The sequence below is a fragment of the Lepisosteus oculatus genome, chromosome 7 (genome assembly GCF_040954835.1).
Source record: "Lepisosteus oculatus isolate fLepOcu1 chromosome 7, fLepOcu1.hap2, whole genome shotgun sequence".
Lineage (NCBI taxonomy): Eukaryota > Metazoa > Chordata > Actinopteri > Semionotiformes > Lepisosteidae > Lepisosteus > Lepisosteus oculatus.
Genome location: NC_090702.1, coordinates 17,198,871 through 17,257,650, shown reverse-complemented (window position 1 = coordinate 17,257,650; position 58,780 = coordinate 17,198,871). Strand labels below are relative to the sequence as shown.

Genomic DNA, 58,780 nt, shown 5'->3' with positions numbered 1-58,780 from the left:
TAAATGATAGCTACTGTATATTCAAGATATCCCTCTTGGATCCATGGCAATAATGCAGCATCCAACTCAGATGGTGCGCACTCTGGGTGCCATCCGGACATATGGGGAGGAGAATAGGATAGTTTGGTCAGAACAGATGTATATACCTGGTGGGCCAACACAGAAATACACAATGGCATGTACAGCAGCATCACCAGCCGTGGTTGCAGCAGCTTATGATGTAAGGTGTGAGTCGGCTAGGCTGAAGTAATAGGTTTTCAGTCTGGATTTGAATACGAGATTGACTCGGCATCCTGTACATGGGGTGGGAGACTATTCCATAAGATAGGGGCTCTGTAACTAAAGGCTTCACTGCCAACTGTTTTTTTTTTTATTCTTGCTTGGAATATGAAGAAGACCTGCATTCTGTGATCTAAGCAGGTGACTTGGATTGTATACATTAATAAGTTCTATTAGATAGACAGGTGCCTGAGACAAGAAATGTTTACTGAAGGTGTCTGTCTGTATGTCCATATGTATGTTAAAGTCACCTAATATTACAACTTTGTCTAAATAATAACTAAATCAGAGAGCAGTTCACCAAATTCAGCAAGAAACAATGCATATGGTCCTGGGGGTCTGTACACTAAAAGAATGTATGTAGAAGATTCGGGTGCTATTTTAAGAAGCACTGCTTCACATGTGTGAAAGTCATTTATAGATTTTAATTCTATTCTCAGAGACTCACTGAAGACGGCTGCTAGGCCATCTCCATGCCCTAAGCAATGAGTTTTCTGTAAAAAAGTATAGCCATTAGGTGAGGGATCAACTAAAGGAATAGTGTCAGTTGGTCTAAGCCAGGTTTCTGTTAGTAGGCACAGGTCAGAGCTGGTGTCAATCACCATAGCATTAACCAGAACTGATATGTTGCCTACTAAGCAAACACTTAACAGTGGGCATTTAATGGTAGTTTCATGTGATTTAGGCTTACCAGTGGAATGGGGATTAAATTATCAACACAACAACCCCTAAAGAAACGTCTGAATTCTAGTCTAGGTCTAGTAATGGTTCCAATACTCTGTCTATTCACACTCATATCTGGATCTGAATAGTAATGTGATTGATGGGATGCCGTGTGGTAGTCAGTACACCTGGGTACAACCTTGGTCAGTACAGGAGGTGAACTAGAGGTAGGATTAGAGATTTAGGATCATATGGCTGAGGTCTGGGTGGCACTCTTAGAAGTCAAGCAAGCAATTTGTCTGCTTTATTTTGGAATAGAATTAATGATCCCCTCTGGTTAGGGTGGACACCACCCCATTTATAAAAGCCAGGCCTTTCCCCAAAAAAATCCCTATTATCCTATTAAGCTTTATTAAGGAACAGCGTATTATTTCTGTGGAAGTTGTTTATTAAATAGCATTTCTATTTTAGACGAATAATTAAACTCTTCTTCAGTCAATAATTCTTGATAATATTAGAACAGTGACCACAATGAACATAGAATGACTGAGAAAAAAGAAAGTTTAGTAATTTTCAAATATATTTTTTATGTTTCATAAAGCTTGTATTAAAAGTATTTGGATTCTTAGTATTCAGAGATGTCTCAAATCTGTAATTCAGATACTGGAATTTGGTGCTCACTGTTGCAGGTTTACAACCTTTATGGAAGGAAGCACAATTTGTCTGTTGAAGTGTCACAATAGCACAATTATTTATACCAATTGGTAATTAAAAAAAATAATAATTTGATTAATCACAATAAACATTTGTATATTCTTACCAGGGAAAAATCTGGAATGTGCAGTTACAACCTGGACAGACGAGTGTGGCATGGAACTTGCCTAACAGAAAATTCAATTCTAAGATTTGGAACTGTCAAAAGGAATTTTAAATGAGCACACCCTCACTATGTAAATCACAGATTTATGTTAAATAAACAGAGCAGTAACACTTCAAAGTAGTACACACAAGTTACATTAAATCTCCCTTATATTGTACTCTTTAATATTCATATTCACAAATTTAGGAACAAATTAAAAACTAATTTTGTCCTGATATTTCCTTTCATTTATCATGTAATAACTAAATATATATTTAGCTATGAAACAAGTTCAATATGCTCTTTTCAGTTGCTAGGGAAGGGCCAAAAGACCTGCACTAACATTTTTATTTACTTTCTCTTGGTGCGGTTCCTGGAATCTGTTAAATGCAAATGATGATGTGTGAAAACTCTTGAAATTTGCTCCCTCCTTCAGAATGCTGGATCTTGCAAAACATGCTTTGTAATTGTAAGGCCAGGGCTGCCAAAACCCCTCTCTCTTGACAAGGAATGAACCAAGGATGCTGTTGCAAAGGTGAAGATTGACTATAAAAGATGTGTTCAAAGAGTCTCAGCAGGTGAATACTCATACATAAGAGAGGTATGACAATTCAACTGGACCTTCTTCTGAACATCTGATTCAACAGCTCTACTTCAGTAGATCAGTCAAATTATAATTAACACGATGAGATTATAAATGTACAGGGGAGCATACTAAATAGTCTAGTGTTTGGCATTAAACTCACTTGGCTGAGGAAATGACAGCCAGGACTTTGAGATAAAGGTGGCCACAGCCCCTCCACCTAAAAGCATAAAACAAACAATGACCTAGCTATTTATCCCTGACCTTTCTTTGATGAAGTCAGTTTGGATATGCAGGGTTTTGGAGGAACACCAATCAGAGAATGTGTGTCATGGCATGAAGTGAATGAGAATTGCGTATGAGGCAGGTGATGGAACGCAATTCAGCAGTTTTCTATAGTGAGCTGCACAGGAAGACACTGTGCCGAAAAGAAATAATTGCCTGAGGTGATCTCCACTGACACAGAAGTACAATAGGAATAGTAATGGGTTACCACTTGCTGATGTTTGCTGTCACCTAATGGCTCAGGACAGATTCCAACAAGAACCCCTAAAAGAAGAAACGATTACAGCTTAAGGGTTGTTATAAAAATGATGATCCTGAAGAAAAATAGCTCTAAACAGATGAGCTTGGTGCACATTAGAGCTTGGGAATGGAAGCGTTTTGGAAGCGGGGGAGGGAAGGTTGGATGCCAGTGGATGCGGGTAAGAGGGTTGGGAATCTGTAGCCATTTAAACTGGTGTTGTAACTGGCACTGGCATCAGGACCAAGGAGTTTTGAGAACGATAACTATCAATGCAGACTGACGCCACGTGCTCACACCCTAGGACTTCTACAGGAACCAGAAAAAGGAAGATTGGGGAAGGAAAGAGAGAAGGAGATATAAAACAACAAAGACAGGCTTTAGCTAAAGGAGCAGTGAGTTGGGTTCTCAACCAGAAAGAAGAGAGAAAATGGGGGAGAGAGAGGGAGAGTGTAACGCAAGTGGGAATTACAAAAAAGAGAGGAATGGGGAGGGAGAGAAGGGGAATGGGAGATGCAGCAGTTGCAGTTGTTCCAGAGATTCAGGTGGGCTGACAATATCAAGAAAACTGGAAAAAAGGAGCAGATATATCAGAAGGTGCAAATAGACAGATGTTTTCTGTGGATAAGTTGAGACTGAAAAGGACTCATTGGAATAAATGGAAATTATATTTTGTTTTACTTAAGACTTTAAAAATGTAAAATAAAAATGTATACAAGGAGGATACAACCTCTTTTATGATTCATTTTTCTTACCAGACTAAATATTTAAGAACAAACTCTTAGTTGAAATGATGACCTGGGGATGGATGGATATGACAGTAGATTCACTGGAGAATTTTGAATGATGTTAGTAGCTTAAGGATACAACAGAAACACCCCACCAAGGATTCTCTGGAATCCAAAGCCCTAATCACTCCTTCAATCTAATGCCTATTGGAAATAACTAAATGGGATCCCTAGATCTATAAACCACAAACAAGACTAAATTTCCTGCTTCCATTGATCCCCTTCTGTATTTTCTTGTGCTTGAAAATTTCTGTGTGTCTAATGTAGCAATGCAATCCTTATTTCAAATATTTGATACAAATCTTTGTCTAAATGCAGGCTACCTGCAAAGATTTTTTTTAAGACAGCATCAACAGATTTTGTCAATCATAAGTTGCATGAACACCAGCATGAACTACTGTAAAGCTTTTTACAAAAAATAGGCTAGGAAGGTACAGAATGTAATAACTTTAAGGCACAGATGGTAGTGGAAAATAGACTGAATGGTGTAGAATTGTTTCTGCCTCTTGTGCAACCAGAATGTTCACAAAATTCAAACAAAGACAAAAGTAGATAAACTTTTATTTTATATATATATTTATATTATTACAAAAATACAGAATGAGCTGCTACCCAGACATCCACTGGGCTACAGTTTACTTTACTGTTTTGGCACCCAAACTAACCTCCTAACTGGTAGCCTTTTGTTTTAGATAGTTTGTATGTGTTAAAATGTCAAGTTAAAACCATTGAAAATCTTTTTCTCTGTACAGAATGATGTTTCTGCCTGCTTGAGTTCCAATAAACAACTGTATTATGTATTATTTATGTAACTGTACATAAACAACATTGATTTCTTCTGTGGAGCAATACCCTAAATTCTAGGGGATGCCACCAATAATTGCTTAGACAGCTTAAAACTGCTTGAACTCAGAACTTTCATACAATATGTAAAACCTTCAAACTTCTAAAGTTTACTATAAAACATTCTTTCTTTTTTCTTAAACAGTTGCCACATCTGGCAACATCAAACTATAACCTGACTGGGTGCTGGAATAAAGTAGACACAGCCCTATCAACTGCATCATTATCAGTTGAGCTGGGATTCACAAGTTTCAAAACATTTTTGTAGCCTATTTGTTATGCACTACTGAATTATATGATAGAAAAACAAAGGAGTTACAGTGAAAAACAAAATAAATGTGTGCTGAAGCACAAAAAAATAAAAAATAAATGCTTATAATTGTAATTCATAGAAACTTACCACACCAAAAAGTTTTCATCCTTAACATTACATTCACTCAGACTTATAGGTCCACCAATATGGTATTTAAGAACAAAATTCATTTGAATGATAAATACAATGTCAATTATATCCAAACCACACATGTTTTCAAAACATACTTTTTTGACCCAAATACCCTTAATGTCACAGTTGTATTGCCTACAAAATGGTGTAATTATTACGAAAATCTTTTTTACTGCTAAATCAGGTTTATTACACAATAGAGAAACAGTTAAAGTATGTTTAAAATAGTTATGCCCAAAAGAAATGGTCAAAATATCACATTGCCAGGAAATGTAATAAATAATATGAAGGAAAAAGCAAGGGAAATAAGGAATGACAACATCGGATCAAAATGAGCTTGTGTTTTTGGCAGACATTTAAGTACAGGCAATTAACATAAACTAAAGTTACACTGGATAAGAGGTTTTGTAGAAAAATCATTGAAATAAAAACATTAAACTGTAAATTAATACAATGAATATATTTATTTCCTACTTTGAAAAAGCTGACCTTGTGATAAACTGCTTGACAGATAGACACAAATTATTTTACTGTTATGAATGCATTATCATAAAAGTAGACTGCCTGGAAGAGAAGTTTCCATGCACAAATTCCAGTGTCTGTTTTGAAAAAAATACATAACATTCTTTTATTTATATATGATGCAATCAACAGGGACATATCCACATGGGATTCGTAAGACAATATTAATTTCACCACAATGCCATTCTTCTTATTTAAAGCCCAGATTAATCCCTTCAGTACAATCAACAATCCCATTTTTTTGGCAGCTGCCTATTGAGTGAACAGAAATGTAAATGATGTTGGGATATTTATCCTCAATTAGGATAACATTTTGACTAACATCAAGGAGAAATGCGTTTATATTCATTTCAGTGTTTATTCCTTTACTTCTGTTGTAAAAAGTGAATTATTTTATTCTTTATTTTAGTATGTTATAATTTATTTTTCTCCCATACCCAGGGAGTAAGGAAAGAAGAGAGGTCGTCTTCCATCCATTTGTTTTTTTAACTGCTCTTTCCAATTCAGGGTCATGGGGGAACTGGAGCCTATGCCAGCAACAGGTGCAAGGCAGGTAACCATTGTAGGGCAAACAGACACACACACAGACGTGCACACACACCAGGGCAATTTTCCCAGAAGCCAATTAACCTACCAGTACAGTATGTTTTTGGATTGTGGTAAAAAAACAGAGCACCCAAATGAAACATATGCAACAGGGAAAAGACACACAAGCTACTTACAAGAAAGGTTGAAATCAGCAAAAATACCAGGTTCACCTTTTAGTTACATACAGTATCTATATCAAATGAATGTGATCTTATTTATTTGAAATGTGATATTTCTTTAAAAAAGTTCCCAAATGCAACAACATTTCATATTCAGCAAACATTGAACTGATCCACTTATAAAAAAAGTGTGAATTCAAAAAGTTATTTTAAAAAAAGTTTACTTTTGCCTACAGCATCTAAACTTTTTAGACAAGTAATATATGTCTAAAATCCTTAAAATTAATCAAGCAAACTTCAAGTTAAATGTGTAACAGAGATGTTTTCAGCTAACATCATGGGAATTTTTTAATTTTTATGTACTGAAGAAATACAATTTGGACTATAAAGAATACAAATAATTTTTTGCAGGTAATTAAACTATGAACTGCAAGATAACCAGTTTAAATTTCCCCCAAACAAATAAAAATTCACCTGGGTTCACATACGAAGTTTTTTTGTGGAAAATAAAACAAAGAACATGAAGAATCCAAAGAATATGAATATGAGTCAAGCAATTCACTTAAATATTTCTTCAGTAGTTATTTCCAGTAGGTTTATAATATCCCCCTTACAATTCTATACTTAATAGTTTACAAAATTCCTTTTTAAGGCTTTTTATATAAGGTTGAAGCTAAGGACTTACAATGACAGTTCTATATCTGGACATCTGAACATCTGAGTTCAGTCAAAAATAGATCATAATTCATATGAGTATGTATTCCTCCCTAGGAGGGCAAAAATAGTGCCTTTTACATCCTCAGAACATGTGAATACTCCACAAGTCAGAAAAGGCTCACTGGAATAGTCTGACACTGGAATATGTCAATACAATTTAGACCATTTTGACAAGCTTATATAATTTCCTATTTTAAGTGATTCACCAATTTAGTTTAATTTTTTAAAACAAGGACTTTGCCATCCATCTGAAATTTGTTGATTATCCACTATGTTTTTACATATCGTCCTACTCATATTTGGAATATTATGGAATGAAGTTCATCTTAAATGTAAACCTTAACACAACATGAGCCTGATTGTACAGTATAGATGTGACTCCACCATTGCATGGGATTAATTATTACTGTGAATCTAATGTCTATTTTGTTTTTGTAGACAACAATAAAAAGAAAAGATTTGCATTTCTATTATGACATTCAATTTAAAACAGTAGCATGGAAAAAATGGACCCTGAATAATAAATCTATAGTATTTTGTTAAAAGATGACATGACTTATCCTTCCTGTGACTAAAGAATTATGCAAAAAAAAGTATTGAGCATTAAAAGCTGTTGTGTTTTTAATGATTCTCAGTATATATTACTAATAATTAATATTTTGATTTAATAACCTTATTACCTTCTTACAGAGGCTGTCACTTACAAGTATTTTTTAGCTCTTGGTCAGAAATTCAGTTTCTAACTTATCTGAATCTTAATTATTGCCTATTTTCAAGTAAATTACAAAAATTACTTTAAAACGTACAGGGGGTTCAGTTTAGTTAGAGAAATATGCCTTGAAAAATACTTTTGTTGTAATCCACAAATACATTTTTATATGACACTTCAAATTTACATCTTTGTAGTTTGTACTGTCACTGGCTACTACATTTTTTAAATAAATGATGGCAGGAGTTCTGAAAATATCACAGTTTAGTAAGTCTACAGCAATTTTGTGCAAACACAAATGCTTTTTGGGTGGTACATTTGTTAGGAAACATTGCAATCAGCTAAGCCTATACTAATTTGTTAAGAAATGCAATATAAACATTTACAATAAACAGGTAAGAGATAAGAGATAACTTTATTAGCCATATACAATTGCTTGCATTAGGAATTTCTCTTTTCACATACCCCAACTTGCTCTCCATTAGACACACAGACAGAGAGAAGCTTGGGGTCAGAGTGCAGGGTCAGCCATTGTACAGTGCCCCTGGAGCAGCTGGGGTTAAGGGCCTTGCTCAGGGGCCCAACGGAGTAGAATTCCTCTGCCGGCTGCGGACTTTTAACCAGCAACCTTCCAGCCACAGGCGCAGATCCTTAGCCACAGAGCCACCGCTCTGCTCCTTTATTACTATAATAAGTAATAAAGGTACTTATTATAGGGAACATATTAAAATAAATAACAAGGGTAAGCTTGATGACAGTAGGATATTATTCATATTTAAGAAATTTAGGCTTGGAAAGCAGTATTACTTCTATTAGCTTCACTTACTGTATATGTATAAAGGAACTGTAATTTACAGATGAAGCTTTCATAGCAGCCCTAACGTAATTCCTAACTTTGCCTTGGTGCTTCTTGCAAGGACTACAATGAATTTGGCTAGGCAATCAATTTTTATACAAGCTTCACAATGAATAGAGACAAAAATCAGAATATTTAAAGAAGGTAGTGTTAAATACTATCATTTACCTACTGCATACTTTGTTTCGTTCCTTTATGCTATGGTTACTTCATCCATGTTTTCCCACTTATTTTCAAAAAGGAAGTGAAAAAGTTCTAAATTTTCATATTTGCATCTAATGGGAAAAAAACAGGTTTGTCTGGGTATTGTTAACTGAATTTTTTCATATAAACAATGTATACAATGATTGCTACGGTCTCAAAAACACAGATAGCTATATTTCTCCATAAATATTTTACTGTAGTACATGTATTCTGATCACCACTGTTGCAACAGTATTTGTGCTGTGCTATGTTAGTATGAATTCAAAATTACATGAGGATAAAAAAACAACTATCGCAATGTGAGTATGAACCTCATAATATCTTAGGAGTGATTATCTCTGTTCATCAGTTTGCCATTAACACAAGTTTTGTCAAAATCAGAAAAAAAAGATCCATCAATGGAGGTAGTGATCATTTGTGGGTGAGTTTATCCAAATGGAGGGGGGATAAATGGGGGGGTGAGAAAATAGTCCCAACACCATGTAAACTTAAAAGTGCAAATTATATTGATCTTGGCAGTTTTTGCTGGTTAACATTTCTCACAAACTCTGCCAAGCATTCATCCAATAAAAATACAAAAATACACATATTCTCTTTGATAAAACTTCCTTTAAACCATATTGAATCAGCAGATTACATCCTTTTCGTGTTTCAGTGTTTTTCGGAATAATGCAGTCCTGTTTGAAAATCCTCACCTGCACATTAATCGGTATGTTTAAGGCAGAGCAGATGCATAGATGAGTACAGCTGGTGTCACACTCTGGGTTTGCAGATAACGTACCAGGGAAGGCAGGTAAATCCTTTAATCTGTCACTTTCAGGTTAATGTTTCTGTTCATGAAAAAAACAGACTTTGGTCTCTGTTTTGGCAGTGCTCCTGGGAAAGAACAGTCATCTCAAGCGTAGCTTCACCATCTTGAGGGTTCATGTTAATCTTGGAGAACACAAGAAGCCAACATTTGTCCTTCACTTCAAGAAGATTTAGAAATGTGTCCAAATGAACAGCTTTGCAAGAACAGCTGCATAAAACCTGCAATCTGAAGAGAGCAGGGAAAACAGATTTATCTCTCAGCATGTACCTTCTGAGATGTGGGCACAATGTCATAAGCAGTGCTAAATTGTGCATTTTGCCTAGATTAATTTACAAGAGTAATTGTAGATATTGTTTTCACAATATTGTAATTACAAATGAAAGCAATTCCCATTTTTTAAACATGAATTAGTTAATGTAATCAATGAAATGCTGTTCTTGAAGAGTATATGTACATATACTTTATAACTATACTGAATAAACACTTTCCAAAGTTTAAATAACAGATGGAAAATAATTCAAAACAGTTGTACTGTATGTCATTTGACTCCTTCTTTACTTTTTTGTCATTTGTGGAATGTAGTACCACAACTATGAGTCTACTGTAAGACAATGTTTGCAAAAATATATTTAAAATTTTAGTGTGTTAAATTTTTGCACTTTTACAGTGGTTTTCCTATACAATAACCTGCAATGCATTTCTTGTGATTTCTTGTAGTTTCATTATCTATGGTGTTCCATTGTAAACATTCCTTAAACACATTTATGATGGAATTCCTAACTTCACCTTAGTAAAGTATAATGAACCCATGAGAAACCAGAGACAATCTGCACTCAAGTCACAGGAAAATGATAGTGAACTGTGGAAATCCTATCAGAACATTACTACAGTGAACTGCCATTAGGGCAGATCACCTGAAATATCACAGGGGGAATGTTTCTAAATGTATTAGGGGAATGCCCTAACAAATATTCAGAAACTTTGTTGACTGAAACAAGCTAACCTTGGTCAATATCTGCACTACAAAAAACACATATTTTAAACTTTAATTGTATTTATCATGAATCAGATTTTTAAGATAACTTTTTAAAGTTAATTTAATAAGTATTACTCTTCCTTACTGATAAAGCTTACTGATGCTCTAAATTGTCTTTTGCTATTAGTGGTTTGGAATTTCCTTAATTTTTCAACAAAATAGGAATGTAAAACATTTACTCACCACAGCTGAACAAGATTATAAGTATTACACCTGAATGGTCTTCAGTTTTTCTCTACAAATATAAAAAAGCATGAGAAATAAGATATTAGTACAATTTGAGGGGTCTGGACTATTTGGTAATGCTTGAGAGCACTCAAGTAATCCCTTTGGTATGGTGAGAACAAACATGTACTGTACTATATCATGGGTAACAGTTTGAATGCATTGTTCCGTAAAACAAAATGTGTGTTTCTTGAGTGTGGCTTTAAAAAAAATCTTAAAAGAATTGTGGACAAAAAGGTCCACAAAAAGTCCTTGTTGGAGAGCAGGCTAAGCTCTTTAGTGCACGTCATTCAGGCTTCACTATGGACTACATTTCAGGCATACAGTACCTAAAGCTTTGTTTTCCCATGCTTGCATGGACTTTCACCAGAACCTCTGATTTCCTTCTAGCCTGGGGGTTAAGGTTGATTGACTGCTCAAATTTTCCATTTAAGGGAGGAGTTCAAGAGGATTTCATACTTGGGGGACTTTGTGCACAGAACAGGCTATGGGCTATAGAATACTGAACCTAATATGCCTGGTAGGCAAAAAGGCTTCCTCTCATTTGTAACATTTTTCAAATTCTGATCTTTCAGCACTTCGGAGCACAGAAATCCATGTCATAACATGTCGTGTTCTCAAAATTTAAGGATTTAATCTTCTACTGGACACTGACGGACACCTAAAGACGTTTTTTAATGTCAGAATCTTAAAAATCTTACATGCCCACTATGGATAATATATCCTGAAAAGCTACTGGATTCCCCTTGTGTGTGTTACAACTTGCAATGCTTTTAAGATGGTCAAACTACAGTATACAGCCAATCCTTCGAACAGCAAGACTGTACAGAGGTTGAAAGATCACAAAATGAGTCATGAGGTTATAAGTCACGTTAAGTGAGTCTGGAGATGAGTGGGACATAGTATGGTGTAAATAATGCTGCATTCTATGCCAATATAAATGCATGTTCTTCATTTATAAAAACCTTAAATTAACAGTTAATCTGGCTGGCAATTAAAAGCAAACTTCGTAGTAGTTGGCAGTACATTTAAGTACCAAGAGCTACATTTTGCTTATATTTGAAAATTGACAATAATTATGTATCTCAATTATGTATTACATTTCTTCAGATGTGCTGTCCACCTCCTCTTCCCTTTGTAGTCTACCATTTGATATATTTCCTGGAAAACTCCTTCTTCTTCTGCTTCTTACCTGTCAGGACAGAAAACAACATATTGGATTGAAACGTTACATGCTATAGTAATAATGCATTGGATTTATAAACTATATGTTGTATATATTTGTGTATATATACCTTTTGTGGTATAAACATTAACCTCTTATAATTAAATATTTGAAAAACATGTGTGGTTTGAACAATTTTTTATATACTCATAAGAACTCCACCTTACCTTCCACATGGCCAGAAGTACAAGACCACATAATGGAATAGTAATAAGTAAGTAAAGGAACTGCATCTTGTCTTTGACTCCTGATTCATCGGATGTTTGTTTATCTAAATTTGTGAGAAGGAAAAAATAAAAAATCATGGTATTAAAAACCAAGATTATTTTTTTAATACTGTATACAATGTGCATTAAAATAATATTTGGACCCTAGCACAGTTTTCACAGTAGATTTAAAGCTTGTAATCATGGCACTTTAAAGTAGCAATTAATATTCATTATATACACAATCTCACACTAGCAAAAATCAAAAGAAAAACGTAAATACATAATTAATATGAAAGAAAACTGAAAAAGCCATGGTTGTACTAGTATTTAAACTTAAATTAATTTCGGTAAAAGTACCATACAGTAATAAGCCATACATGATTCTACAATATATGTAAATGTGTCCATAAGGACCTCCGTTCAAGGAAGGATTCAACATGAAGGTTTCAAAACAACAAGGGATTCAATTCAGAAAACCAGGAGAAAGGTATTTCTCAAAACAATGAATATCCCTTTTTGAATACCCGGTTGCAAAGAAGTGGAATGTATATCATTCCACCAGTTCATTAATGCAGGACTTGCTGCCCCTCAGACTGAGCAGCTGGTCAAAGAGAAAATGGTGAAGCCAAAGTTAATTAAGTTAATTGAAAAAGCTAAAGTGTGCAACAGCACAGAAGGGAGAAAATGTGTTTGAGCCAACAATGTAAAAATTGGCCTGTATGCACAAATGGAAAACCCCATCTGAAAGTCCTGTACTCTGTAACAGAGTATTTACAGTAAGTCTGTGATGGTGCCAGCCTCCTCCTGCTGGAATTATATTGGAAACACCTGACTTAATGGGCTGATTAGTATGCTGTGGAATGAAATTGCGGAGGTGAAAAAGGAGTTAATGTGACTGGCTTTTTGAACATTTCACAGGATCGGTAATTAGGGTATAAAAGCAGTCAGCTATAGCAGACAAGAGGCTATGTCTAAGTTCCTAAAGTTAGGGAGAGAGTTAGGATAGCACAGAAAGTTAGGTGTTTGCTGCTGTGCTTTAACATCAGCTGCTAGCCTGCCTTCCTATTTTCTAGATATAGTTTGAAGGATTGAAGAGTTGATGGAAGAAGCTTGCAAGTCTTTTATTGGTTAGGGAGTGGATTTAGTTCATGAATGATGGATCCAGAGTGAATTTAGCAGTTTGTGTCTACTGTGTATTCTTGGAATTAATATGGATATCTCAGTAGGGTTGTTGAGTAGTGCTGATTATAGTTGGAAATTGGGTGCTGAGGGTTAGGTCATGTAAGGTGCACAAGGGGCATATGCTTTTCTCTTAAAGGATTAAAGGGGAAGCCTGTCCATTTATTGAAGGGATGAGCCTGGTCCAGTGTGTGCACTCCTAGTCTGGTGATACTGTATGTTGTCTCTGGGTTACATATTGTGGCCCAGAGTTTTGCATTCACTACAATCATACAGCAAGCAAGTGGCAAATGTTTATTTTTTTTTCAGATAAAAAAAATAATATTTTTTTTTAATTAAAAGTGTTTTATCTGCCGCAAAATCAATATAGCACATCACTCAATCAATGCCACCCCTAGTGTCAAGCAAGGATTTAGTAACATTATGTTATAGTTTTGTTTCCAAGTTCTCTAGGATGAATCAAAGGAAGCTTGTTGAGACAGGACTGATCAGAGATTAAGCAAAGTACTTGCAAATCTTGGATGAAAACCTTTCTACGGTTTGGAACAAAACTGACCTTTTAGCATGACAATCCGAGCACTAGGCCAAAACTACACTGGAGAAATTTAAAGATAGAAAACAAATGCCCTAGAATGGCAAAATCAAAGTCCTTAATGAAATCCTGTTATATTTTTATAAGCCAAAAAATCTGGGTGTAGTTGTCAGTTTCTTGTGGAATACTTGTGATCAGCATATTTTTTTCTGACATTTATTTTCTTATCCTTAGATGTTTTTAATTTTAGCATTCTGATTTTAAATAACAAGTTTAAAAAAGAAACAACTATAACATTTTCTTCAAGACAATTAAAAATTAAAACCGTTCACTCTTAGTTAGAGTTTCATTTAATATTCTTTACTGCAAGCTGTGATGTTCTATGGACCAACTCTACACTATTACAATTTGACTACAAGAGTATAAGATTTATTGTGTTATGAAATCCTAAAAAATAAAACCAAAGTTTCTAGATTTTTGTCAAGGGATTAATTTCAGCATTATCAACAACAACACTAAAGTCCTAAACTTTGCACTGCTGCCTGTGAGAGGGCAGTAGGTTCCCACAGAAAGCTGTACACCAATTGGTTAGGTAAGAGTTTAAAAATTAGGAAACTGGGGCTTACAGGGTTGGTCAGATTTGGACCAACTAACCAACTGGTGGAACTGAGAAATTTGAGTTTTGGACACATGAGTTTTGGAAGACTCTCAAGGACTTAAAGTTTGGAGCCAGTAAGTAGCTTACCTACCCAGCTGAGCTTATCAAGAAGGCTCATGAATTCTAGTTAGAAGCTCAAAGAAAAGATTTTTGAGCTTTTGTTTGTTTTGTCATTTATTTTGCCTCACAAAGTACATAAAAAGCACTCTTTAACCTATGCCTATTTTGTGGGTCTGTTTTATCTGGATCTGCCCATGAAAATTCTGGTTTATGACACTCTACACAAGGGTGTGTTACAGAGCCAATAAGCATGACCTTAGTTTTAATACTGTTTACTTTCAGAATGTTATGCTGCCTCCATATCTTAACATCAGATTGGATGCTGTAAAGGGCAGAAACCAGAGCAATAATAGTACCTGATTTAACAAGTTACAGCACAGAATCCTATAGAACATTACTTAACTGCATTACTTAAGGCATCACCAGATTAAAACATAGAAGATTTGGATAAGTCAAATAGGAACCAAACCGATGAAGGCAAGTAACATAAATCTCTACATAGATTTCCATGGAATTAACTAAAATGTTATATTTTAAGACAATAACCACAGCTGCATATAAGTCCATAAGGAGAAGAATATAAGTAACATATGCAAATCATTAAATGTAACAAGTGTCATTCAGTACTGTGTCTTTTGTCTAAAATCTAAGACCGTAAAGGTTAAAACTGCTCATTCGTTCCAAGATATCCAACTGATATTAAACTACTACTGCTTGCTCTAGAATTTTTTCAAGACAGCTAATTGGAAATAAGACAGCATTAATGAAATACTTTACTCTCTGGAAAGGTTTATCTCATATAGGTATGATGGCAATACATTTTAAGCTTGCAGATACAAGACCAGATTTCAAAGATTTATAAATGAGGAGAGTAAATGGACAAAGAGCACAGGCCTCTCACTATTTGACAATGTTGTGAAATGAGTAGTATACACAGCTGTAAATGTGCAATAATTCAAACCAGTGAAAGCTGAAGTATGTGTAGTAGACATGGACACAAAAGACGAACACAGAAGGTGATTATTAATAATATGAATAGTATCTTATTGTGTCAAAATTACACGGTTGGGTCATAATATTCTGTAAAGTGTGGCTAAACAAACCTACCATTTTGTCTGAGCCTTTTATTGATAGTGAAAATAGGATTGTTCTCAAGTCAAGGTTCTGCTGCAGGAACCTCTGTGGAACCTTGCTTGTTTGACTATAAATAATTGTATCACAATTTTTCTCATGTCAAAATTAACTCAAGTGATGTTTTTGTTATTTCTTCTACCAAAATAGTCGCATAAACTCAATTCCATTAACTATTAATAATGTGGAAGCCGAGTCTTAAGGTCAGAAATTCTTAATTTAAATGTTTTTAGATTGGAAATGTTTGAAGTATGGGTGTGACCATGAGTTGGGAAGTTGACATGCTGAGTACACCCAAAGGAATCCAAAGCAGCAAAGAAATCTGAAGTAGAAGAGCACTCAGGAGACTCTACATGTGTATTGAAGAGCATGGCAATGGTAATACCTGATAGCTCAGAAAACACAGGCAGGAACCACGTCCCAGGTTTGGAGAGCTGATAAGAACTGCCAGCAGTGGCTGAAATACCTTTATATTAAATTCAATGCATTCAACTATGTAACATTCTGAACAGGAAACACAATAAGTCAATCTACACATGAATGGAAGTTAAACCACTACCCTGACCAGTTCCAAGGTTTTTCAACATATTTAGGGGGAACGTCCATTTGACAGCAGTGTTTTATTTTTTAGGTGGTACAATCCCCTGGGGAAAGGAGCATAAAGCCTTTTCTTTTATGATTGTTTTGGGAGGACTGGAGTCATTTAACAGCAGTAGTCCAGGTGTTGTGATCGCCTGGGAAAATTAGCCTAAAGCCATTTGCTTTCATGCCCATTCTTTGAAGGACTTTTAGAGCCACACAACAGCAAGGAATTTCAGTACTACTACAGGTACCTCTCCCAAGGTCATCTGTTTGAGATAACCCTGGATTCTTGTCTATTTATCTGGAGGGACAAGAACCACTGTAATTAAAGACAGCTTTGCTGTTGCAGGTTATGAAACTGTAGCTGATGCTATAATCTTACGACAGACTTGAATTTAATCCACAGATAAACATTTTGTACATTTTTTCAAACAATTCCTAAATTCTTTTCATCCACTGAATAGTATGTTAAAGCCTTTTGTTTTACAGAAAAAATGGTACTAATCCAACTCTTAATAATAATCATGTCATGGTTATAATTCAGTCATTATTCAATTTAAGCATCTCAATTAAAAAAAATCAATTTAAATCAAAGTACAAAACAAAAAATTTCAAGAAAAAAAATCTACGTAAATAGGTTACCCTCCAATATTTGTTTCTGTACACCCACATGCAATAAGTTAAGTAATCCTAACAGTTGAACCTTCTAACTCAAACCAGTATGGGTTTTCATCTTTAGAAAATGCCACAAAGAAATTAATTTTAACAAAGTCCTATTTTGGAAAATGTATTTTATATGCTAAATTCACATACTTGTATAGTAACATGTTTAGTAATGCCAAATGCACACTTACAATTAAAGCTACTAATAACTACTACTTACAAAGGCATTAAAGCTACTTAATTTTTAATGCTTTAAGGGATTGTCAGTTCAAGTGTTAGGGTAAGTATGAAGATTTAGATATCTGTTTAAATGCCATTTGAATGTATTCCCTTCCAGATATACATACTCCCAGAAGTATATACATATTGTATAAAGGAGCACCTCTGAGCAATATGAAATGCATATTTTACTCTATTTTTACAATACTAAGAAAGAAGAAAGATAATTTTGTTTTTGTTTACATTCTCATAACATGGTAAAAAATATAAAAGGTTCAGTTTTATTCAAGATCAAGTTTTATGTTTACAGATCAGTTTAAAGTGTTTCACACAAAACTAGATTTCTTTTAAGAAAATCTTTGCAACATGAAAAGTTGTTTATAACCTTCAAAATAGATCATAATTATTACAACTACTAGCACCATGTACTGTATGGTTTTAACCATACATATGAAATTTACAGTACATGCCCTTGTACAATACATTTATTAAATTTACACAAAAAAACGGAAAACAAAATGCAATTGCTGTGATAGACAAAATGAAAAAGCATACTGTACAGACTGTGTGGACACTGTTTCCATGTGTATCAATGAAGATAGCCTGCTTTCATGCATAGTGTCTTCTCTGAACAGGAGATTACATATACTGTCTAAACAGGGAAGTCTTGAGCTGGTACCAAAAGTCTGATTATTTTCCACAACTGAGCAGCAAGGGTGCAAAGAATTAATTAACTGTGTACCTCTTCTCCATTCTCCCTCTTCCAGACCAGCAGGTGAAGGAGCAATAATAGTCTAGTTTGGACAGCACCAGGGCTTGGACTAGCAGCTACAGTATGTGGATCAGTTGGTAAGGAAGAGGTGAATTCTATTAATGTTGCTCAAAAAGAAACAGCAAAGGTGTGCCACAGAAAAATGTGTTGTGAATAGGAGAGCTAAGGGTCAACAGCATGATTGAGTAAAGAGAAACAGAAATGGTGAGATCCACATTTCACAATTAAGTAACTGTTTTATTTTTAAGTCACTTAAAATGATTTTTTTCGGCTAACTGTACAACTAACTTTGAAGTATCTTAGTACTTGTGCTACTGCATTTGTGTCTTTCCATTCAAAAGTGAATGGTTTAAAAATGACAGATTTAGGATGACAAAGCCTTCTGTAATGATGATGGAAAAAACACAAAGTCCTTTTTGGAAATTTTAAACTCCAAAGTCATCTGATGCATGTTCAGAAACAGGGATGTCCCTGCCCTTAAGGTGCTGATAAATACTCAAGACATTTTGACTTAAATTGCAATTTAAATAGCAATTACCAACATAGAGCTTAGCCTCTGGCTTTCTTTAACCTGAAAATCATTCATCACCTCTTTATACCTGGTGCACATTATAGACTATTCATGTTGGACCTGTTGGATGAGTAATTATCATAATTAACTAATTGTTCCCTTTTACTGCTAATGAGCCCTTAACCACAGCTAAAGGGTCCTTTCTTCCAACATTAATGAAAACACTATAACTGAATGAAAATGTTAAAAAGATAAAATGAACTTTAGTTATAAGGCAGTAATGTCAGAAGTGGTTCTTGGATAACAGACTATCACCTCCCTTTTCCTGAGTACCTTTTTGTAACTTGAAACAATGTCTGAAGCTGAAATCTCAGTGAGATTGCATAAAATGAATTTATGTTACTGAATATAGCAACCTAAAAGGGACTATATAAACTGTCACTCACTAAATTCTACAATAACTTCAGCATTAATTCCATTTATACATATATGTGGGGAGTACACCTTGACTACATCTATCTTCAGTGTTGAATGACACAGGAGAACGTCATCTTTTTGTCCATGTTTCAGTCTGTTCTTTTTATGAAACCATGCACTTACCTGGAGTGCAATTAGCTGCAGCTGTGCAGGCTGTTGTTCTTATTGTTCCAGTTATTATTGTAGATCCTGCACAAAAAGGGTGGAGTATTAGTGTACTGTGATGAAAAACGTTTATTGAGAAATATTAAACGTTCGTCATAAGCTCCTTTTCTTTTCATTTATACAATAGGATAGCTCTGAAGTCTTTAAAAGAGTTCCTGCACTGTATAAGATCTGAAGAGTGCTCTATGATCTACACATTAACAATGAAGGTTTAGTTCTTTCTTCCATTCAGGAATCAAAAGAGGAATTTAGCAGCTGCTTTGTTACTCTGGAGAAAAGTCAGTAGAACTCAGTTCAATAAATGAACACCTGTATTTAATTTTATTTTCCAAAACATGTGTTTAAAAACAAACAATAGCTCTTTAATCAGTAGCAGAGAGAAAATTAACCGTACAACCTAAGAGGTGGTATTTACAATAGATGAAAGGAAACATACAAACTGTGATGTGCAAAGAAATATTTATATTAGTGGTCACTGCTCTGTAGGATAATATCACATAAGTAGTATTTTCTATTCAACATATTTTGTATAAGAATTTTAATGTATTAAAAATAGTCTGAATGTTAACATATGTCAGCGCAAAAGAAGCAAAGGAATTAACTTGAATTAACTATTTTTAATCTGTTTGATAAAAAAGCTACAAATGACAAATATGAGATTGCACATACGATATATAGTAGGGAGACCACTATTCAAGCTGTGGTTGAGGAAGAAATGATAAAATGCAAATAAGATTCATTTTAATGGAATTTTGTTTTGTAAAATGACTTATGAGAGTGTATTGAAAAGCCTGAAGAAAGGTGTCCCTACTGCACCAACAATATATAATGAGTAAGAAAGACACTATATGGAATAGTACTATTGCTTGATAAAGCCTCAACAAAACAAGAGATTATGTTACTGACAGTTATTTATTTTCTAAATTTCAATTAAAATGATTTCTATGAAGGTTATGTCATTTACGTTTTCACATGAGTTTCCTAGATTCAGTATATTATCAATTTTAAAGATAATATTTATTCTTATTTTTCCCCAAAACAAAGACAGCTGAAAGTGCAACAGTAAATCTGTAGGTAAAAAGAACTATTCACTTGCTGTATTGTTTTAAACTTCAAAGTCACACTTGTCGGTCTCTCACATATTGACTCTCCAAAGTCTTGGAGCCTACTGTCTGTGTGACACCAGTCACAGTTGCTTGAGAAATACACTTTCAGCACATCAAGGTATGCAATTGACATCTTTAAAACCTCAACGTATGCACTAAAATAGATAATGAAGAGGTTTGATCCTCGTTTCCTTAAACTTGCAAATTTGTGAGGCCAGCTGTCAAGATAAAGTTTTTAATTAGGGGACCTGCATCCTAATTTGGACTATTACAGGACAATATTTATATTTACATAGAAAAGGTCATAAATAGTCTGATTACCTGTTGTTACTGTAGTTGGTTCTCTTGTGGTTGTAGGGCAGGGAGGACTATCACAGGTGTCAGACAAATGTTCATTTTCATGTTGTCTATATGTATCAAAAATGTCTGTTACATAGTCAAAATAGTTTTCTGTCAACAATTTGTCCTCTTTGTAATGACAATCAAATTCTCTCATTTTAAATTCCTTCAAAGGAAAATGAGAAAAACTTACATTAGGACCTCACTGGTATAGTTTCAAAGAAATATAAGACAATTAATTCGATTTAAAGAAAAAAATGGATTGCAGGACGAAAAGTAAAACTTTAAAAAGAATAACATAACATGTCAACAAAATGTACTAAATAAAATAAAATAACGGTCTTCTTAATGAAAGTAATTACAATGTCAAATTATTTGTACATTTGTAAATATTAATACTTGTCTGCACTTAGAAATGAAGCACAAATTAAAATGCATTTCTCATTCACAGCTGTTCTGTACTTTAATCTTTAGTCATTATGTATGGTTATGCTCAGTTCAGGAAAAAGAGTGGAAGACAGAGAATGGGGAGCAGAGGCTTAAGATGGAGATGAAGATCTTGTGGCTGTCAGTAATGTTGGAAAAGATGGAGCTGAGATGGGATAAGAAAATAGAGAAAGAGGTCCCACAGGTTTTTAGTACAAAACTGAAAGATTAATAAAAGGAGAGTATGGCCAAGGTGACAGCTGAAGAAAAGCACGAGATAACAGAGTGACAAAAGTCTAATGAAGAAGGCAGTTTACATTTCCTCTAGTTTCTGTGCAGTTTCCCAGAAGCAAGTTTTGAGATTCAAGTAAGCTAAGCTGTTCTAATACAATATGTTGTTCTAATACTGATGAAGACAGAAAACAACTAACATTATTTAAAATGCAAAGAAATAAAACAGTTGGCATAAAATAGGAATAAAGCAGAGATTTTGACATAAAATAACATACCAGAAATACTTTGTCGGTATATTCCAAACGCATATTCTGCATCATGTGAGTAAGAAGTGAGATATTTTCTTTGTTGGAAGATATGTTGCCAAACTGCTTAGTGAGATTGCTTAAACTTTTCTCCAGATAATAAATATTAAGTTGCACCCAACACATGTCATTCTGCAAGAAAAGGAAAATGAAATACATAAGTTGTTTTTGCAACCATTAAAGTCTCAAATCCTTTCAGAAATAAATAGCTCTCCTTCATACATTTTAAAATACATAGATGTACAGTAGCTAAAAGATTAGCATGATCTTTTCCATAATATTGTCAAGTTGACTACTGTACTTTGAAGAGTTAACATTTAGAGTCTGGTTTCGTAAAGATAACTGTAGTTGAAGTATAACTTACCACTGCTTCAGGACGAGGGATATAGCGTACATGAATCTTGTAATCCTTTGGTATATTCTGTTTCTGAGAAAAGGTGACACACCAGATAACATTAAAAATTAATCTCAGATGTTTAACATTAAACAGGGTATTCATCATCTAAAATATTACTTTCTCTTGGTACTGTACTTATGGATAAATGGTAAAATACAGTAAAAATTGTTTCAATTTCCAAAATCCTTATTATGTTAACCCACAATTAAACAATTAAACTACTTTGGCTTTGACGTTAGAGTGCAGTTAAAAGTGCCCTAATATCCTAAACATAAAATTAAAATTCTTACCAATAAGGGAATTACGTTAACATCATCGGTTATAGGACTTCCCAATCCACATGCACGTTCCACAAAGGTGATACACAAAAATAAATAGCATATAAAAGCAGTTATCCAAATCTGTGAAAAGAAGGAAAATTTATCATAAAGTGTGAAAAGATTAAAAGATAAAATTAATAATCTGTAATGTTCAAAGAGTTTTTTCTTAGGAAGAACGTTTAGAAATAATTATTTTGTAAGGGATAGTGGCACGATCCTGCATCTGGCAGCAACAGTGGGTATGTGTCAATATACAATTTGAACAATCTCACTGTGTTGGTGTGGGTTTTCGGTGTTCCAGTTTCCTCCAACCTCCCAATGACATGCCAGCTAGGTCTGACTGGCTATTGTAAATCGTCTTTTTCCATGGCACTATAATTTACTCTGACCCAAGGGGAGACCAGTCATATGCTCACAGCACTGCCTTTTCCCCTGTATTTGTGAGATAGTCTTTGGCTTGCTGCAATGTTACCGATAATGAGAATCACCAAATGTGAATTGGCTTGGATCAATTCTTACAACCACACACCAACCCCAAGAGGGAAAACATTTGGTCTTCCTCCACAATGTATTCAGTCATATCAGTCAAGCTACAGTATTCACACTGTAACCCTACAGCACATGTAGATAGGTTAGCACTGAATGGAAGAGTAATGGGGCTCTCTTTGACCATATCGAAATCTCACAAGTCTAGGCTAGCCAGAAGAATCACTAATACACTATAAGCCAAAAAGTGTCCCAGCTTTCCATTGAGTGAGTTGAAGGATTCATTGTAGCTTAAGGGATAGGCTTACTGATACAGCCAAGATATGAACCTTCAATGCCTTAGCATCAGGACTTAACACACATTCCAAGTTAAGAAACGTCTTTATTCAATGAGCTACTTAGAATCCCAGCATTAGTCAGCTCTGCCCATCATTTTATACAGTGTTGGAAAAGGGATTTCAAAAAGACACAGGAGAGCCTGGTCCTGCCCTGGCAAGCAATGGGCACAAGGTAGGATTTACCCTGAATGGGATGATGCCAGTGCCTCACATCAAGACCAGTTTAACCAGAAGCCACTTATCCTACCAGTACATCTTTAAGGAAGGAAACTGGAGCATCTGGAGGAATTCCACACATACATGAGGAGAGCATAAAGTACAAACTCCATGCAGATAGTACCCCAGGAATTTGGCTCAGGGCCCCAGTGTTGTGAGGCAGCAATGCTAGCCATTGCACTACTGTGCCACCCTATAATCATGCTTTAATTTTATGTGCCTAGTCTATGAAAGTGAAACTCTATTCTCAACCACAATCAAAGTGAGGTACTATAAGGAAACTGTAGGTTAATTTTCATAGATCTAAATTAACAAAAGTAACTGTTATAAAAAATGTATTTGATGAACAGTGTGCAGTGAAATGAACTGTCTTCCAAGACATGAATTTATTAGCTTGAAAACTTTTATGTGAGCAACTTTTATTTGCTCACATTTAAAACTCATTCGATTTTTAAAAGCTGAAATGATAAACTTTTAAATACATACAGTATGATCTACATATTGTCAATAAAGAAGGTATTGACAGATTTACTACACGTTGTGTTGACTATGTGTTCTCCTAAATGCACTGTCAAGAATCGGAGGTAGTATTCTGGTATTATGGTTTGTGATGTTTCAAATCAGACAGTATGCAACTTTTTTGCTTGTTTTTCTCTCTCATTCTTGAGACAATACGTTTTTCTAGGTGAAATTAGTTGTATGTTCTAGTTTATATCAACAGAAAAAAACAGCAAGAAATCAGCTGCAAGTCTGGCAACTGACCCTATTCAAAGTCGGTCCTACAGGCACCAAACTACTGTATCAAGTCTGGGTTTAAGGCATGCATTTAAGAGATAAGTAAAATAATCACTCAGACATTTACAGTTTTTTTGTTCGAGGAACTCTCTTCCACAGACGTAAAACTAGGACAAGAGACCAAGTCAAGTAGGGCAATAACAAATAAACCATCAGATAGAGGTTTCCATAAGAAACAATCAGCTGACTTTTAAAATAACACCACTTGTAGTCCTAATAGTTTTCTAAAAACATAAATGGTAAACACAGGGAACCTTCAAGAAACATTGAGTCAGTGGAGACAGTATCTCTTTTTTTTCCAATTTAATTTGATGTCACATTTCTTTTACGTTATTACTGAACTTTAATACAACACTAGACTCTTCTGTTTGACAAATCTGCTGCAGCGTGGCTAATGCCTTTTGAAATAGAAAGCTCATGAATCCTTTCTTTTTAGGAGGCCAAAACTCAAACATCTCCCATTATACTTTCCCAGATCATTGCAAGTGGAATTTGGTGCGACAGTTATTTTAAGTAATCTTCTACTATAAAAAAGATCAAAGCATTCCATTGGTATACCAATTGCTCCACTTGATATGGAGTCCAAAACGCAATAAAACATACAGAAATAATTAAGAAAATGTTACTGCATAATGTTTTTAATACTAATATGATATCCTTGAAAGGTGGTTTGCAGGGCTGTTTTGGCACTGAGTTGGCACAGAAGGCAGGAGCATGAAAGTCAGAATGTTTTTTTTCTTTCAATTCATGTGCATTCACATTTAACAGTTCACTATCTGAGAGACAAAACCTTCTTTTGAAAAATGGTCCTCTGAGTGTATTGTAACATGTAAAAGCACTTAATCCTTTCCATCTCATTTCAGAAGGCATACAGCAGATATGATTTACAGATACTGCTATTTACTATTGGTTTTGTTGCCATAAGTTATAAATCAGGCAAATAATGTTAATTCCTTCACAAGAATCTTCAGTATATTGTTACTTTGTTTGAAATGAAATTTAGATATTACCATATACTGGAACAGCAAACAAATATAATTCAAGATTTATATTACATAATACTTCTTGCCATGTTTAGCTTTCTTGAAAGCTGTGTTCACAATACTTGGTGAGATAGGTTTGGCTTAACTTGAAATAGGATGAGGAGGCTTGAACCCCATTCACGGAGGAGTGAATCAAGGGATAGCTGCAAGTATAGATGGGGCGGAGGAGGGATGCTTGAAGTGAAGGGAGTCATTTATGTTTGATATATATTTAATTTCTGTAATGATGGTGATTAAATAGAACTCTGTGTGATTGACTTGTCCCGAACTTCAATTAATGACTTCGATTTCATGAATATTGTAAATATGGAAGGTTTATAAAACCATTTCCAATACGATTTATACAATACATTCAAGAAATACATTTCTAATTTTCTATACTGACTTCCTGAAATAACGTACTGACAATCTGTTTGCAGTTTCAGAGAAAGGAATGATACAGGTAGGAAACCAAAAATTGATCTGTAACAGAAAACCTAACAATATGATTCCATAATTCTGACAATGGAAGGGAATCTCACATAGAGTGTTATACAACTTGTGTAGTTTAATTTACACACTATTCATTTTTCCATCTTGTATAATCCAGGGCTAGACTCCAGTAAAATCATAATCATACCAGTGACGAAAAACCAAAAATAAGATTATCTTTCCATATGACACTACCAACACAACTGCACTTTGTGAATTGACAGGAAAGGCAGCATTGAAAGGTTTCTCATGGGGAATAAATTTGCCATTCGCCAAAAGGGGCGTAGTGCCTACTCAACAATCCACTTCAACTGATTTAACTCCCTGCTTTCTTTCCTGTAGCATGGTGCCTGAAACGCCATGAGGCTGAATCTTTATGTATTACTTAATGTATAATTTTACCATGACTTCACTCAATTTAAATTTTATATCTTTATATAAATCCAAACATTTACTTGAGGCCTGTGAAGCACAAGGTGGTGCAGTAGTTTGTATTGGTGTCTTGCAGTGCCAAGGCCCTGAGTTCAATTCTAGATCTGCTCTCTGCGTGGAGTTTGTACGTTTTCTCCTTCCTTGCATGGGATTCTTCGAGGTGTTGTGGTTTCCTTCCAGAGTCCAAAGACATACTGGTAGGTTAAATGTCTTCTGGCAAGATCTACATGTGAGTTTGTGGGTATCTGTGTATTCCCTGTGATGGACAGGCATGCTGTCCGGGGTGTATCCTGCCTTGCATCCATTGCTTGCAAAGAAGCGGTTAAAATAATAGAGGAATGGATTGAGGGCTTTTTTAAGTGCTTGTCTACACTGGATATTTGACGAAAGTGATGAGTTTGCATAAAATTCTAGATCTCACCGATACTGTGTTTCTTATAGTTCAATAGCTCTCCTTTTATATTTGAAATATAGTTTACATGTTTTTCTTTTGTTGTCTAGACTTGTAAACATGATACTGTCAAACTGGACTCAAAATCTGGACTCTACACCAAACTAAAAAAGCTAACAAATACTGATATTAGGAAAAAACAGATTTTTAAGGAATGTAAGAATCAGAAAAGATTCTCAATTGCATGAGCATTCTGTCACTTTTCTATGGCAAACTTACAGTAAATCAGTTCAGGTGTAAAAGAATAGATTGAAATATCTCATAATAAGTGTCATGTATGTAATCAAAGTGGTTTAACTTGACATCAGACTAAACATGTCTACCTCTATATGTTCTTTTAGAGTTGTATTAAATTTCAAGCCACAACTCATATAGTTAGACAAATCAATGAAGACCATCTAAGAACTTTCAAAACTAATCAGGGATAGAATGGTAGAGGTACAGGTAAAGAGAAAATCACCTTTTTGAGCACAGTGAAGTCCACCATTAAGAAATGAAATGTCCATCATAGATCTATACACTGCTTGCATTAGGCCGCCCTTTCAAACTGAGCAACCAGGCAAGCAACAAATGGGTTATAGGTGCTACTGTAAAGCCAAGAATGACACTGAAAGATATGCAAAGCTTTTGTTCATATACACACTATTCATACAGTGTAAAGATGAGATGAAAGGTGAATAATTATTCAATCACTTAATTTCAGTTTGTATTTGCTTAATAGTTTTTTTTTACATTAAACTTCCTTCATGTATAACAGTGTTAATGATCAAATCTGAATACAAGAATTTGGAAAACAAAATACATACTGTACATGCCTTGCAATTCATCAAAATGTAAGATTATTTGCAGGAGGTGAATACTTTTACTGTATTTGGTGTTGTAAAATATCTACAAAGTGTCAACATTTATTTTTGACTGCTTCAAGGCCTTTACAGGGTAAAAATATGAATCCAGGAAATGGTTTTGTTACAGTAGGTGGTTGACAAAACAGCTTCATTACTTTGTATTGAGAGAGGAGTTTTACTTAAAAAACTAAATGTGTGTGTAATTTTGTTTTTGGTACAGTGAATTATTTTGGTTGGACACACATACCACAAAATGCTTAGTTTTGTCTAGTTTTGTTTTGGAAACTAGTGAGAGATTAAATTGCATTTAAAATGTTTTCTGTGAATTATACCCCTCCCACTTACAAACTTACTACTAAATACTTCTGAACTACTGTACATAACCCATAGTTTCCCCTTAAGGCATTTCATTGTCTTGTACCTACAAACTCAAAAACATAACTACTGCTGTGTAGTTATGTTACCACAATATCAAACATTCCTATTTTGTAAGACAGACTGCACACATGTGGATTCTTAGTTTAATGATAAAAGACAGCAATTAATCATGATGGACTCATAGGTAGAAGCAACAGTTTCTGATAATGTGCAAAAGAAAAGGTGTGCATTTCCAGTGTTACAAAGCAAATTGTACCCACTTTATTAAAAAACCCTGGTTTGTTTGTCCTTTTGATTATGTTTAATTGGTTTAATGCATTTTATTTTTATTGGTTTAATAATCTGTTCAACGCTCCATATATAATTAAATTATTATAATTGGTGGTACTTTACTGTAGAAGCAAAAAAGTTGCAAACAGGAGAATTAAGTCAATTGAGAGAGAAATGCAGTATTTAACTCTTAATAATAACTGACAAACTTAAAGGCATTCAGCTAGCTTCAGTACATAGGCTGCTTTTGCATGGCAAGCCAATGAAGTCTTAGAAAACTCTGGACCCCAGATGTGCTAAGCTTGTTGCAGTCTGGTTCTTGAGTAATTGTAGTTACAGTCAAATAATAGCATAACCCTGATGCAGTTTGGACTATAGGCACAACTTTCAATTTGAACACTATGAACCCCATACTCTGAACCCTGAGCCATGCAAGAGCATTTTTTTTATTCCACACAGCATTAGTGTTCATAATTTCTTTTACCAGTTCAAGTATACTATTCTGGCAAATGCACATCATCTCGCAAATTGGCAATTACTGCATTTCTGTACTTCTGCTAATAGATGTTTTATTGTCTTTATGTGATATCACACATTGAGAGTCGCATTAATCAAATGTTTGTAAGAGATATGTCTGTGGATAAGATGCAGTGGATGACATAGAAACCTTTTATTCTGTGAATGAAATCCTAAATACAAACTTCAGTTTATCACATCATCAGTGTAAAATCCTTCCTTTCACCTTGGAATGCAACAACTGTCCTAGATGTAAAACAGTTATTTCTAAATTTAAATCAGATTTTCTATGCTTTAAGAGCTTGTCAGATATTATTTCAAGTGCTATTTCTTTTTTGTATTTTAAAAGGCATTAAGAATTCCATAAATGTATATACTGTATATACTGTATATACACTGAAAAATTGATAACAGCATTTGCTGCTGTTTTAATTACTTTTAATTACTTAATTCTAAATGCAAACTACATTATTAATAAACGTGGACAGGAAGATTTGTAAGCTCTTATTCAGCCACATACGGCAACTAATTTTATACAATGATCAAGCACTGTTTATAATCAAGATTCTGCTGACAGAGACAGAAAAAAAACAGTCATGACAAAAAAATGCTTTGACTACCTGATGAGTAATGAAAACAGTATTTCCCTAGAACAAATTTTGGTTCTCAAACTTTTTGGACCAAGTACCACCCCTAATCTAACCAAAGCATCCAAGTACCACCTACAAGTCATCATCTCATAGGAACCCCAGAAATTCTCAATGACCAACATGAGCGCACGTGCACACACACTCACACATACATATAATTAATATTATATTAATAAACGTTATTTGATATAGCGCCTTTAAAGGTGGCTTCTCAAAGTTAAGAACAAAACAGTAACAACAACAAATAAAAATAATAAAAAAGCACCATTTCAGTGAGAGGGGTGAGCCTGTTTAGTCGAGCAAAGCAGATGTGAATTAATGTTTCGAGCCTTGATACAATTCACAACAGAGTCTAACAGATTTTAAATCGTCAGGCATTTTCTTGACGGCAAAAGTCTCGCGGTGGATGTTGCAATGCGTCCATTAATTTCTGGAGCAACCTCTAATTCGTGCAACTACACCGCTGTGTTGGCTTGTCATCGCTCTAGCACCATCTGTACAAGCTCCGACTCGTTTTATCCAGTCGATGCCATTCTCTTCGAAAAATTCATTCAGAAGCTGAAATATGTGCTCTCCTGTAGTTCCTGCTGGTCGCGGCTTACAGAACAGGAAGTCCTCATGGGACATACCATCAAACCTGTGTCTAATGTAAACGAGCAAATTAGCCAAATCGACTACAGACTCATCTAATTGCAGTGAAAAACATCTGCTCATCTTAACGCGCTCTACCAGCATACTTTTGATATAATCCTTCATTTCAATAATTCTGTGAGTGACTGTGTCTTTCAGAGGGGGCAGCAGGTCGAGCTGTTTAGCAGCTTTTTCTCCACACATAATAAGTGTCAGCTCTTTTGCCAACGGTGAATAAGGTTCTTCAAAAATAGTGTGGGGATTACCCGCTTTAGCAATCCGCAAGCTTGTATTTTTCTGCGTTTCCGTTTTTATTTCTGTATTTAAGTTTTTATTTCATGCGCATGGGAGCGAAACACAGAGACGCTCGGTGTATTTTTCTCAAATTAACTTAGAACAGTTATTAAATATTTTTCTGTTATCTATCATGCTTTCCTGTGCTCACAAGATTACCAGCATTCGTAGCACATATTTTGATGCAGTCCTCTGTTTACAACATTGGCATTGTTCCAAAATCACGCACATTCTCCTTCCTCCCTATTTGCTGGAGATACAGTAGCTTTTTTTTAAATACAATTGGTCACTTGCGTCCATAGCACACATTCCAATAGAGTGGTATAGAATTACAGAGTATCTCTTGTGGCCACTGAAGTATTAACACGCACTGTATCGTAGTACGTAGGCTGCGTATTCGACACGTATTAAAATACAAAATATGAAAAACCGTCCCGATTTTTCAGCCCACACAACATAGTTCCAGGGTCACTTGGCGTACCACCTGGCGGCACTCTGCGTACCACTGCAGGTACGCGTACACACAGTTTGAGAACCACTGCCCTAGAAAGTATTAATTCAATGAACATTCTTAATTGATCTGCCCAGTACCTTTATCAAAAACAACTTACTGTACATCTATACCTCTTTAAATAGAGTGGTATAGTACGTTACTGAGGTAAAAAATGAAAGACTTTGCTCAAAGGTACAACAGTAGAGTTCCCACACAGGATTTGGGCTTATAACGTTCTAGACTGTAGACAAGTCCACAGAGCCAAACCCATACACCACACAGTTATCTCAATCCTAAGAATAAAGTTACAGCGTTTTGAAAGGACATTTGTTTCTTCTTTCTACAAAATATTTTACAAGCTTTCCTGTAATTTAAGTTAATGTGAGCTTACCACATAAACATCAAACATAGTCATAATGTGTTGAGACACTGTGTGCTAAAAGTAGTGAAAGTTAGATTTATTTCCTTGCTTTTAAAATGTTAATAACTTAAATAAATACAACACAAATTAACTCAATTTCAATTCACAGTGAAAGAGGAACACAAAGTTGGGTTTATCTCAATATTAAACAGCCTAGATAGTTTACAATGCTGTTGTTCTATGTAATATCATTGTTAAACTGCTAACAGTGACAAAATGAGACATGGATAATTTGAATTATGAAGGTGTTTCTATTGCTTCCTTTCACAAAATTGAGTGTAGCATAATGCAATAATTTAATAACGTATTAATCCTTGTAGCCTGTAAAAAAGCAGCATTTTTTATAAACTTTTTAAACTTTAAATGCATGATGTAACAGAATAAAAGCTGATCTGATAAGAACTCAAATAATGAGTCAAGACTCCAAGGTTAAATGGGTAATTAATTTTATTCTAGTTTACCTTGTTACAGTATATACACTCATTTATCACATCATTATATGATGCTTAAACTGAGTTTACATGAATTTGGTCATCTTATTTGGCAATAAATCAGAAATGTGATGGGAAAAAATATCAGAAAAATTAGCAGAATACAAAACCTCAAATGAAATTACAAATGTCATAAATATCTTCAATATGTTTAGATTTTTTCATTTCAGTAGATGTGATCTGCAGAATCAGAAACTACATTTTTTTCCTTTTCTCACAGAAATGTAAAATTTTAGAAGAATTATAATTGTTTAAACCAAATTAAACCAACATTTTACACCACTGAAGTACAGTACCCATCTGGAATTATTTTATATCGTTTCTGTTTTGTGAAGGTTGAAGCCATTCAAAAAAGCCATATTTTCAAATTGATTGAAAATAATTTCCTATACTTTTTAAGAGACTTTCTTTCTCTGACCAATGATTTTTCACCAGTATTCAGGCATCAGTAAACAACATAATATTTAAAATTAGGTTAAAAATAACCAATGAAATAGAAAATCAAAACCAACTACAGAGTGACAGAAACAAATGAAAAAGATTATTGAAACGCGTATTCTCGATACTACCCAGTAATCATGGTACTTTGTAATTCTGGGACTGACTTTTTTTTAATATTAGGATGCACAGTACATATTAGGATTTCATTACTCCCAGGATCCCACCAAATGTTAGATACAAAATTCCATCCATACCATTCAAAGGCTTAATGACCAGATTGTTAAACTAAGGTCCTGATTTCATGTCCAAAGGATAGCACCACCAGCACAACTATGTTCCATGTCACCATACTGGGTGGTATACTGGTTTTGTCACCTACTCAAACATCAACACCACTTACAGAAAAACCTAACCTGTATGATAATATATTGCGACTGATAGAGGTGCTGTGTAATGTGCATAGCCTCTCAAAGATACATGCAATACATACTAGACCCTTTGCATACCAGTTTGACTCCTAGCACTTATTTCCAAATTCACCTGTTATTGGGAAATTTTTAGTGCTTAATCAAACCCTTATAATAAGAATCAATTGCAATTATTTGTTGCTGGATATTTGATGAAAGCTTGTTTATTTGCTTTTAGCCATCATCTCCTTGTGACAAATAATTCAGTTAATCATTGAAATATCTGTTGCAGCACTTCACAAACTGAAAAGTGCTTTGAAAGCAACTTTGTCATTAACTTTTTGTCTTCTTAAATAAAATGGATTGTTACACTTTTCACTTAAATTTTAAAAGCTAGTCAAAATCAAAACATTGGTACACTAATAAAAAATAATTTACTAAAGCAAATTCCAAATATTAAGTTCCATTTTCCAGAGGCATCTTGTACTGTATTTATGGATAATTGTATTATCTGTAATTGTATTATAGCTCTACCTATAAACAATTTATTTATATAGTTTATGATGAAATCTGAGCAAAAGGTCATAACATAGGCTGGCATCCAGGGTGGCTGATCCAAGTGTGGCTTGGTAGACATAAGTCAAAAGCTTAGTGGCTAATTTCTAGTGTCCACCTGCACTACCCTACCTGATTACAGATTACACTTAGGATCAGATTGGCACAGAAAAGGTCTGTATGTACTCTGTCTTTCTGCAATTACCTCCCTAGGACTTTGTACTTACTTATCCTTTTGTATACTATCAGTGGTGTACTTTGGGTTAGAAATAAGGTGTCTGCTGTTTGGGTTAATTTACAGTGTATTTCCTTAACTCCTTGTTATTCTCCTCTTAGACTTGAAGGTCTTATTCCAACATGGCTGCCAACAGCTGTAACCACCTTGTTCAGCAAAGAACTCCCACTTCCAATCTTGATGGAGCAAAGTTTCTTCTGGGACAGTGAACTGAAGGGTGGCAACAGTTCAGTTCAATTAGTTCAATGTTTCAATGAGAAAGAGAAAACATATGCTCTTTGTCACTAGAGAGTAACCCTGTATACTGTATTTCTCATTGAATTATTTTCAGTAGAATTCTTTTAACCTTAGACTAAAATAGAATTCTGCTGATCTAGACATCTGTTCAAGTTCTGTAAAGCTCTAAGAAAAGATCTGGTTATTTACAGTATGACCCATGGCTGTGAACTTTTGTACAAGAGAGCCAAATCCATCAAACATACGGTACTGTACAAAGCAGAAAAGCTAGTCATATCAAGCATACATAGCACCACAACAACTAAAAAATAGAGAGACTTGCACACTATGGAAAAATAATCCTCCAGTTTGAAAACTGAGGTCCTTTGGGGATGAAGAAAAATTTTGATGGACACCATATGTGAAAGGCACTTCATACAGTAGTATTTCAATAGTGCGTTTTGCCAATAATTCCTTAAATATTATATTGAATCTAAGAATACAAAAGAGTTTCTGTATAGGAAGAAAATTAAAAAATAATAAATAGAATAGGGACCTACAAGACTGGTGTTCAGGAACAAGTGGTGGTTAGAGAATTTACTTGTTTTGATATGAGGAAAGATATAGAGTAAGTTCCCTTCCATGGACAAAGTGATAAAAAACACTAAATGCATTTGCAGACAACCAATTTCTCATAACTAGAACCAGTTATACTGAAAATGTCAGGCCAATATCCAAGATTTCAATTGGAATATAGGAGAGCAAGAGGTTACCTTGTTTGCTTGTTTCAAGCAGTGATCCAAGGATCTTGTCCAACTGCTTTCTGAAAGAAGCTCCCACAATCTTTTGATATCTTTTGGCACATTTTTACACAAAACAGAAATGGAAATATAAAATTCCACATGGTGTTTTTTCAGTTTTGTAAAACAAAAGGTGAGAAAAAATCAATCAGGCAGTGTTACACCAACATATGACTGTGGAGTATGACTTTCACTCCCACGAGAAACAAATCAAGAAGTGAACAAGCTGAACTGACCCATACATCTTATCTGCAATTGAAATGGAAACCAACTTTACGCACAAAACTGGTGATAACTGATACAAAAATAAGTGATATGTATTTGAAAAGCCTAATGCCTGAGATTTCTGAAAGGTAATCAAAGGAATTATTCTCAAGTTACAATTATAAACAATATTGTGAAATTGATCAGTAATATGAAGAGGCAAGTTTAGCTACAGCAACTGCAAGTCAAGAGACTAATCATTAGATAGACAGCAGTGGCAAAACTGAATGGAAAAATTAGAAATGTAACCTTATATTAACATTGACAACAGGCTTATCCCAAAATATCATTTCACACTACAATTCTGTAATTATTCAATAGCAGGGAAGATTGCAGGAACTATACAATTTCACAAGGATTTGCTCTTTGTTTTTCTGTTTGATTCCAGATGTTTTCTTCTTCTGTTATTTCTGAATCCTGTATGATGGTCAGAAATAGATATGTAGCATGTATTTGTAAATATTTTAATGTATGAGATAGAGTTGAAAAAAATGTATAAATCCGATCTCCTTTCTCTTGACAACAGCTTTAACTAACTCACTCTAGTTTATATGCAACTACTGTATGTTACCATCAAAAGTGGATTTTTTTCCTGGTTCACTCTGCAGTGCTTCTTTGACACAACACAACTGATAAAAATATCATGTCAATAACATACATATCCATCATGTCAAAATGGAATAAAGTGATATGACACATTGATACACCTGTTAATGAGATCAGTTAAGTACACAGTATATCCACAGCCATAAAAGCATCATTATTTTGAATGAGTCACTTTCAGTGTATGGAAATAAAAAAACAGGGGAGTTTGACACTATTGCCTTCTGACTCTCTGATGTAACTAGCACTCTGGCACTCAGTAAAGCTTATTTATGAACTGGTAAAAGGCAAAGACAGTTAATAGCCTTTACCACCTTGGTAAAACAGATGGTAGGCATAATAAATAACCCTCCGATCCCCAATATCTTACCACAGCTACAACTCTTATGATGAAAAGATAATAATGACTAGATAATTTATACCTTAAATCCTAAATCTCAATTGGAATGAATTATACACACATATTTTTTTGTTTGTTTTCAATCACAATTATTGACAATTATCTTCATATGTGATGAAGTAACAGAAAACAAAGAACTGTAATAAGACCACCAGCAACCTGAGGTTATAAAGGTTGCAAAGTGTGGTCTCTAACCCTGGGATAAATGTTTACTACATTTCTCACAGTACTTTACTGGAATAAAATTTCAGTAATTAAATTGCTTTTAAAAGCCAAAATCCTGACACAAGATCAGATTTATTAGGCATCAGTGCCGGTGATGTTGATTTGCACAAAAGTTGTTTGCATAAATATTTTGTGCATTCCACAGCAATATTTATCTATTCTGAACTTATTAAGTGCACTACATAACATAATTTAATGTATTTATGGTTTTCTGAGTGCTGACAAAGAAGATTCAGAAGTGTATACCCCATAATTATTACAAGTCACAGACTTGGATTTCCTAACATTTGCATTACCTGCACACAAAAACCAAAACTGGCACAATTCAGAAATGGATGGTATCATAGATAAACACAAAAACAAATTACAAAAAAGTGCTTCTTTATTATTATCACAAACTAAAATATTGGTTTTTGAACAGCCATTTTGGCCAGGACACCAGGGAAACATCCCAATTCTTTTCTTTACTCTTTTCAAGAAACACCCTGGTATTTTTAACGTCCACAGAGAGTCAGGACCACGGTTTTACGTCTCATCCAAAGGACGGCGCCATTTTTCACAGTAGAGTGTCCCCGTCACTATACTGGGGCATTAGGACCCACACAGGACCCACACATGTTGAGCACCCCTACTGTGCCCACTAACATCCTTTCCAACAGCAAACTTAGGTTTCCCAGGAGATCTCCCATCCAGGTACTGGCCAGGGTCACAACTGCTTAGCTTCAGTGGGTAGTCAGTTGGAGGATGATATAACTGTTGGCTGTATAGTACATGGGCACCGGTTTTGAATTTTTGCAATGTCATTTATTTCTGCTAAAATTACTATCTCAGATTTCATAAAAACTTTCAATATTGTGGTACAAAGTATCTAGACATCTTAATGTTGCTAATCCATGCATTATCACTATACTGTTTATTCTGGTGAGGATCATAGCGAGGCAGAGCCTATCCCCTAATGTTAGGGTGCAAAAATGAGAGTAGAAAAGAACATCTGAGAAAATCAAAAACCCACATGAACACAGGAGAGCTGACAAACTTCATACATCCAGATACTGTGGCTGGAATTGTACTCAAAGACCTAAAGTTGTAAGGCAGAAGGGCCAACCATGACACCCCTGTGTAGCCCCTAACACAGCCAAAACAAAATCCTGCACTAAGTTTTAACATTACACAAATTTGTAAAAAAGCCCCCAAAAAACCATATGCATGTCTGGGGTTGCCCTTTTAAGACAATTGTATATCTTTGCCAGGAATAAACCGGTTTTGTGAGAATTATGAAGTCCAGGATTAGGAAGTTAGAGAGCTGAAAAGCAAGGGGTAAACAAATCTTAGTGTCACAGACATACAGTACAGAGTCTCAATTTTATAACACTACTATAGACAATGGGTGATATTTAATTAATCTGAAGTGAGTACGACTACACAGTACAGACCTTTTTCATTGAACAAAAACGTTTTGCATGAATGTTCTAAACCAGTAGTTATTAACCTTTTAAAGCAGCCTGCACCCCAACGAAATATGTTTTCATAACCATTATCTAAAATATTTGAAGTAAGATATAGAATTATTGAATGAAAGAGATATTTTATATACTGAGAATTGAGAATCACAACTCTAGACCAATCACCTATCCCACATACTGCATGCAGGCTGGTATGTCTAAGATTACAAACACTGAAATGATGCTAAATTAAATTTTAACTGCAAGACCAACTCTACACTCCCAAATATTTTAATCGCAGTATGAAGTTAATTAAAACTTATTTATTTTGTAAAATTGGATTTCTGACTGTAATTTACTTAGCATATATTTAACTGATAACCAGGTTGAAAATACCCCCTATTTTTGTACTCTTTTTTAGGCATCATAGATAGAAAGGGAAAGAAATGACTCATCCAAAGAGAGGCACTGAGAGCACCTGATCTTTGTTATGTCTTATGACAGAGAAAGAGAAGCCAAATGCACAACAGAACTTCACTTGGCCAGTACTAAATGTTTGGCACAAAGCATTCACAACACAAACTGTGCCAAACCAAGATGAGCAGATGTATTCCAAACAATAGGTGGAGAAACTGCCAAAAGTACCAGCTACTGTGAAAATTGCACATAAAGCAACAGGTCTCACCTATTCTAGAAAGTGATGTTTAATGATTAAAAAAACAAACAAATAAAAGGATGCACCACAAAAGACATGGAGTTTAAAAACTTAAGTTGTGTGGTGTCTGCCAGTGCAGGATGGCTATATGGCACTTGATGAACAAATCACGCACATTTCTAAAATAATCTCTTAAGGCTGCAAGGAAACACAACACATACAGCAAAGTATCCAAGTATCCTAATCGATTGAAATCAGTGTAGTTAGGATTATGAGGGAGACATAAACACAAACACATTATAGTCTGCTCTCCTTTAAAGCCTCCGATGCCTACTGTATTTGTTTATCTTATTTTCTTTCAGTGGCAACTTACAGTAATACCAGTTATTACTTTAAATCGCCGAGCACTACTTACTTCATCCCATCTATACTTACATCATGCGAATGCTGCCAAATATAGCTAGTTCTGTATATGAGGCTGAATCATCCAAATGAGTAATCCTTCCTTTGTTTCCTGCTTTTGGTAGAATATTTTAGGATTTTATAATAGTTATTATCAAAAAACGAAACCTCAAAATTATTTTCTAACAACAGGTAGGCTCTCAATTACCAATTAACCTGTGGTATCAGATTTAAATTTCTTCATTGCTTGGCTCCTTACTCTCTATCTTCATCTATCTTAATCAGAAATCCTATTTGTTACCATCTGCCATTCCTACCACTGCCAGCCCTTGGAAAATGGTTATTTTCTTTTATGAGTACAAACAAACATGGTACTTGCATCTCCTTTTCACGTAAAATTCCTAACTTTAATAAATGTTTTCACCCTTACCATTTCACCTTGCACCATAAATTCACCACAAAACTTGTAATTCCATGTCCATGGCAAATGTTACCAATATGGCTCTGACAGTAATATTATAACGAAAAGTTAATGTACACAAACCACACAAATACTAGACACCCTCCTTATTGTAACATACAGTACGTTTCAACTCAAAAAGATGAGTCATCTAAAGTTTGGAGTAAAAAACTAGGAATCTAAGATGGAAAAAATTAGGTGAATGGATAGCATATAGAACAGACTGAACATTTACTTGTGAAAGGAATAGGCCTCAACAAAACCTCCAAGAAATGATTCAGGCATGATTAGATGTAGATTGCTACTCCTGGACATAACTCTTCCAAAGAAAAACAATAATGGGCAGCTGTCCTTCAATGTTTAATTTACTGCTGTTAACATTTGACAGGAAGTATTTCGATACATACACACAGAATCTCCAAAACCATCATGCCACCATGCCTGCTGTAATGAACAGTAATGCTGTTCATTAATTGTGAGCCAAATAATAATATAGTTCATTTCATGTATTACAAAGTATCAAAATTAAATAAACTAAATTTGTGCAATTCCACGTTTATTTTTGCATAAAAACTAACTTAATGCTGATGAGAAACTTACAGTATAATAAGGATTTAAAAATATCCTAAAACATTTAAAATCATAGCTGAAGTACAATATGTTCAAACCATTTACAATTCCTCAGCTATTAACAAAACATCAAAATAAATGTAGATCAATCAATTGTTAAAAAGGAAGTTTTTAAACATGAAAATGTGTGCAAAGTTTTCAGTACTGATGTTTATAATAATAAATGTTTAACTGGATTAACATAACTTATAAGCAGAAACACAAGGATACAAATAAACAGCAAGAAAAGCTTCAAGAGAAAAGTGCATTAAACAATCCCCGCCTTTGATGCTGTATAAAAACAAAAACTTGTGACAGACGACTTTTACCATAATAAGGCCTGTTCAACTCAAAAATGCAACAGCAGAATATCCCTCTTTTTATCTTTGCACAGAACAGTAGCATCAAACTCAATAATGAGGCTTTTCAAGACCAGTAACTGTACCCAAGAATATAAATCGGATTTGTGTCAGCAAATTACTTGATTCTTGTACAATACAAAAACCCTGTTTTTCCTTGAACTGCATATAAAGAGCATAACAAATTCAATTTAATGATCTAAGAAACTAAGAGTATGGACAGTTTTGGGATTTGTTTTTCCTTTGACTTTTGACATTTTACTCAATAATCCATGGTCTCTGGTTGCTTAAAGTGAAAGAATAAATTTAATCTTACAATTCTTATGGGTAAAATGGGTAGTAGTATGACTACTGATAAGTTATGGCCACGATTAAAACTGTGAATCTGGACAATTATAATAAAATCCTTAAGAGTGGACATATTTTACCAAAAAGAATGAAAACAGATGTGCATTGTATAACCGTTACAGTATGTATAAAAGCTTGAAATAAAGATCTTGCTAATTATAATTTAAACAATATTTTTACAAGTTGCATCTATATGCAACACTTAATGAATTTAAAATACATGTTACAGTTTATCCTATAAGAATTAAATATTGTATGGATTTAAATACCTCTGGCATTCAGGTTTTAGATCAACATACACCACGAAAAGCAACAGTGGTCACAGACATTAAAGAACAGAAACACATGTTCTCTACAAGACTAGAGAAAACTGTTAACATACCGGTTAGTAGTAGTATTCTTGATTTACTGTCATAAGAATACAGAACTGGTGATTGAAAATATGTATGGTGACATTTTGAGTACATTAAGAAATGAGAAATAATGTCACAAAAGTCTCCCTTAGAACTATCCTATTGAAATCTGTATTTTAAAATCTAAAATAAATTAAGTCATTGCTTTGCTAAGTTCATCTTTATGATTGTGTGGCTTTGTTTATCCCCCCTTACAGTGTTTCAAGTTAATGTGCCAGAATCTCAGCCATTGGGTTCAGTACTGTTCGGACTAACCCTGTATCTTGGGAGTTCAGTACTTGTCAGTACTAACCCTAAATATTGGGATAAAAACTAAAATAATTTTAGTATCACCATGTGCTGATACTGATCTTCATAATGCATAACAGTGAATTAATCCAAGTCCTGTAGTTGGAAAAGTCCTGAAGCAACAGGCCAAAACCTAATTTATAATTACTTAAACTGAATTGGAAGTACTACAAGCAATATTCATTCAAGTTGACTTGCACCTTTAACGAAAGGTATTGTAATACAATGTGACAAATACAGTACATGTGACTAAGGAAATGAGCACTAATGTTCTAAAATGTATTTTCAAACTCATTTCAGTTCAGTCACAGAGTAAGAATATTTTTTTCTTAACCACATCGTAAACAGACACAGCATCAACCAAGTTTTGTAAATAAAAAAATATAACCATACTTCACAGAATACTTCACATTCTTAAAATAGAGCAATTTCAACACAAGACTCAACAATAATTCATTGTGAAAAAAGCTTTTTACCTTCTCTGGTACAGTTTAAGCTTTACTTAGTTTTTCTGTTACATACATCTACAGTACATGAACTGAATAATTAAATACCGTATGACCTTTACCACAACTTACCTGAATCTTCATTTCCAAAACAAAATAAAAACATATTGATTAATCCCTTCATTAGTGTCAATTACAATCACCTCTACCACACCTATCACTTCAAGGTTTCATGCATCTGCACTCCCAGCATTTAATGTTACTTTATATCAGATCACATCACAAATGGAAAACTCGTTACCGCACCATCACTACTTTACTGTCACTGACCTAAGGTAAAATCTATGTACAGTACTGTATAAATGGAGAATGATGTCACTCTTTAAAACACTAATTTGGAAAACCTGAACACTTTCTTAACCCAACACTGTAGTCTATTCCTGTATATTCTTCCTAGGAGGAAAGATGAAAAGTTAAATTGCTTCTTTAAGGCCAACTGAAAAAAAATGATACTGAGGAGCTTCCGTGTTATTTGAAAGAGCATTCAGCTTCCTTTAACCTAAGGCATACAACCCTGTTTTTCCAGTGTCGGGTTAAATGATTCCCCCTAGTCAATTCACTCTACCCCACCTAAAGAGATGGCAGGCAACCCATTTATTTTTGTCCCTGGGGCACACAGGTGTCCCAGCCCGGATTTGAACCTGTGTTCCACAGAGCTCATCCTACAGACCAGAGTACAGCAGGTCTTTCTTGAGTTAAAGGAGCCACTCCATGGTTTTAAAAGCAAATCATAATCCCCTAGTAAGCTCTTGTTAAATACTGTTTAGAAAACACAGATTTTTTCCCATACTTGTTCTTTATACTGTACAGTAGCTATTGTAGCTGTTTCAAGGTGATATCTTTTAAAGTGTAGTAACCATAAACATGAATGCATGGTTTGTCTTTATTAATCCAGTGGTATTTCTTCATAAACAGGTAAAATATTGTCATTACACCTCCTCATCAGTTAAAACAACATTTCATGTCAATAGTGCCAACTGTAACATATCTTCATAATCAGAAAACTGGCACTCAGAGAACCTTTAACACACTACTAAAGAATGCAGAGCATTCTAAAATGAGCATCAATAACTTCATTAATACAAAAAAGAATATTAGGGTAATTAAAATATGACTTCTCTGTACTAACTAAAACAACTTCAGTTCATTACATATGTGCTTACAAGTTGTATGTCAAAATGTATGGTTGGGTTTTTAAAAACAATTTTTGTGTCTTTTAATAAAATGTTGCTGAACAATTCTGTTGAAATTTCTGTGCTAAATGCATATCACAGTTTGGACTTTCTTGCCGTTTTCACTGTGAATGCAACTTACACAGGAGTGCATAATGTATTTCATAATGGTCTTTAAAAGAATATGATTATTCACATGTTGAGTCTGAAATGTCTTAAGAACAATGTCAGTTTTTAAAACCTAACGTTAAAATCCATAATATACTAAATATACAGTTAAAAATCCCAGACCTGACCCGCAAAAACACAGGTTAGAGACCTTTATGGTTTTAAAATAGGGTTCTACTGCAGATTCAGAACGAAAAAAAGCCTACTGGTACAGTATATGAAACGCAAATTTCAGAATTAACTGAACAGGACAGTCGCTCCTCGGTGATCAAGTACAGTAACTCTTGCTTTAACCCTCAGTATCTTTAAAAGTTTTAGCGTGTTCAGTTGAAGGCTGCTCCTTTCTATGCATTACTACGCATACTACATTTGTATACGTAAAGTTTTCTTACTATAATATTTTTTTATGCTTTAAAACAGCGTACATTTCCAGATTACAGATGAATTGTGCGGACCCTTAAAAGCAGCACAGTTTTTTGTAACCTCGTGGGTTCCTAAATAAGAAGAGTGTATTGCATTTTGAACTACAAGTGGAGTTTACGACAATTTATTAAGATTTCTTAAAACAATATACTGTATTATAATTGCAGTTCTTGTGTAGCTTATTTGCTTTTATGAAATTAAATATCTTGCTGTCATTGTAGACTTCAGCCATGCTGTTCCTCAAGAATCGCGAACATAAATCCAACAGGTTAAACAAAAATGATATAAGGTAACACTTTACAGACTCAGGCAGTTCTTTGAATTGTTTTTTTTTCATGTCATTGTGTCTCTTATTTTATCCTGAATTAAACATCCAACTGTTTTTAGAATCAAAATGTAGGACTCACCTACAGTAGCTTTAGACTTCATGCTTGCTAGACTGGTGCTTAAGTGCTAAGTACCTACAAGTGCTTCTGTTAAATTTTGTGGAATGATCGCTATCTAGCTATTAAAAGACGAAATACAATTGCGGTTTTAATCACCATCATCATAACTTTTTCTTGTAATTGTAATAGAAACGTGAAATGTCATGTTCACTACTGACATCCATGCATATTAAAAATGAATAGTGTATATTTCATGTGTCTATTCTCTTTCTTTATTGTCCAGCTCAGTTTAAAAAGTTGTTACATGTATCATCTTGACAAACGCCGCGGGCAACGATTCAGACGATTAGCCACGTTAAGTAAAGATAAATACCTACAGTAAACGTGCAAATTGTTCTTCGAAGATCATTGTAATTTACTTCAACATAAGCCTTGGAGAAAGTACAGTAAGAAATGCTTTATAGTGTCTAATACACTGGAAACGAATATTCACGGACAACCCATGCTACAATTTGAACATCCCCTCTAGGCAAGATCATCGTTTTCAAATGTGAGAGGACAGATGTTCTCCGCAGCTTATCTGTATTTCAACATTATGTAAAAGTGAAGGGGATAGTCTTAAATCACGTTTAAGTTACCTGTTAAATTCCTGACAAGGAAAAGCAAGAAAGCGTGTTAGCATATTGCTTCCAATTCTCATGTCATTATGACTACTACAGTATTATTTCAACAAGGAGTGATGGTAAAAGCCAAGCTTATGTGTTAATATGAAGTTCTCAGCAGCTCCATACACGAACTACATTTACCCAGTTCAAATCTTGGAATCTGAAGCATACTTATTTGGGCTTGTACGACCCACTACAGTTGTGAGAAAACTGTCGTATATTTTGTAAAGGTTGTTGAGAAATAAACCAAGAAGGGGCTTAAACTAAACTGCAAGCAAAGTTCATATAAAAGCACTGTGAAAAGTAATTACTCTACATCAATGTTACCTGAAGCCGCTATCTTGCACAATATACTGTACTGTATAGTCATGACTTTGTCAGACCTTAAAACACATTACACAAGTGCGCCGAAAGGTGTAATGTAAGGTGCAAAACGCAGAATTTGCATATAGACTTACTTTTGCCTTCTTCATAAGGAAAGAGAAGAGTTCATCCAAAGAAAATAAAACCCTATTTGTTTCTGCCTTCAGATTGGAGGGAAGGGATTCTCGTAATTCCGTTTAAGCATATCCAAGGCTTTTCGGCAAATCGTCCAGATTGAAAAATGTTTAACAACGAAACAGAACTGCAATGTGCAAATGTCCAAAGTTCATAGGAGCACATAAGTAAGCTTCATTCCTAGCGGTAGGAATATAAATATCCTTACTTTAGAGCCGCAACGCCTTTTATTCCAAACCCACTTTTAAGAGCCGCCCACTTTAAAGACTGTCCCTGCAGCTCTAAGCAGTGTCATTCATTCCGTAGTTGTGACAGGGTAGTTAAAATAGCTGCTATTAAACTGACGCACTGTAGGTTTCACTGCTTACCAACTTGTGGAGCACACATTTATTATTGTATCATTTTTTTGTGGTTCTCTTGGCTCTTTACTGTTACTGACAGTTATTAAAAACACACACCCCGTGCGATAGATATCAAGTACTTTATTTCTGATTTGTTTTTGCGTTTTAAACCAAGGCATTGAAAATGTAAATATTGAAGATTTGTTAAAAGAAAAAAGCCAAATTAGCGTGCCTTGTTTCATTGAGGAGTTTAGCATCCCACTTGTGAAACTGATACACCTTCTAAACCGTTACACCAACAGTCATGATGGTACAATGCACAGTAGGTAACTGACTTTTTCGAATTTTTATTTATTTTTTTCACAAGAGAGGGGGAGTCATGGATAAAATAAGCCCAGTTGTCACATTACTTAAATTCCTTATGCTAAACTGTCTGTTGTTATGTAAAACATCACATTCAAAGACAATAAACCTTGCTCCAACCCAAATTCACCCCTACTTTATTATGCCATGCTAGTTGTTTATCCTGTCTGGAAATGCTAGCTTTACAACCCATTTTTACACTTTATCTCTTAAGTACAAAATTATAAAATATGTGCCATCAAGGGTACAAAGGCAATGTTTACAGATATAAAGGGCAGATAGGATAAGTGGTTTTAATCACTCTGCAACTACAGTATTATGTTGTTAATTGAAAAGAGGAGGCCCATGCTATAGGAAGTTTCCCTTCAAGGCCTATCCATCACCATCACTAGCAGTTAATGGCAGAAAGAGCCTGTGAGCTGACTATACTTAGTCAACAACAAAACACCTGTGAGAACCCAGCTTCAGAATCATCACATCTGGGTGTCCAAATTCTACTGCAAATGAGCATTATGGGCAGCTACAGTGTTATATTGATCATTAACGTCATAGAAGAAAACTTTGTTATGCACAGTAAGTCATAATCTGAGACATGTGCTCCAGCTATTATTAAATTGAGTGTGGAGGAGGAGGTATTGCCTTTTTTTTTCCATTAGTATATATTCTAATGTATTATTACTAGAAAAAAACTAACAGTACAACTTAAATTAAATGATTAAACTCACCCAGTTTCTTCTTGTAGCTCTTCATGTATTTTTTTATATACTGTATACTATCCAATAAAAACTATTTTAAGGCAGAAATGAGCAGTGTGTTTAAATCCTAAATCCTGAACCTTAAGTAATCTTTAATTCAGTTGGTTTCTCTTTGAATCATATCCAACAAAACTGAAATATCTTGCAGCACTGAGCCACAGATATTTCAAAACTAAAAACTTGATATTAGAGGCCAAACAGTTGGAACAGCTTGGAAATGAAAAATAAATGTCTCAAATTCTTATATAACTCAGAATAGACATACAGTACAGTAAAAGGATGCACAGAATATATGGGATATGTGGACCATATAAGGAAGAAAACTTTCTTGCTTTTTAATCTTTGGAAATACAATAAGTACAATAGCAACAGACTTTGAACCTGATAATGGAAAGGAAAGTGTCAAACAGGGAAAATGTTAAGTTGTGAAATGGGTGTGCTAGCATGGGATGCCCTAGTGATGAATGAGAGCCTTGATGACACAGGAATTACAAATATCACACATTCTTGTTAACATGCTGCTAATGTGTTCTGAATTAACCTGACGCTGACCACATCACCTCCACCTCCAGTGTCTGATGGTCAAGAAAAATGGTAGCCCTTGCCCCCATTTCCCCATGGGGACCTAACCTACCTAACTGTGTTATTATTGCCCAAGTTACAGTCTCAATCTGCCCTGGCACAACATTAACTAAAGGGTTACCAAAATATAACAGATATTAACATTATTGAGATATACAAACAAAAAGAATATGCATTCAATATACTATCAGTTATATTAACTAGTCAAATCTCATTAAACATGGTCAATATTCAGATACTCATAAGTACATTATGTTACTTAGATCAATTAAATTGGGAGTGCACATCGACGATAGACTGGAATGGTCTAAGAACATCGAGGCCATCTATAAGAACGGACAGAGCCGACTTTTTTTTTTCTTGAGGAGGCTCAGGTCCTTCAATGTGTGTAGTAAGATGCTACACATGTTTTATCAGTCGGTGGTAGCGAGTGCCATTTTCTACGGAGTGGTGTGCTGGGGCTCTGGGATTAGAGCAGTAGATTCCAAAAGGCTGAACAAGCTCATCAGGAGAGCAAGCTCTGTCATTGGGTCTGACCTGGACCCCTTGGAGGTAGTGGCTGAGAGGAGAATGATGTCCAAACTAGAGGCCATCATGGACAACTTCTCCCATCCCCTCTATGACAGGCTTGCAGGAATGAAGAGCATGTTCAGCAATAGACTGATTCATCCACGGTGCGACAGGGAGCACTACAGGAGGTCATTCTTGCCGTCTGCCATAAGACTGTACAACGCATCCACCTTGTGTCTTGGCAGAGGCAACATCGACAGTGACCTGTTTCTGGACTAAACGCATATACACATCTACTGCTACATCTGTTCTCTTTCTTTTTCTTTTTTTTTTTCCCGTTTACAACCACTTTTGTGCAATATATGCCAGGGACCTGTGCAATACATTTATATTTATATTTATATTTATATCTATGGATACATCTATATTTATATTCATACGTGTGATACGATTTTCTGTGTACTGTTCTGTTCTAGTTTGCTCTTGTGTGTCCGGACTGTGAGTAACTCTTGTATTGTATTGTATGTATTGTACTATTATTATATAATTCGTAACACTGTGGCTGTGTTGTGTGTGTTAAGCTGCTGTTGCACTGCAATTTCCCTCATGGGATCAATAAAGTATCTATCTATCTAAATTGATATCAAACATTGGTTATTGATACTATTTGGTCAACAATAACAACTAGCGGCATCTGTGTCTATGTCCAGTCTATGCACGCCTGATCCAGAGTGCAATCTACAGCATCAGAATGTTAAACCAGAAGAGAAAGTTCTGTTGTAGCAATGTGTATCTTTTGGATAATTGGCCACAACTGTGACTTAGTGACTAGACATCCAGATGCCAGGAGTGGGGATCCATCATGGGAAACACTGTCCTGGATTGTATCACTGTCTTGAGAGATGCTTCTTATCAGGCCATCTTATCTTCCCTTTTTTTCTAACAAACAAGCTTCACTAGGCTCAAACCACAGTGAGGGTTCTTGCTAAAAATCTATAGCAACACTTAAATTTGTGGTTTATTAATAAGCATTGCTGTTTTACAGCTATTACTAATATAGATTTGCTTTGCCTGATTGCTGTGTAACAAAATTGTATAAAAGCAGTACAGTTTGTACTCTGTCTTTTAATGGGTCTTTCCCTATGAGACTCTTTCCTTCTTTTGGGACATTCCACTCACATGCTAGTGCTGGAAAAAAAGTGTTGATTTTAACTCTGATATTACCTCCACCTGTGCAAAATATTTGTTATTATTCATATGCTTTTGTGTGGTATGTGTTAGTTGTCCTTTCCTCATTCCTTCATTCTACCCTTTTGTTGCCGTCCTTGTTTTTCTTGCAGGTTCAGATGCTTTCACTTTCACTCCCTTCAACCCCTTCTCTTCCCCTTACTATGAAAGCTTTTTCTTTTTTGTTTTGTTTCTAGAGAGATTGTTCCTCTTTTTATCGTTGATTACTTCTATTATACCTGTACTTCTTTCAGGTTTAAAAGCAAAAAAGCTGAGAACAAGTAAGGCTTTTATTTGTCTTGATTGCATTGATGTGTGTTAACTGGACTCTGGGCCTGTAGTTCAGCTTCCATGCACCTGTGTACCTCCATGCATCTTGGTGTCCCCAATGCAAACCTTCTGAGCATTTCTTACCTTAATTTGTCCTTCATCTTCATGCACTGTGTTTCTTTGAAGCTATTTATATTGCATACACACTATGCCTACATACTGCTATATTTTGGTGTATTTTGGTGTCTTTGTCCACCCCTCCTTTAATTTGGGCTTCCATGCCCCAGGGCTTCTCCTCCAATTATTAATTGCCATTTCCAGTGATATGAAGTTTTCATACAGACATATTGTTATTTTGTGCTTTTCGTCTTAACAGACCACACAGTTGGTTCCCAACATATTCCAGTTGGCTTCTTTATTACCTGGAGTACTTCCAAAAAAAAAAAAAAAAAGGAAAAGGAGCCAAAGACTGCCAGGAAGTCATATCTTTTGGTTCCTGCTCTATAACACTCTTTAAATTGACTTTTATTATGTGAAGCAACCACTTCAAAAAATAAAGATGAAAAATGACATATTCAAAAGGAGGAACTCCTATCCTCCTGAGGTCTGTGAACTCTATGCTTGTCTCAGAGCTCTCGACCTACTGCTCAAGCTGAGGCATTTAATACAAGCATTCGCTATTGCTGTACTGGTATCATAGGCTCATGTTGTCCCTCAATTGGAGGAGTTTGAATATTCAGATGTATGAAAGATGAATACTCTCTTTGTCAGACATCTTTCACAATGCTCTGTGCTTTAATGCTTCTATCCTGGATGTGGCTTTCATAACAGTTTTTGATCAGTGCTCCAATTTTATCTCCACATATCATTGATCAGATCATGATAAACATGGGATCAGAGTGGCCTTCAGATCTGAAGTGATGGAGCTGTTTGCTTGGCCATATCTCTTCCAATGGATCTGGGAAGCAAATACAGTATAAGTACTACCTGAATTCTTTGACTTTGGAGGATCTCTTCTTCTCTGGAGTGTGCTCTATTTCAGTGCCTTCTCTAATTCTGGATTATTAGTTCCCCGCAAGGCAGAGACAGGGGGTAAACCATGAAGTATGTCTCACCTCCTTTGCCCCACCCACTAAAAATGTTTGCTGTAATGACAGTTTTGCTTCAGTGTTAAAAGAAAACATTTAAATTGTATTTTTTTTTGCTTTTGTATATTGTATATTTTTTCTTTAAAAAAACCTGCCACACAAATGATATCTGTTTGGTATTGTCTTTATGTCAACTATAGGGCTGTTTCCTATTTACATATCTGGTGAACTTGATTCTTTTGGTTATGAAACTTCACTTAACTTATTTTACTTTAAACATTAAAATAGGTATACAGAAAATTACTTACAATAAAAATCAATTTAAAAGAAAAGATATAAAACTTAATGAGTCTTTTTTTTTTTCATTTGTCCAGCTGGAAAAAAAATCAGATAACAAACCATCTTCAAGTGCAAAGGTTGGGAAACTTTTAGAAGGGGCTTGCCAAAAGATTCACTAATACAAATTAAATATTAAAATATAATAATATCTAAAACTAATAAATTAATATGCATGAGTTACAATTTGTTGAGTTCTCCAATCTCAGGCTCATAGCTTGACACTTTTAGCAGCACGCAAGCCTCTGAGTGTTCAGTTAACCGGCTAAAGGTGGGATAAAGAACTGACTTTATGTGTGAAAATACCTGTTCACAGAGGTATTCTGATTCAAGTACTGAGAGCAGTGAAAATACCACTTTCTTCAAACAGTTACATTTCATTGACGGGGGCTTACAGCAAGTCATTATGGAAATGCTGTGATTACACTCTGTACTGTAGCTTTAAGTGTGTTTCCCAGATCTCAGAGCTTCATGAGTCCATGCACTGTAATTTAAATAGCTGCAAAGCAAGATTCTCAGCACGCATCAGCTGAAATACTGATAATCCACATCTCTGGCATCAAAGCTGTCTGGTTTATTTAGAAAAGAAAACATTGGGATAGAGTATTGGAAAGCTTAATATCCGACAGAAAATTCTGATGCCAGTTCTCCCATGTACAGATGCAGATGGAGATTGGGTTCAATCATACAATATGTGTGAAGATAATGGCTAGACACATTACTTTTGCAACCCATTTTTCATCATGCAGTTCCAGGTAGTTTTGAGCTTTTATGAAAAAAATTATCTTGAATACACAGAGACAGTCCATACAGCATGCCAAAAAGTCTCCCATGGTTTAGCCAATGAACATTGCTGTGAAGTGGAATGCTGGGGTACACACTATCCTTCTCCTGAAGCAAAGTTTGAAACTGCATGTGCATCAAAGCACATCAAGCATGAAAATTCACTATTTTCACCACTGCAGTCATCACATTTTGTAGCTCATAATTCAAAATCTTGGTACAAATATTTTCCTGATGAATAATACAAGGAGGTCAATGTAATCCACAATGATCTTTATGAATCCCTTCAGTTTTCCTTCTGCCTGTTTCGACATTTTGTCCAAAATGTCTGGCTTTACCTTTAAGTGTGAAAAATGTTACCAGAAGCACGGACTCTGAGCTTTTCTTTGAAAACAGTTTGTTTGACTGTGTGCAGCTAGTAAAATTTGTGAGAGGTGTTAAAAAAAAACTTCCTGGCTTGTCAACATGTGCTAGAACTATAGTCAGTGAAGTTTGTCTTTGCCTCACACAAGCGATAGAACATTACTGTTTATTATGGCATTTTTTAGCAGGTTTAAGAACTAATGGAACCCCAACAATAACTGGTGAAAAAAACTGATTGGTAGCACTAGAACAAAGGAAGATTAATATATTGGCAAAAAATGCTGAATAACCAAGAATATTACACTGCATGCTCTTCTTCATAGACGTGTTTTAGCTAAGCAAGGAAAATGCTTTAAAGAGATTTATTGAATTTGAAACAAAGATGAAAAGATTCACTGAAGAGATTAATATGTATTACCATATGATCAAAAATGAATCACAGACCTTTATAACATTACACAATATCCTAGACCTGAAGTTGCAATTCCCATGCCAGCTGATGGTAGAAGTGTATGGTTATATCAGAGAATTTATAACTAAAATTTTAAAAAAAGCAGATTTCTTGGGGGAATCTCACACATTTCCCAAATGCAAGTAATTGTGCAAGAGGTTAGCTCCAACAAACAGTTCAGTGATTCTAAATATACTACTTGTCACAGTCACCATCCTCTCCTTCAGAGGGTTCTCCAACCTCCTCACGTTAGTTCTTTTGATTACCTGCATTATTTCCTGATGTGCTTTGTTTTACTTTCCCTATTTAAGTTTACTCGTTCCTACCTTTGGGGCTCAGCATTGGTACATGGTAGCTTGATGACCCTAGTACCAGGTTGCCCCACGTCCGTGGCCTGAGGGCACAGGCCTGTTAATGCTCCCCGACTCACTGAGCCCGGGGCTTGGAAGAGAGCCCCGTACTTCCTGGATTCTTGTCATCTTGTATGTGCTCCTGTTCATCTGCATCTCCTGATGGATCTCCCAGCAAAGGACTAATGGATTGCTTCCTGATTTCCCTTTGGACTTCCTTGGATATGTTTGCCTACGGATTTTCCCAACACGTCTGCACTGACCTCCCTACTTCACTGTGAGCACCAATAAACCCTGTGTATCTTTCCTGAACCCTGTCTATCGTCCTTTTTCCAGAATCGCTGCCTCGCATAGGGTCTAAACTCCAGCTTCCATGTTAGACCTACCCGGCTTCTGTGACACTACTTACATTTGACCGACTTTTCCAAGATTTTGAGCAGCAGTTTGCAGGTTTTAGAATACACATTTAAAGCTCCAGAATGTTTGCTGATTTATTTTCTCATGATATGGAAACAGAACCATGTAATTTACAAATAGAATTTACTGATATGCAGAGCAACACTTCTCTAAGACTACATTTAGAGAAAATGAGGATGCAACACAGTTCTTCAAACAACAGTTTCCAACATCTTTCCCAAAACCTTTGCAGAACCTTAAAAAATCATGTCTTTGGCAGTTCATACAGGACATTTGGGAGAAAATCTTCTTCTGCAATGTATATAAACAAATCAAAATACCAAAACCAAATTCCAATCTCATGCTCATCTCATTGTAATCCTGAAGGATTAATCTGCTCAGTCACTGAGGCCACACATCCACAAAATAACCTAACAGAACAGAAGCATTATCAGGTTTCTGGCAAACACTAAAAACTCAAACAGGTGAGCTACAACTATAAAGTTGTATGACACCTTTTTATTTGTAAGAAATGTGAACTTGCACATAACTTTTTTTTTATTCAAATGTTTTTGTTGAGGTTTTAAAAGGGAAATAATACAGAAAATAAACAATTGAGCAGAATTTCCAAGCTCCAGGTTCCCTAAAGTACCAACCTTAGGCCCACACACCCTAAACAATATAACCTAATAAATAAGGCAAATGGCAATTAAAGTTTATACCATGAGTGTAAAAATAATGAAACAAAAAAATGGATATACAGCAATGACTGGTAAAATCCTAGGATAGATACACAAGGTAAAATTAAACAAAGATAAGAAAGCATAGTTAAAAAGTAAAGAGGCAACAACATAACATAACACTCAGTTGCTTTCAGCTACAGGTATTTGAAAGAACCACAGTAGCTCATCAATGTACAGTAGGTTAAAAAACCATTGCCATTTCTTTAATTAAAAATTAATTTCTCAGTGGAATCCTTCAAAGCATGTCTGCTTTTTTCAAGTTTTATAAAGTGCATTATGTCTGTGATCCAGTGCACATGCAAAAGGGTAATAGTCCTTTTTCAGCTCCTTAAAATGAGATAGCATGCCAACACAGAAGTAAAAGCCAGAATTTCAGACTGGTATTTTGTCAGTGAAGTCTGTTGGTAAAATGCCAAACAAGGCTGTAAGCGGTGTGGGTGGGACCTTAACACTGAATATTATAGAAAAAGTATCAAGTACAGAAGTCCAGAAAAAAGATAGTTTGGGACAAGACCAAAATCTAAAGATCAAAACAGAGACAGTATTTTTCTAACACTATATTCGAATATTGACATTGTCCTTAAATCAAATTAAACTTGAGACCTTTGCTTTGGAAGAATTCCAGTGTAAAGCAACATTTGGATCAGCGTGACTTCACCTTTAACCATATTGGCACAAAAGATAGCAGAAATATGACATTTTACTTACAGTGCCACCCGATTTATTTATATCCCCCAATGAAATATGAACACAAAACTTCTTATATCAAAGATTTACAAATGTTTTAGGAGTGGTGTCAATTTGGGATTTGCTTGAATACTAAGCTTCCTAATATTAGTGATTGCCAAATTATTTCTGAGTGTTATCAATAAGAAAAACAGTTCACAAAGCCAAAAGGATTTATTCCATGAGTTACTTATTCTTCATTCCACAGGATAGCCATAACTTGTTTAAATAACCTATATATTTGAAATGTAGATAAAAAAAGGTTTCTTGTGATAAGATAAGATCACTTTATTGTACCATATATAAATTCCTGCATTAGGAATTTGTCTTTTCGCATACCCCAGCTTGCTCTCCATGAGACACACTCTCCATGAGAAGCTTGAAAATGCAGGGTCAGCCATTGTACAGCGTCCCTGGAGCAGTTGGGGTCAAGGGCCTTTCTCAGTAGCCCAACAGAGTAGGATTCCTCTGCCTGCCCCAGGATTTGTACTGGCAACCTTCCAGCCACAGGTGCAAATCCTTAGTCACAGAGCCACTGCTCCGCCCCATGGTGCTCTAGAATTGACAAATGTGCACTCCGATGAACAACATATAAGAGGTCTCAGAACTGAATGGTAATACGAATCCTTCCTTTGGCACAACCCTGATTGTGTCCCTTACAGCAGTGAGCCTCCACTGGTTTCCTCAGTCAAACAGGTCTGCTAGTTTTTGAGTGGTGTCTCTATCCTCAATGGAAAGATCTCATGGGAGTGGTAGGCATAGATCTCTTTGTATGGAGTGCCGTGTACTGAAGGCTTAGTGCTCACCTGTCAACTTAGTGTTTACCAAATAATATAAGGTTTTGCTGTGATGATATTTCTCAGTGGTTAGGGGATGTATTGGAGTTAACATTGAAGTAAACACTTGAAGATTCAGTATTTGTCTGTTGACTTAGAGTATTTGAAATTGTGTTAAATTGAAGAGAACATTGTGACACATGCGAGGGGAGAAGTACATTGCGTTTAATTAGAAAAGGGAGTGGGAGCTCTAAATGAGGTGGACAGATTGACTGCCAGTTCAGTTTGAAGAAACCCCATTGGATTTTGACTAAAGGGGAAATCGGGTAGGTTTCAAACCAGATTAGGATGGGATGGTGAATTTATAACACCAAGATTGGTCCAGCCTCAGCATAAACCCAAGTTTTTCCATTTGGTTATATTCCAAAAGAGCCAGCTATGAATGTTTAATATTTTAGCTCCTATAGTGCTGTAGGTCCTATAGATGTTCCACACCAGGGTGCTTTTTGTCAGTCATCTGAACCTTTTGCATACACACCTTTCTGAGGTTCTAGCACCTGCGTACGCTTCAAAATTGGCTGTTGTCTGTGTCTGAGAGAATGTGGCATCCTGGCCATGATTATTTGGCATTGGTGTTCCGGATGCATTTACTCCAGCACTTTCCACCTGGCCAGCACTGGTACACTACCCCATTAGTTAGTGCCTACTCTTTGATATAAAAAGGAAAGTTAGGTTACTTCTGTAACCCTGGTTTCCTGAAAGAAAGAAGCAGCCATTATATTCCGTGGGTCCCTTGGCTGCCCCTACATGGAGTTTGTCAACAAAAAGGAAAGTAAAGAAGACATGCTAAGGAAAAGGAGTGGATATACATTGTTACAGTCTTGACCGGACTATATGAAGTATTGCTGTAAATGCTCAGTCTTCTGTCTTAAGGGTGGCTATGATAATTGGCTGATGGCTAAGCTACATTTTCAGGGAAACAGGGTTACAGGAATTGCCTAATGCTTTAACTGCAAACAAATGTGTTTTTACCTGGACAGACAGACACACAGGTGTGTGTCAGTATTTTGGTAGTTTGGAATGTGTATGTTATGATAATGCAGATAATGCAGCTCCTTACGTGATATCAGGATATTTACTTGAACTACTTGTGAATGGAATTTACTTTTTGAAACACCCTTCGCATTTTTCAATAAAACATCAAAGCATGACATCCATTCATTATCAGAAATCTGCCTGTTACTAGTGAGGCCCACAGAAACTCAGGGTCTATCCTGAACAAGAAATTATATAATGAAGTGAATTTACATTTAGTAAATGTACAATTTACTAAATCAGTGGCCCCTTTCACTTTCCCTGATATTACAGTTATTTTCGATCATGTTGCACTTTGTGAGTTTTCTCTCTTTTGGTAATATACTTTAAAAAAGTATAATTGCAGATTTTCACTTTTATTTCCAATCTGTTTCTTCATGGTAAACTTTTAGAATTTTCATTAGCTAGGTAAACTGTAATACTATGCAGTAAAAAACAAGTTAAGACTTACTGTAGTTAGGTCTTATATGACTAAGATAATAAATTCATCTGCACATAGTTGAGTGCATAAGCACGCATGTATAACTATTCTAATAATAGGTTAGGTGGTATGTTTTTTACTTATTATTTATTCACCTGTCATGTAGAGGGATTTCTTTTTCAGCTCCACTCTCTGTGATAGTCAAGGAACATTTGTACCTATTTTGTGACTTTGTTTAAACTGCATACCAGAACAGTTAACTCTTTGATGTAAAATATTTTTTGTAAAAAAATTTTAACAGAATGAAAAAAAACTCCATTCCCATATCTATGTCATATGTATTGCAATATCAAATCTGACTAAAACAATTTTGACCCGAAGAAATCGTCTGAGGAGAATCTAAATACCTGCATATAAAGAACAGTTACAACATGCATGATTTGTGTAAGCTAAATGGAGTCCAGAATCCTTTCTGTCAGTTGTGAGTTGTGTTGCTGAGAAAGGACAAATATGCAGATTCTTACTTAACCATCACAATGTTTTGAATTTTTGTTTCTATAACAATGTGGGATTGAAAGGGAAAATGGTAGAGCCTTTTGTTTTTTTTTTGTTTTGTTTTACAATGTGTGTTTTACAATCTGAGACATTTTACATTACAGAGACATTCTACAATCTGAAATTAAATCCAACATATATATTAGCTTAACCAGAAAAACCAAGCAGGCTGCAAAGGAATAAACCTATTACTTGTTCATAATTTTCATAAGAATTCTTGTTTTTGCTTGTTTACATGTATTTGGAAATTATTCAGGGTCTGGAAGTTATTCTTCAGCATAATTGTCAGCTTTTAAAGTATTATCACCACCCCTAAGATTTTTTAAGATTCTTTTGTTATACATACAATTATGTGTTATTCTCTGGTGTCCCTAAGCATAATATACTCTGGAATCAATTCCCGACTAACTTGACAGAGGTTTTTTATATCAGCTGTGTTGTTCGTCATCATCCCCTAGTGTCAAATCACTTTTTTAGCTGGGAAACCAAATTTCTGGCTAATTACAACCACATTCTCTTTTGTTTAAAAATAGAATCCAGGCACCATTTCTCTGTCTGACATGTCAGCCAAACCCTTATAATCTGTTTTCAGTTTCGAAGATCATATTTAACTGTGTTCAATTGGTCAATTTTCATTATTGACAAAATCTTACAGATGTACATGAGAAAAAGATTCTCAAGCAAACTTCAGTGTTCTAAGTGTAGTTGCTCATTGTGTTTGGACAACCTAACAAAACCAACATGAAGACTTGAGAACAGTCTATAAAAGATGTAAGGGTTTTGTGCATTTACTGGGACAATTATTAATTGTAGCAGCAAGTCACAAAATGATTCTTTGATGGCTATTAGAAAACCGACCTTGCGGGATAACTCAGCACCGCACACACACAGATACTAATACACAACAATACATTTATTAATACATAAAATGTGCATATAAACATAACAGATATTAAGAGTGAGGGTTACCAGAACACAAAAGGTATATATTCAATCACGAAGAGTTACAAACCAAGAGGGACATACATTCAGTATACCATTCATTTATACCATTTTGTAAATGAACTTTGATTACAGCTTCTATACTAGATACTCAAAGGCAAGTACATGACTCATAGGAATTAAATTGATATCAACTGGTGTTGAGGTAACAATTGAAGTCTCGAGCTGTAATGCAGAATGTTGAATACTCATCCAAACTGTATGGATTCAGATCTCCCGCGGACACAAAGGAACAGCGGCAGGCTGTCATTGTGTCCAGTCGGTGTCCTCTGGCCCGGTGCCAGGCATTCCTGGTTCAGCGTGAGGTGGGGGAGAAGGAGGGAGAGATTCCTGCTGCGAAGTGCTGATAGTGACCCTCTGAAGACCAGCTAATTAGTCCTGGGTTAACTAGCGAGATTTTATACACATGAAAAGTGACTGTGGGTCCAAGGCCATAGTTACGACTGTAGTTCACTCATTGATCAGGCGAGCGTTCGTGGTAGGGTACTGGCAGTTCAAGAGGCTTGCTGCTGGGCTAGTCTTGGGCGGATCCTTTGGTTACGCACGGGCAACCTCCGTTCTCAACTCTTAGAAAAAAGTAGTCCTGGCACTCGGAAACATGGGCCGTCACGTGATTGTCCGAGATGAGTCTGAGAATGTCTTGGAGGAGCGCATTCTGGGCCCTGTGCTGCCTGTTTTATCTGGAGGAACTATGGTCATTCATTGGTTGAATTTTCCGTGGGCATTCGAGACCCACGTGGGGTTACCCTGCCTGACCAGTTCCTGATTGGCTGATCGAGGTGGAGGATGAGTAACAATGCTCTCTGACACCTGGGATGAGATTCTCCCTTGGAATCTCCCAGACAGTAAGGCACCAGAGATGACCATTTATCAGGGTGGTGGGAGAACCTCAGATCTAGGAGTTGTTCCTTATCAGGAAACTCTATCAGATAGAAAAACACCTTAAATCTGAACTAAATGGAATGGCCTCACTGTGTCAAGCACCACTAAGATGAGGGAGAGAGAGACTGGCAAGGGAGCAGAAAATTAATTCCTGTATTATTAATAAGTCTTGCCGCTACATAGAAAAGCAAGCAATTTGGAGGCTGAAAAAATAAGAAGAATTCAGTCAGAATCATAGCACAGAAACTGTAAAAAGTTTCTTTTTTTTCAATATATTATTGAAAAAAATAATATATAATTATATTAAATTCTTGATTTTGCTATG

At 35.2% G+C, this 58,780-nt stretch overlaps 1 protein-coding gene across 2 annotated transcripts; it reads right to left on the bottom strand.

The window, feature by feature from the left end:
• Positions 1-4,239: 4,239 nt before the first annotated feature.
• On the bottom strand, positions 4,240-44,648 carry kitlga (kit ligand a). 2 transcript variants are annotated; one of them, XM_015352740.2, is made up of 10 exons: positions 44,401-44,648; positions 22,251-22,361; positions 21,928-21,990; positions 21,534-21,695; positions 20,581-20,764; positions 19,112-19,177; positions 12,163-12,266; positions 11,871-11,962; positions 10,729-10,780; positions 4,240-9,734 (listed from the first exon to the last, which is right to left on the bottom strand). In XM_015352740.2, exons 1-9 carry the CDS (start codon positions 44,413-44,415, stop codon positions 10,753-10,755), a joined length of 825 nt encoding a protein of 274 aa, XP_015208226.1. In that variant the 5' UTR covers positions 44,416-44,648; the 3' UTR covers positions 4,240-9,734; positions 10,729-10,752. The 2 variants fall into 2 exon arrangements, with proteins under 2 accessions (XP_015208226.1, XP_015208227.1); XM_015352741.2 differs by having other exon boundaries at positions 21,928-21,984.
• Positions 44,649-58,780: the final 14,132 nt, after the last annotated feature.

What these genes read in the sequence shown, in the direction of transcription:
- kitlga (XM_015352740.2), bottom strand. An exon ending in TCCCTCGTCCTGAAGCAGTG is followed by an intron (nt 21,696 to 21,927) that starts GTAAGTTATACT and finishes CTTTTCTTGCAG; the next exon opens with AATGACATGTGTTGGGTGCA. An exon ending in ACCAACTACAGTAACAACAG is followed by an intron (nt 19,178 to 20,580) that starts GTAATCAGACTA and finishes CTTTTTGTGCAG; the next exon opens with GATCTACAATAATAACTGGA.